Source organism: Hyperoodon ampullatus (genome assembly GCF_949752795.1).
Source record: "Hyperoodon ampullatus genome assembly, chromosome: 2".
Classification (NCBI taxonomy): Eukaryota; Metazoa; Chordata; class Mammalia; order Artiodactyla; family Ziphiidae; genus Hyperoodon; species Hyperoodon ampullatus.
The window spans coordinates 132,958,491-133,030,579 of record NC_136915.1 but is presented as its reverse complement, the minus strand read 5'-3'; positions in this window follow the sequence as shown (position 1 = coordinate 133,030,579).

Sequence of the window (72,089 nt, the reverse complement as noted above, 5' to 3'; positions counted from 1 at the left end):
TAGAATTCAGAGATGTATCTTCACTTTCATATATAAGGTTTGAAATGTGGCCATAATAAATGTGACTAAATGTTCAGACTTATGATCATGTCAAACAACCCACTTGCTCTTGCATTAGTCCTGAACTAAAGGTGAAGAAAGTGCAATACGGATACATTCTTAATTAAATAAATGGGTACATTTGTGATCCATTGTGTGGATATTTCTTAAGCACCTTTTATGCTCCAGCCACTATTTTAGGTAAAAGGAATGCCAGATACAGCATAAGTAGCATGGCTACTGAAACTAAGTTCAAATGTTATATGTTTAAATTTCTGGAGGTATTCATAAAGTGACAAGGAATTAATGGACAGTGTTTTAGCATCATTCAATAAGATTCTGGTCGTGAATTACTATACAAAGAGCAGGAAACCTACATAAAACAGCCGAAGTAGGTCAGCCTGAGATCCATTAAAATAATCTAGTTTCATTAAAGGCGTGTCTCTTTAAGTGTTATAGGAGTTATACTGGGTAGCACACAGTATTTCTCTCTGTGAAATCACTATGGAAACGGCCACAATAGATTATAAACTCCATGACCCTCTATTATGACACTTTTATTTTGTGTGTAGAGTTTCTTCCTTCTTGCAAATCATTCAATGCAGCATTATCAGGAAGTAGTCACATGTTCCTATAAATCTACTAAAAAATAATTAAAGTGAGTTCAATTTTAGAAAAAGAAAGCCTCTGAACTCTGTGACTGATTAAATTCTGGCCAATTTTCTTTCCATTTAGAGTTTTAAGGTCATGGGTTATTTTTCTTTGAAACACTGTCCTTTCTCAGAACAACCAATACAATTTTTTCCTTGGCCAAAAGGGTCACAATTGCACAATGATTGAGAGTAAAGGAGAGCACAGAACAAGGCAGCACAAGCCCATTAATAAACAGTGGACTCAGGTCATGACTATGTCACAGAGGATCGTTAATTAGCAACACGTATAGATATAAGCAAAGTTTTTGTATCTTATTTTTCATTAAAAAAAATTAACAAACTACTCGAATGGAGGTTAAGTAGAGAATGATTGACTGAACTTCTCTAATCTGAAATTCAGACAAATTCAAATGCAATATTTTTATTCTATGAATGCTTTATATTCTAAATCACATGTATAATATAATATTTCTTAAAATGTCAGTTGGTTTTGAAGCTATTATTGCTCTATATAACATTTTGAGCTTTATCCTACTGTATGTGTTTTAAATGGTATTTTTCACAGAGATGCCATATTTCTGTAGCTTAATATTTTTATGGTTTCTATTACATCATCTTAAACTCTAACATGAGTTACTATTTTAAGATTGCATACTGTTAACTTTTCAAACTTAAATCTTTAAATTAGTAATTTAATGTCAGTAACCTGTGATGGTTTAAAAATCTTTATGAGCCATGATGGATATTGAAATGTTCATACCTGGTAGATTTTAAAAGTGATTCTCTCAATCATGGTCAATCATTACTATACTTTAAACAGCCTCATTTTCTCCAGTAAATAAAATATTTGTCTTTTTCCCCCTATGTTTATTTTCAATGGTCAATTAATGTGTGAATTGAACATAAATCTATCAATCAGTTGACATGTCCATTGCTAGTAAAACCTGAGGTCTGTATTTTAGGAAATGTATACATATTAATAGCAAATTTTACAGTATTTCAAGATAAAGTAGTAAGTTTGGGAATATTGGTTTAATTTTCAGTTAACTCTCATAACTATATTAGTATTCCAACTGCAATAAAATCTACATTACCTTAGCCTACATAGATTATTCTTAGTAAAAGTAGGCCACATACTACATCTCTGATAATCTCCCTTAAGCAGACAGCAATTGTTTTTATGAAATTTAAAACTTTCTTCTAAGGAAAACCACCAATTGGGACAACAGTGAATTTTTCAACATATCACTTTTAAAGAGAATTCTATATTAAGAAAAAAACATGAATTACCATGTTTGTCAAAATATGCGTTAAGTATAAACTCAGAATAAAATTTGAAACAATATTCAAAAGAGTACTTTATCTAACATTTTATCACTAGGAAGCAGCAAGTTTGTTGGTGGTGATTTTAAATTCAATTTAGCACATCATTCAAATATAGCTAATGTATTAAATGGGTTATAATTGTCTCAATTAGAGTGAATTAACCTATTATCCTATGTATTTTTGAACTGAGCATTGAGAACTACTGTGCTATAGTAAATCATTTGAGGTTATCTTGGTAAATAGGAGATAAAAGGGTTTAATTACAGATCATTGTTTTTATTCTGATGTTTATTAAGCAGATATTTTTAAATTGTTGATACCAAGCTAAATATAACTGAATAATATATGTATTTACATCCTCCTTTGAAAATCTGTGAGTTTTAACAAGAAAAAGGAACTTATATGTAATATATGTAAACATTTATGTAGAGTTGCAGACGTTATAGGGACAGTTTTCAAATTAATACTCTCCCTAGCTAACAGGTAGCTAACAGTTGATATTCTGGCATCATCTCTCTTAACTTTTCAGCAAAATCTCTGGTTGCTGCCTCTGCTGAACCTTGCTCCTCTGTCTATTCATGGTTTCTTCTTACTGTCTCATTGTGTGGTAAATGGCAAATGATCAATAAATGTTTGCTGACTGAATTAAGAAATTATATCCAGATCCTGTTGCAAGTAATAGAACTCCTATCAAGTTCCTCCTAAACACTGCAACCAACAAAAAGCAATAAATAGTTATCATCTAACATCATCAGCCCTTTAAGAAAAGCTTTATTCACAAGTACTCACATAATTTACATATATTCAATGAAGGTAAATTAGAATTTTAGTGAAAGGGATTTTAGTGACCCCCAGCGTGTGCTTTCTATGTGCGCCTTCATGCTTGGCCCTTGCCCTGGAGCAGATGACCCTGGACTCTGCCCAGAGCTGATTAAATCCGGCTCAAGGCAGGCCAGTTGGATTCCCTGAAATGAGGTTTTGGAAATGGGGTATAGAAACTCAGTTGTTAAACTGTGAGCAACTAGAAGAGTATGTAAACCAAGGAGCTAAGACTGCCATCTAGGGAGGGAAATATGACTAGTCCTCTGAAAGCTGAGTGAGGAGTGAGTGGAATTGGGCAGTCTTCAGAGAGAATGAAGTGAAACAGTGTGGAGAAGCAGAGCATCCAGGCTGTGTGCCCCCAGGCAGAAGAAGAGAGACAGACATAAGGATTTTCCCACGAGGCCCCAATGCACTTTTGCTCTAAAATTGTGAGAGATTCTCATACATTTTTAGGATAATCTCCTCTTTTTAGTGTTAATGAATTCTTTTCCCTTTTAAACAAAGCAAGCCAAATTAGAAACATACACGTTAAAAAATGCAATGTGAACAGATTTTTCAATAAATTGTGCTGGTTAAATTGTTTAATTCGAGATAAGATCTGAATACTGTGGCAATAGAACTGTACTGAATTCTACTGCATACGGCTCTTTAAATGCGGGGCTGAAAACCATGCACTTTTAAAATCTCGGCACATTTGGAATTATTTAGAGCATAGCCACCTTCAGTTTGGCAAGAAAATAAGGTAAAGGCTTCCTGGGGGAACTTACTCTAGGAATGTGCTGCATTTAGTGTCAAAGATACTGATATCCGTGAACAAAATGTCATAAACACTAGCCTTGTCCTAATTCTTCACCTGTCCTCAGCAAACAGCCTAAATTCCTGCAAATTGGGCATGCCTCTACCCTTCTCCAGTTCCTGCCGCTTAATTCTGAAGACAGAAATAAAATTAAAATGTATATTAAAAAATTCTATTTAAATCCATAAGCACTTTAAATAATACTGTAGAAAGTTAGAATCATGGCTTTATGTACAATACGAAATTCTACTTGATTTAAGTAAACGACATTGTTTTGTTTTATTTAGAGTTTTCACTGCCTTAGGGGTTCGTAAGGCCGCCCTTCAGGGAGTGCCATCCCCATCTTTGGTCCAAGTCAGCAGCAGATCACTAATTTGATAACCATAACTCAGCTAACTATGCAGGTGCTCCCAGATCATGCATGAGCATATTGTTGAATTCGGGAATATATTGCTTTCGTCGTGACCATTAGCCTGAGGAAATTGCTTTAAGTCTACGTTTCCTGATTTGATTACCTCAAATTTTACACTGCTGCGCACAAGTGTCTGGAGAACAATTGCATGCATTTGTCATCTCTGTTTTAAAAGTAGTAGGTGTCTTGGAAACATTCGAACCCTCTCACTGAAAAATGCCATGCAAGTGATGGCTCAGGGCAATGATGTGCTGATATAGAATTCTTTTGCCAAAATTCATGCTGAGAAACATCACCTGGCTTTGCGAAACTCAGATTTGCTCCCCTCTTTTCATTTTCACAGCCCCTGCTTTAGTGTGAGACTTCAATTGAAAGGTGCAATTGTACATTACTATTCTAAGCAGTTTGGAAATTCCAAATAGGGAAAAAAGCAAGTTCACAGGCCCAAGGTCAAACTTTTGGTTAGGATAGAACATGGATTTTTAAGTAAGCAGTTGCTAGCTAGGTCCCTGAAGGGAATGTTACAAATGTGGTCTTTAAAAAGACTAATGGGTGTCACTGAGGAATTTTAAGCAGGAAAGTACAGGAACATACATAGATTTTTAGGAAGATTCCTTTGAATATCCTGGAAATCAGATTATAATATTATGTTAATATTAGAATATTAAGTATTATAAAATCAGATATTGTAATACTAATTCAAAGAAATTTACTTTCAATTATGCTTTCCTTTGTAATTTTAATCATATCTTCTGTTTAGGATATTTTTCTGAGTCCATGATTTCCTTGCTTTTGATTTTTCTTTCTTCCAATTACTTCAAAGAAATATATCTGTTCATTAGAACAAAGGACAAATCAACAACTACAGCATTTACCAGGCAGGGACCTAGAAGGAGGGGTGGGCCTAGGTTTTGAGATGAGGCAATTCAAAGTCAAATCACCAAATTCCCAGACTCTGGAGTCCCCAAGCATCAGCGCAAAATCGTATGGAAGGATTTTTAGCCATGCCAACTTTTTTGGAGGTGCCTGGAATATATATATTCATTTCACCAAAGACCAAACAGATCTTGACTTTGCAATATCCAGGGAAAAATGAGTCAGTATCGCAAGTCACAGGCCTTTTCCCTTTCAATTTAATAACATCAAATAACATCAGCATTCAACAAATCTCTATTATTAATACATGATATGAATAAAATAAGGCCTTCTCTCCTGAAATGTGTGTTTGTGCAGGAAAAAAACACAAAGAAACATATATATATATAGACAGGTTAGAAGGCAATACATTTTCCTTTATAGAAATTCTTTGTATAGAGAAAAAGACAGGTAAAGGGATAGATTGTGATAGGGTGGTTTTCGATGCTGTTGCTAGTGAAAGCTCTGATACGGGGTGATCTGTGCAGTAGCAAGCAGAAATGAGGGAATGAGTTAAAGCCCATTTGGGGGAACAGTGACCTGGGAGCAGAAAAGTTAAAATGGAGGGGGAATCAATCAAGAAAGTCTTTGTACAAATTATTTCCACTGAAGTTTTAAGAAATACTACTTTCCCAGTTCTAGAAAAGACCCCAAGTTTGGCCCATCATCTGAGCCTTAATGGCAGTGGAAATGGCATGGGAAAGATTTCTTTTCCTTTAATAAGGGAAATGCACCAATTATTGTTACTATTTTCTGAATAGTGTTAAGTCATAAAAGAGAGGTTGAAAAGGGAAATTTGAGTGTAGTCTAATGTTTGTATTTTAAAGACATTTTTACTGGGGTGATTTTTTAAAATGTATCATTTGTCCTTGAATAAAGACAAGGAAAATGTGCTTCATTTACACGAGTAATTGCCAGTCTTTTTCTTTCTTTTGTTTTATCTGATATTCTGTATGTATTAGCTTACAAGAGTTGCCACAACAAAGTACTACAGACTGAGTGCCTTAAACAATAGGAATCTATTTTGTCTCAATTCTGGAAGCTAGAAGTTCAAGATCAAGGTATACGCAGAGCTGGTTTCTGCTGAGAATTTCTCTCTTTGGCTTGTAGATGGTCATCTTTTCCCAGCGTTTCACAGGGTCCTCCCTCTGTGAATATCTGTGTCACAATCTCTTCTATGGACACCAGTCATGTTGGATTAGGGCCCAGCCTAGTGATCTGATTTAATCTCAATTACCTGTTTAAAGGCCAAACTCCAATACAGTCATATCCTAAGGTACTAGGGGTTATGACTTCAACATATAAATTTTGTGGGGTACACAATTCAGCCCAAAACACCATAGTATTTTTTCTCATATATTTTCATCTCCAAATTTAGATTTTTCTAGCTCTAGAAAATGGTTTCAAATTATAGAAGAATATCAATGTCAATGTTTCTAATATTTGTGTGTGCAATTCTTCCCTGCCCATCAAAATCTCACCTATTAACAGGAGTTGGAAGTACCTTAACGGGAATGTAAAATATCTTTATAATGGTTTTGTGCAATCCATATCATTTAGCCCGTGATGGTTGCCTTTTGTGAGTGTATATGTGCATACATATAAGTATATTTATGCATATACACATATATGTATCCACACATGTATATATGTTTGTAAACTATAGCAGATAATAAAAGGGCTAGAGAAAAATAATCGAATTTCATGAAAAGACGTTAAGCACTGTGTCCCCAGTATTGGTGTGCTCTCTGAAGGCACTTTCTCCCCCAGTAGTGCAGATGGTATATATGAAACAGACTTCTGCATCACTGAGATAATTAATTGTCTTCCACAATTCTAAGAAGACAACAGACATGATTTCCTTTTAACTGTCATCTGTTTATACATTGATTTCCTCCACCTAGAAAAACTATTCTCTACTTGAAGCGCTAAAGGAAATCATAAGGGAAATCATTATGGCAGGCAACAGAAATGAGAATATGATTGTTCAAGACAGGGGTCAATGTTAGCCACCTATCTTCCCGACTATTTCTTTTAGTCACAGATCCTTGTGCAAAACTGTCTCCTACTCTCTTTCTTTGCACACCACTTCACCAACTCCTATAATTGAACTTTGCTTACACTGTATTTTGTAAAGGTCAAATTACATACTTTAAAATTGTGCTATCAGCAATATATATATATATAAAGTTTTTAAATGGTTTTAACCTCCAAACTCAGTTTTGTCAAAACATTTACAGAATTGTTTTAGAAATCACTATGTATATACCTTTAAACTAAAGCAGGAAAAAAATAATTAATTTAGGAAAATTGAAGAAAGCCAGGAAAAAGACAGCTGCTAACAGGGATAAGACATGGAGACAAATCTGTAGGATGAAGGACAAACATGGGCCATTTTATCTGCAGGCTTGTCCCAGGCACTATCTGACAAGATAGGGAAAAAGTTATGGCAATCGGCAAGAGAAAGTCCCCAGTTCTCCTTTCTCTTTCTACTTCATATTTCTTAGACATTAAACCATGACGATACCTGAACCATAGAGTGACTGAATTTCAGAAACGAAGAATGTCTTTGAAGTCTCTTTTTACCAAGGGATAAATACAGGATCAGCAAATTCATGCTGTACATTTTCAAAGGAAAGAAATCCAAATATTTTATGCTATTAAAAATCTATCACTCATTAACCTTTAACTTTTGATGTGAAACCATATGTAATTTGATTCAGTTGCAACAGAGTGTAAGTTTGGAATTTTTGTATTCCTTTATTATTAAAAAAAAATGTTCCATGTTGGAGAGAGATGGGAGAGACTGAGGCAAGGGTATGTGTACCAAATGCAGAGTCCTGTGCCTACACCCTCCCCCATTTGACTTCTCTGTGCTGTGACCAGAGGTTATAGGACTAACAACCTATTAATTTACAACACTAGTCTTCAAATTTTCTTTCATACCAAATGGTTTTCCCATGCTCATTATTTTTGTTTTCTTTTTTTTTCCTTTTTTTTTTTTTTTTAGACCATACTTCATTCAGATTTCTTTTGCTTTTTTTTTTTTTTTTAATTTATTTATGGCTGTGTTGGGTCTTCTTTTCTGTGCGAGGGCTTTCTCTAGTTGCGGCAAGTGGGGGCCACTCCTCATCGCGGTGCGCGGGCCTCTCATTATCGCGGCCTCTCTTGTTGCGGAGCACAGGCTCCAGACGCGCAGGCTCAGTAATTGTGGCTCACGGGGCTAGCTGCTCCGCGGCATGTGGGATCTTCCCAGACCAGGGCTCGAACCCATGTCCCCTGCATTGGCAGGCAGATTCTCAACCACTGCACCACCAGGGAAGCCCCCCATGCTCATTATTATTTCAAGAGCTAATGATCCTGTAAAAAAAAATATCTATGGCTTTAGAAGGACTCTCTAAATGAAATATTCACAACAATTATAGAATATTGTAATGTCAGAACAAGCTCAGCAACTGAGGACCTATGGATACATGCCCCGCTGGCTTTTTGATGTTCTGTCATATCCAGTCTGTACATCATATCTGCAGGTTCCACAACCATGGATTCAGCCGACCGCAGATGGAAAATATTCCATACAAAAATCCAGAATGTTTCAAAAAGCAGAACTTGAATTTGCTATGTGCTGGCAACTATATACCTGGCATTTACATTGTATTTACAACTATTTACACAGCATTTATATTGTATAAGGTATTACAAGTAATCTATGGATGATTTAAAGTATGGGGGTGTGCATAGGTTATATGCAAATACTACACCATTTTCTATAAGGGACTTGAACATCAACTATACAGAGTTGTTCTTTTTAAGCTTCATAGCAGTTATTCCCAAGGCTAGTCTTTCCCCTTGGTGAGGTAAGAATCAGGCTGTGTGATTAATTCTTTTGTTTGGGTAGTTGCAGGCCTTAAATCAGAAAAGTGGATGTGATGACCTCAGGAAATGCCTTCAGGTCTTACTGTCCTAGGACATCAAATATGTTGCAGGCAGCTGATTCTGTAGCAAAAAACTAGCATTGTAAACATACATATTTTCTATATACATTGTTTTCATGAGGAAATGCTGGATTATTAGCTAATCTAATTTCCTTGGCATAATTTTTTTAAATTTTGCTAGCATGCATGTTTTAGATTTAATTCTGCAGGGTGCAATTACTAATAATAGTGTTTTCAAAATTAAAATAGTCATATACTCTTTTTTATACAACTGCTTACTGCCCTCCAATTTCCCCAGAGAACATTAAACAGCCACACTTACCTGGTGCTGATCATACTGTTTACACACAGCAGATGCTGACATAGTTGTAAACTGGCACGTAAGAATTAAAATGCATCACCACATGTTAGCAATGTGCTGAGGCTCTGCTGCTAAAATAAAATCTAATATTTTAACACACCATATGCTACATTTGAGTAAAATAAGTGTATACTTAAAGAGAGCAGATCACTTATTTTCTTATTTTTTCCTTACGACAGGAATTAAAAAATTATTTTTAAAAATTTTCATTGAATAGTTGATTTACAATGTTGTGTTACCTTCTGCTGTACAGCAGAGTGTATTAGTTATACATATATATATATATATATGTATATATATCTCCACGCTTTTTTAGGTTCTTTTCCCATATAGGTCATTACAGAGTATTGAATAGAGTTCCCTCTGCTATACAGGAAACTGTGTATAGTTGTCTATGTTATACAGAGCAGTGTGTATATGTCAGTCTCAATCTCCCAACTTATCCCCCCCTTTCCCCCTGGTAACCATAAGTGTGTTTTCTACATCTGTGACTCTATTTCTTAAACAATTATTTTTAATAATTTCCTGAGTTCTCTGTTTATCACGATTATTCATCTCTATAGTAGCATTCTCCTGCCAAGATTAAAAAAAATAGGGAATAATTTTGTCTTTTAACATGAAAACAGTAGGAAAGTAGACAATGTGGCAGATGTCTCTTTCTCACTTTTACTGAACAAGCTCAAATGTTAAAGGGATTTCTCACCTGTACTCTCCAAAATGTGTGACAACCTGTCAATAACATTTTAATTTCTATAATGTGCCCTCTCAAAATATATGAAAAAAAAAGTTATCCAAACAAGAAATGCATAGTAAAAAGAATTTTAAAATTAATGGCCGAAAATTAATGACAAAAACCAATTAAAAAATAAAAATCCTCTCTGTAGAATGAAGGCTGACTTGAACCCTGATAGCTGCAGCAGGTGGGTGCTTGCAACCAGGTGCAATAGTGATTAGAGATCAGTAGGAGGAAACCTGTTTAAGCTTCTTACTTGCCATCCCACTTTTGTTACCCTTCCCTTTAAGAAAAGACAGTAACAATAGCCCAGACTGCTGGGTGAGTTTTTGTGAAAACCCGTGCAGACAGACAGGCACTCTCAGGAGTTCACTGTTCCACGTAGAATTCCTCCAAATACCATGTCTTCAGCATCATCACTTAGACTGTCTCTTCCAACTCCATCCTGTCCCTAAGGTATTAGGACGGAACTCTGCCCAAAGGAGTTCTCTTCCCTCTTGGATCTTGATTCCTCTAGTACTGTTTGCACTCACAGTTTTTTTATGTCTTATAATAGATTTTTCTTTTTCTAATTTTTCTGCTTTTTCCAGTTATTCTTGGCAGAAATGTTATCCTGGATAGAGATATTTCATCATACTAGAAGCAGAATCCTGCAAGAAAATATTAAGATGCAGGACATATAATAAAAAAAATCTAGGATATATCAAGAGAAGTAAAAGTGTCAAAATATAAATGAGTCCCAGAAGAGGAAAAAACAACCCAAAGAAGAAAATAATTGAAGAAATAGTCAGATTTTTGTTTTGTTTTGTTTTAATTTCTAAAATAGATGAAGATTTCCTGGCTCTTTATTTCCTACTTAGTGAACCTACCAGGACACTCTTGCTCACAAATTATATAGACCCACAAGGATAGTATATTAGTTTCCTATTGCTGCTGTAACAAATTACCTCAGACTTGGTGGTTTACATAATACAAATATATTCTCTTTTGATTCTGGAAGGCAGAGGTCCAAAATAAATTTCATTGGGCTAAAGTCAAAGTGTCTGCAAAATTGGTTCTTTCCAAAGGCTCTAGGCAAGAATTAATTCCTGGCCTTTTCCATCTTCTGGTGGCTTCATTCCTTTTGGCTGCATCACTCCAATCATGACTCCTGTGGGCACACCGCCTTCTCCTTATAAGGATTCTTGGGATTATATTGACTCACCAGATAATCCATGGCAATCATCTCCACATCTCAATTTCGTTAATATAATCCCATGTGTAAAGTACTTTTTGCCATAGATGGTAATACATTCACTGGTTTCAGGATTTGTATACGAAGATCTCTTTTTTGGGGTAGTGGTAGTCATTCAGCTTACCGCAGATAGCAAACACAATAACCTCTATCTTTAATAAAACACTGCAAGGCAGGCTTGTAAAGCCAATCATCAGTCACTTCAAAGCAAGTACAGAATCACCTTCAGTGGAGTGGTGGGAGATAAAGGCATCATCTGATACAAAAATTGTCAGCAAATACACACTTGGAGAAGGATAGATTCCATCCTTATTGAAAACATGAGTGAACGTCTGAATATGATCAGGAAAATGTGGAGAAATTTGCTGAGGTTCTACTTTGGTTATAACTGCAACAATTTAGTAGAAACCCAAAAGGACTAAAGTGCACCATGATGGTTCAAGTCCTTGAGGATGAAAAACGGATTTAGCAAATACATGTTCCCCCAAAACAGAGGCTTACTCTGAAGAACAGCTAGTGGATTCAAATTTATTTGAGCAGTTAAGAAAAAGAAAAGGATCTGATGGGAAAGATAGGTGGAGAAAACTGATGCAGAAAAGAATTAAGAACAAAATGGAACATCCTTCTAAGATGGAAAGATACAGCCATGGACCAGAGAAAAATAAACACTGCCCTTTCAACTTGGACAAAAATAAACCTACTCCAATTATCCAGAAAAAAACTTCCTTTTAAGAATGGATACAAGTGAGCATTCACTAAAATAACAAACAATATAAGAAATAAAAAGATGAAAATTAAGTCTAAAGGACAACCAAATTTCCAAAAATATTTGAAAATTTTAACCTAATACTTTAGTTGAAACCTTAAAATAGACAATTTATTTAGCATAAAAGAACAGTAGGGGGAGAGGGATAAATTAGGAGTTTGAGCTTAACAGGTCCACACTACTATATATAGAATAGATAAACAACAAGACCTACTGTATAGCACAGGGAACAATATTCAATATCTTATAATAACCTATAAGGGAAAAGAATCTGAAAAAGATATATATAATATATATATTATATATATATATATGTACAACTGAATCATTATACTGTACACCTGAGTCACTGTAAATCAACTATACTTCAATATAAAAAATAAATTAAAAAAAGAACAGTAGGGGCAAAAATTTCAATAATATGGCTAGAAATAGTAGGATCTGAAATAAGAGCTAACAAACTTTAGAAATTTTTATAAAAATTAGAATGGAATCTCATTTTCACAAGAATAACAGGAATGACAAAACACCAGTAAGGAAAAAAAGAAAACAGAAAAGGCAAATAGTATATAGGAAAATGTTGGATGTACTAGATTATAGACTGAAGAAAGTTTTTATACTTTATTAATAACATTTTTATAAAGTTAATACTTTAGATTTTTATGGGTCACAGAGGTCTCTGTTACACCTCCTTCTTTGTCTTCACAAACTTTGAAAAAGGTAAAAAATGAAATACTCTCAACTTTCAGGCCACACTCAGGTCTGAATTTGGGCCTCAGGGAACAGTTTGCTGACCCCTGTACTAAATAGGCAAATAATGCCTCAAACATATAGTGTACATATAGCTGGGCTCCTTATCGACAAAAAAAAGGAAAGAAGCAGACACTTTACTGAAAGCTATAATATCAGCTATCCAGCCCTAACTTTACCATCCCTCAAAAAAATTATATTTGAAAAAAGCCTATTGAAAGATTGCCTGGGACTTATATTGACTTACTGACTTATACTGACTTTAAAGATAAGAAGGAAAAACACTTTGTGCATCGGTCAGAAACTCCAAGTCATGTATAAGGAAAAAGAATCAGAATGCTTTGAGTCTTCTCAACAGCAACATTTATACCATGCTCAACCCTGTAAGAGAATCGGGAAAGAAAATGTGAGCCAACTTTAACCCAGCTCTATTGAATTCAAGTTTGAGGCCCCAGGAAACTAATTATGGACATGAAGGAACTCAGGGAATATTTTTCACTTGAGATCACCACCACCATCATCATCATCATCATCATCATAAACCGCATTGTCACTATCTTCACCATCATCAGGGCTGCATTTCCTTGAATAACTGTGAGGGGTGTTTTTTTTTTTTTTTTTAACAAGATCAAATGAGATAATTCCTGAGACACAAAATTTTTAAAGTTGGAAATGCTTTAAATGTGTAAAACAGTGGCATTATTTCATTTTTTATGGCTGAGTAATACTTTGATGCTGGTTGTGAAGTGCTAATATTTGCATTGTTGAAACCTTTATATTGTCATTTAGGCTTGAATATGGATTAGTGGGAACAAGAAAATTGCAAGGTAGGCCAGTCCTCATAATCATATACAAGTTTGTTTGTACCATCACAAATAACGTGATAATTTAGTAGCACTGGAATGAAATACATTTTCATTATGTGTGTTCCTGCACAATTCTAGCCTTGTCTCTGAGAAGCAGCTCTGCAACGTGAGCATTTTCATTTTAGCTCATTCATTCCTGTTCTCCCTTTCTTGTAACACTAGGGAGGATGAGTAAATGAGGGGTGCTCACGAGAGAGCTGAAATAAATCATACAGTTCAGAATTTGTAGTTGCCTGTGCCTCATCCAGCTTTCGTTGCTGACCCCTTGGACCTTTGCTACTTGATGACATTCCTCCTGGTTTCACCATTAGTACACTCATTAGTGCTGTTCTCCAGTCATGTTCCATGGAAGTATTTACAGTCATTACATTCCTGGTTAATGTGCTCTGGAGGTACGTGCCAGCTAACCAAATTACTCATAACTGTAGTGATAGAGCAGCATAACATGAGTGGGTTTTGAGAATCTAGATCTGAGTTGTCCAATAAATTAGCCATTAGCTGCAAGTGGCCACTTAAAATTTGATTAAAACTAAATGACATTAAAATTCAGTTCCTCCGACACACTAGTCACATTTCAAGTATTCAAAAGCCACTAGTGATGAGTGGCTACTCTTTTGGGTTTTGGACAGCACAGCTTTGGAACATTTCCATCACTGTAGAAATGTCTGCTGGACAATGCTACCCTAGATTCACAGTACAAAGTCTCTTTAGAAAAAAAATTATCTTTGGAAATAGGGTCGTACGATCATATATATTCAGAAAACGCTGTGCATTTCATGATCTTATTGGAGACTTGTAAGGTACATTTTAAAATATGTTATAATCATTTTAAACATAGTGTTTCCCAGATTAAATGAATCAGATAATCATTTTTTCTTCCTGTCTGGATTTAGGAAAAAAACTGGTATTCATTCCATGGAGTGCACTTTGAGGAAATATGATAGAGGATTTAAGAAATTATTTATTTCGCCAAATAGTAGTAAAGGAAACTAACTTGAAACTCATGTATGATGCATTTATTGCATTGAAGAGTTTTAGCTTATAAACATAAATTTAATAACTTTTTAAAACCACATTTACCAACAGATGCTCTATAGCACATAAGCAGACTAATGGAAGCTCTGTGCTTAGTTAAAAGCTAATTCAAAAATGCAAGGCCCCCTTTTGTTTGTTTTTCATGGGGGGATTATGCAAAACTTCACATATTTTAATTTGCATGTAACAGCAAAAGCTTGTTGCTTATTAGAGTTACTAAAGTTCGTTGGCATGAATTAATATTAACTCATAGTTACAAGTTCCGATTTAGTACTCTAAAAAGTGGTCCATACATAACAAAGGAATTATTTTAAAAGTCACTTAACTGCTAATGTGTACATACATAGCAAATAATGTTGAATTACCATAATTTGAGTGAATAGAAATTTGTTCTTAATACAATATCATTATTGCATAGAGTTGTTTTGTTCCCCTTAACTATTAGTATTTAATTAACATCGGTAGGGTTGCTCTTAGTGACTACAGTGGCTGTTTATTTGGTTGTGAAAAATTGCAGATTATCTTGACATTCTGATTAGAATTTTATCTGCCTCACTTCTTCAATATGATCAAATTCTTGGGTCATCGTAACTTGGCTGCCATTAGAAAAGACTTTTCAAACACCCATCTAAATTTATGTTGCTAGTAAATGATGGAATCAGTATGCAGGCACAGTTATTCTGAAATAAAATCTATTCTTTGCTTTACATCTGTCTGAATAATAGATTTAAACATTAAAATAATGTTGTGATATGTGAGTTTTCTGTAGAAGAACCAAAAGATACAGCATTTGAAAAACAAGGGCAAATGCAGGACCAAAGGGAGGAAAGAGGAGTTTTTATCCTGATATAGAGATAAAAGCATCCAACCCTCCTTGATGAGGTTAACATTTCAGGAAACACAGTAAGACTGTATATGCATTCTGAATAAGTAAAAGGCAGTCCTTTTGTGGATAAACAACGCCTTTCAGAAATCAGAAGATAGTAAATCATAACTAAAGTTTGCCCTTTCTGGCTGATAATGAGTCATTGTGAATAGCTAACAGCCTGAAAATATAAGAAGAAATAAGAAATATACGGATATTTTAAACTTTTTCACAGGATGAAAGTTATCTGTGATAAGAACTTTGCCTTCACCATAGATCTTCAAGTATGGAAGTGAAGATGGTGTAAAATTAAGCTAAATTGCATGTATGCAGTGGAAGGTGACCAAGTATAAGACTATGTAAAAAAGACACATGACACACACATATGAAAGAAAAATCCTGAGTGATAAAATACATTACACAAGGCATTTCTCAACTTACAGCATGAGAGCAATATATTATTGCCTGGGAAACTCTCAAGCAGTTCATGAAAAGAGGTATTGTTATCTCCTTTCATTTATCTTATTTATTACTTATTTTTGTTGCATTTAAAAATATTACATTTCTCTAAATCAAAGGGAGGTATATGCATTGCAAAAATTAGGAAAAATAGAAATGAGTAAAGAAAAAAGTAGTATTTGTCCATGAGTTGTTTTTAACCTTGCCAAAATCCAGAGAATTTTTTTTTGGAGGAGGGGAGTTTTTTTTTTTTTTTAATCTTGGCTTATCAAGTTGATAAAGTTGGAGAGAATATTTCAAGTTTTCATTAATTCTCTAATTTCACTAATGACATTCGTTCGTTCATTTTTGCATGTGTCTATATATGTATCTATGTTTGAAAGTATGTATGTATGTATTTGTATGTTTATTTGCTTGTTATTTCTTATTGAACATTTTTGGCTCTATCTAGGTATTTAAAGCAATAAGTTACATTATTTTAGTTGAACATTGAAGTAAATCCTGTCAGACAATTGTCTTTATTTACTTGATAAAAGTAAATAATTAAACAGGTAGCAGGGGATAGGAGAGATAAATTAGGTGTTTGGGATTAACATATACACACTACTATATATAAAAAGACAAACAACAAGGACCTACTGTATAGCACAGGGGACTATATTCAGTATCTTGTAATAACCTATAAAGGAAAATAATCTGAAAAAGAGTATATATATACCTAAAACACTTTGCTGTACACCTGAAACTAACACATTGTAAATTAACTGTATTTCAATTTAAAAATAATAAAAATAATTAAACAAGTAATAGCAGCTGCCCACCTTACTCTATTATTTTTCTTGAATCCTGCTCTACTCTATCTCAAGATTAAGTCCTACCTCACACTATTAAAGATATTTAATTTATTATATATTGACAACTACTTTCATGTTGTTTTGATACTTTGCATCTTTTTATCAACCACATACTTTTTGTCTCATCGATTAATCTGTGAATTTTCAAATTAGTAGCCACATATTTCACCAACTTTGAATGCCTGAAACACAAGTAAATGCTTGGTAGTATTTTTTTTACAATGAATGTTTATTAGCATCTATAAAATCTAAGGTACAATAAGGAATGCAAAGAGTGTATAATGCACTGCTGAGTTAAAGAGAATTGATGGATGTGTTTCAGAAAGTGACTCAAATTTCTTGGACGCAATGTTGCCATAGTCAACAGCACTTAAAAGTCTCATTTGGACAACTCAGGCAGTAGGACCACAGGCTGTGTTTATAGTGAATGTTTTAGTGAGACCCCCAGAGCATCATTTTGGAGAAATTTTTTGAAGCTTAAATTATACTTTTTGGCTGTTTTATTTATTTATTTTTTTTTTTATTTTTTTTTATTTTATTTTTTTTTTTTTTTGCGGTACGCGGGCCTCTCACTGTTGTGGCCTCTCCCGTTGTGGAGCACAGGCTCCGGACGCTCAGGCCCAGCGGCCATGGCTCACGGGCCCAGCCGCTCTGCGGCATGTGGGATCTTCCCGGACCAGGGCACAAACCCGTGTCCCCTGCATCGGCAGGCGGACTCTCAACCACTGCGCCACCAGGGAAGCCCTGGCTGTTTTAAATGTTTGTTATTTACTGATTTTTTACTTTTACTTGGATAAATTTTGGCTTTTTATTCCATGACCAAAGCAGTTCTTTGAGCAATTGTAGCAAATTAATGCTTTTTGTTTTCTTTACTCTCAGTTATTTTATAGATCTGAATAAGGTGGTTGCAGGAGGTAGCTTTAGAGATGACTCCCCGTGATCCCTTCTTCCTGGTTTACGTCATCGTACTGTCTCTCAAGAGGCCCACCTGGCAAAGAGCAGAGTCTGTCCCGCTTCCATCCAATAGCCAGCAAGGAAAAGGGGCCTCAAGCCAGGAAACCAGAGGAACCGAATCCTATCAACAACCACATGAGTAAGTTTGGAAGCAGATCCATCCCTAATTGAGCTAAGATGACTCCAGTCCCAGGTGATACCTTGACTGCAACTTTGTCAACACCCTTAGCCAGAAAGCCCAAATAAGCTGCCCTTGGATTCTTAACCCACAAAAACTGTAAGATAATAAATGTTTATTGTTTTAAGTGGCTAGATTTTAGGATAATTGTCACACTACCATAGATAACTATGCAATGGTAGACATGGAGAAGGGAAAGGAATATCCTCATACACAAGGATATAATGAAAATAATGATAATAATAATAATATCTACACTAAACAGTAATGGATGTGCTTGCTTATTCCAGTAGACACAAAGAGAACATATTTAAATTTTTTTTTTACCGCAATGCCATTATTACTACTTCTAGAAAATTTGGGAAAAGCATGTTGAAATCTAAAAGAAATCTTATAGATTATCTAACCCAAGGTTCAAAAGGGAATGGTGCCTTGGTAAAGCCATGGGACACAGATTGTCCCTAATAACCTTTGGCCCTCAGTTCCTCTGGCTTCTAACAAGTTTTAACCCTATTTTTAAAACGTGTATAATCTCTTTTGCCCAAATTCATTTGCTTTTAGCAGTCATTGGTTGGAAAATGTGGTGTGAAAAGATATGGTGGTGACTACCAAAGCTAAAATTCAAATTCCTGTTGATAGCTTTTTTTTTTTTTAAATCTAGAGTTCCTGTACATGTCCCACATGCATCTTTAAAGATCATCAAGCATCCTAAAATTATGGACACCACTAAATGTGCAACACACTCCCTGGACTGTGGCCCTAGATCATTGAAAACTGAAATAATTAGACATGTGAAAAATAATGTCCTAGAAACACAATTCTCTTTCTCACTTATTACCATATCTTACTGCCGTTAGATTCTGAAAGAGTTTGCTTATCAACATTTAACCTTCTTTTCAATGATTAATTGAAGGACAGGTATACTGGGCACCATCATTTTATTCCCAGCCACAAGTTCTAACACAACAACTCTTTATAAGTCCCATAAATCTAGCTACAGTCAGGGTTTATCATTTCAAATTGCATGACCATTTCTTAATTCACGTATTTCCTGTAATTTACAACTTAAGTCAAATATAAAAATGTAAGCAATTCAAATATGCAGATCAAGAACTATCATTTATTTAATGAAGTGGTACCAAATTTAGCCTGCTGACCATGTTTGACTTCCAATGTACTATAGTAAACAATAGTGCTGTTGTTTCCAAATCAGGTTTTTAAAAATAATCTCTAAAAGTTAAAACTCAGTGATTTTTATTTCTTTTACTATTCTTGTTTGCCATTTATATAGCAAACTTCAGAGTGTTTTGCTCTTCATTATTTCAAGAATAAACCTGTTCAATCTTTATAAATACTCCCTCCTGGAAGTGAAAAACATAAGCTCAAGATAAAAATAATGCCTTGAAAACATTTCATTTAAATGTGACACCTGATGGCAAGGCCAAAAATAGTTTAATGCCATATTTCTTGATATATCCATTGTATTGAATACAATTACTGTACAGTAAATAGACATTAAAAAATTTGGTAAAATAAAACTTTGTAGCTGAAGATATACATTTTATGTTACTCTACCAAACACTATGATCTATCATTAAAATAACTGTATTTTGAACTATGAATCAAGTCATCATGAGTATATTAAATTCAAAACTACACCAGGGTCAAGAGCAAATTTTGTAATAAAAAAAAACATTTATAAACAACTTTCTACTGTGTGACATTTAGTATCAGTTTCTGGAAGGTGATTGAAATATGGAAGATGTTCCTAATTCAAGCCAAGATTTTTCAAAAGAGGAAATGTAAGGCAATTTCAAGTAAAGAATGTAGAAGTGTTGAATAGGAGGAGTAGTGAGAAAGATTAAAATCTTATTCCATGGCCTCCCTAGGACATAAGGTAGGAGAATTAACACAGAAAATAAGTAACCGAGAATGAATAGGGACATAAGGGAAAGGTAATGGACTCATGGGGGTAAGTAAATGTGGGAACTAGAGCTAGAATGACTGTTGTCAGAAACACAATGTGTAATTAATTTAGAGGTAGAGCTGTTATGGATTATGATAAAATGCAGGGTATAGTTATGAAATGGGGTTAATGGAGTGGAGGTGCAAATCACTGGGTGAGAGGAATCAGGGGGCCAGGGTGTGATCCCTTCTGGAAAAAGTCCACAGATTTACTGAAGCTACTCACGTCACAGCTGTAATACAGGTGATGAGCATGAACTGGTACCAGAAGAACGTGGAGATGTACATACCTGGGAGGTATCAGCTCCAAGGGGGCTGTTTTTCTAAAAATGAAAATGTCATGTGTGGGAAGGAAATAATTTTGAGGAAGAAAAATGGTGATGCAGGACCATCAGCAACTATTCTCATAGAAAATAGCACAATAAGCAATCTTTACTTCAAAAACTGCCAAGAACATGTTTACTTAGTAAGGAGTGGTATGTCCAAGGTAATTTAAGAGGCAAGAAGCAAAAAATATTCTAGAATGAGGTGAAATGTAAAGGACAATGAGTTTACATAAAACAGAGATGAGGATACGGGGAAAGGATCGGCAGGAGAATAGAGGCTACTTTGTTGAGTCAGGAGTGTAACCACAGCCGTAATGGGGGGAGGCACACAAGAAGACTGACACCCAGTGGAATTCGTGCTTGGCTGAAGGTAACAGATGAGTGGATAGAACAGTGTGGTGGAAATGACTGGATGCAATCTCTAAGTGGAACCCAGGTGTGAAAATACTTCCAAGCTGAAACAATTAAAGACAGTGACTGGTTTCAGAATTTAGATAATATTCTCCATTTGCAATACAGTTATTATTGTGTAGTCGTGTAGTCATGCATTTTGTAGTTATAGTTTAAAATCAAAATAGAATGTTGGTGTTCAGGGTGTTAGAAAGTATCAGTAGGCCATTGTTCCTCCTTAAAATATGAGAAAAAGCCAAATGAGTCATATAATCGTAGTATTTTTATTTTTATTTATTTATTTAGCGGTACGCGGGCCTCTCACCGTTGTGGCCTCTCCCGTTGAGGAGCACAGGCTCCGGACGCGCAGGCTCCAAATGCGCAGGCTCCGAACGCGCAGGCTCCGAACGCGCAGGCTCAGCGGCCATGGCTCACGGGCCCAGCCGCTCCGCGGCGTGTGGAATCTTCCCGGACCGGGGCACGAACCCGCGTCCCCTGCATCAGCAGGCGGACTCTCAACCACTGCGCCACCAGGGAAGCCCCAATCGTAGCATTTTAAAAAATCCATCAGAGAGACGAGGATGCAAAGACATGTAAATAAACTTCCAGAAAGTAAATAGCCATTTTTAAGGGGAAAAGTACCCTCAGTTTCTTTTAATACTGGCAAAGGGGCAGGTTCAAAAGAAATCTGCTCTTCTGAGAGATGTGGGCAAACGAGACACATTGTTAACGAAGCTTTCACTGTCCCTGGCCTGGCTTGATGGCTGCCGCTGTGAGGAGGCCAAATGACTGCTCCGGACAGCGCTCACATCTTTCTGAATGCGGGATATCAGCCTGGCTGGCTGAAGGCAAGGGCGGGGAAGCCAACGAGAGACATGCGCATAAGCTTCCAGGGCCTTCCCAGCGTGCAGGATAGCAGTCTCGGACGGGCAGACGGAAGAGTAGGGAAGCTGAAACATCCCTCCCAGCGATAAAGGTAAGACCTTCACTGGATATACCACAGCCACCCTCTGTGGCTTACCTTCCAGAGAGTGGGGTGGGAAACCAAGCTTTTATCTTTAGTCTAAAAGTTATTTTATTTTCGGACATACTGATTTATTCCCCTATGCTTATATCCTTGATTTCTACATGTACTGAATTTATTACAGGGAAGTAAAAGAATATTGCTTGTGTGAACATGATTTTTTTTTTTTTTTTTTTTTTTTGGTAGAAGGTTGATAGTTGTGGCTTCCATGGTATAATAATGACTTTGTTGTAAACATTTCATGTATACCACTTGCTATGAAAGAATGCATCTCTGGTTTTATTGTATGCAATTTAACACGCAGTCTAAGGTTGTTAATTGTGCAATTCAGGTCTTCTATATTTTTGTTTTGGTCTGGCTCATTGATCTATCAGCTTTTGAAAATGACTTTTGAAAATTTCTAAGTGCAATTGTTGCTGAATTGGTTTGCTTTTTGGTTCTGTCCACTGAAATAAAAGCTGCACAAGCACAGAGAATTTTACCTTTTATTGACCAATGTCTTTGAAGCACCTAGAAGAGAGACTGAAACAAAGTAAGCCTTCAAGAAATGTTGGTGGATTTAATTAATGTGGTTTTTCATTATGTATTTTGATTTATGCATTTCAAAGTATGTATTTTTCTGGCTATTTGTTCAAAGTGATGGTATATCAAGGGGGTGGAACATGAGAATAGTCTGTCTTGAGTACAGGCAGTAGTGGAGTGCATTGTTTGTAGAGATTTGACAATAATACACTGGTTAAAATTCAGTCTTCTTTCAAATATCATGAGAAGCAGACACTTATAAACGATGTCAGTGATGAAGTACTCCTGGTCACCAGAGCAGGTGGCTCCCATTGCCCGGACTCTTGAAGCCTGATCTTCCTATACCTGCTTATTTTCAAAGTTTCTTTATTTATTCTGTTTTCTGTCAAGGGCAAAGGATGGAATTTTTATGAATTAAGTACGTTGTTTATTTATAAAATCTTCATAATAATACAGCTGGATGAATTGTCAAAAGTTTAATAAACCTATGTAACTAAAACAGAAAATAAGATACAGACTATTAACACCAACCCAGAAACTGTAACGTCCCATCACAGCCAATAATCTCCACCCAAGAGAAAGCACTGACTTGATTTCCATCACCATGAACTAATTTTATCATGATTGCTATTGATATGAGTGGAATTTTACTGCGTATACTTTTGTGTTGGCTCCTTTGAAATAATATTATGTTTGTGAAACTCACCCTTGATGCAAATAGCTGTAATTCATTAGTTTTTATTGGTGTGTATGATGATAATACATTTATCTATCATACTGTAGAAAGATGTATTTGTTGTTTCCAGTCTGCATTTTTATTAATAGTACTGCTATGAACATTCTCATACATGTCTTTTGATATAAATATGTGTACAATTCTTTTGGGCATATAATTGCTCCGTTCAGTTTTAGTAGATGCTTCCAAATACCTTCCCAAACTGATTATCTCAATTTACACTCCTACCAGCTATCTCTGACAAAGTTGTTTGTCTTACATCCTTGTTGTTATCATTCTCAATCTTTTAATGTTTGCTGTATTACTGGCCATTTATTAGAATTGTATTGTAGTTTTAATTCCTATTTACCTGGTGGTTAATGACGAGTAAGACCCTTGGGTCTGAGATATATATTAGTTACACCTGGAGATGGTCATGTCCCTTCGGCTATTCTTGAGTGTGAGTACTGGGTGAATTTTGTTAGGGCTTAAGTTGGGTTGGGGTTTATTTTTACAGTTGCCTTCAAGACCAATAGCTTCAAATTCCTCTGAACTTACCTAACGCTAAGGGTAAGGGCTGGTGTACTGGAGAGTTTTACTCAAGTTTCCTCAACCACAATAACTCATGGGTTTTCTTGTGCTCTTGAGCCTTGGTAGGGTCTCTCTTTAGGATTGATTGGTCCTCTTCCCAGGGTTAGATGACAATTCATGTTACTCTGTGCTTACTAGCCTGCTGATGGGGCTGGGGGATGCCTAAGGCCATCTTCAGTCTTAGACCTGTGATGCTGGGGTCATAGGAATAGGGCTTTCTCAGACACTCTGCTCTCCTCAGTGTTAGGAAACCTGTCTGCAATAGGTCTTCAGGTGTTCCTTGGGAGCAAAATGATGTGTTGCCATTTCATCAGTGTTCTAAAACTTTTGTTCATTCACCATGGCCATAGAAAGTGGGTTCATGAGTTAAAAATCATATCTACTTCTGTCTGTTCAGCAGAAGCTTTGTGCGACTTTATTCTCCTGAAACTGGGCTGAGGAAAGACTTTATATTAGCGTTTGTAATAACACCACAAAACATTATTCATTTAGTAGTTTGCTTAGCTTAGAAATATCTATGATATCTCTCTCAAACCAAATATCTCTCAAAACCTCTTCAGTTTTGAGAGAAAAAATAAATTATGAAAATGAAATTGTGAAAACATTTGCTTTCAATCATTGCCTCCTTAAGCAAAAATAGTAAAAGTAAGCATCCTCTCACTGTGACATGATAGCCTAGCTTCATTTTCTCCTACTTTTCCGTACAAGCTCAATAAAAATTTCTTATACACTTGGCTTGACAAAACATTTTGTACCATCATTGCTGTAACTGTTAAATACAGCAGAAATAAACCACCTCATTAGATTTCACTATGGATAACAGTCTCTTTAAAACCTGTCTTCCTCAGATTATAATGATATAGTCCTTTATGTTCAATATCCTGAAAAAAGTGATGGAGGAAAAAATTCCTTAGGATTTCATAAGATGTATGTTTACCTGTCAACATCTATTAGCCTTTTATTCTGCCTTGTATACATTTTTGCTGTTTGTTTGCTTTATAGGTTTTTTTTTTTTTTTTGCCTTTCTTTATGTGTCTGTGATTCTTTCCAAAGGCCTATAGCTGTGGTTCATCAATTTTTATTGCTCTGTATATTCTGTTGTGATTATACCACAGTTTATTCATTTATTCTAATGTTGATGAACATTTGGGTTGTTTTCAGTTTCTGGCAGTTGTAAATGTTGATGCTATGAATATTCCTATGCATGTTTTCTGGATTAGATGTGCACTCCTTTTTCTAGGGACTACAGCTAGAAGTAAAATTGCTAAGTTGTAGAATATACATGTGGTAAACTTTAGAGAAATTGTCAATGTGTTCTTCAGAATTTTTGTCTGATTTGTGGTCAGCAGTGTATGAAAGTTCTCATAGATCCCCATCTTCACCAACACTGATATTGTCAGACTTTCATGTTAGCCAACCAATCCATGATGCAGCAGCATCACACTGTGGCTTTGATTTGCTTTTGCCTTGTTATTAAAGAACTGAGTGCATATTCATGCATTTATTAGCCATTTGGAGTTCATCTTTTGAAAAGTTTCTGTTTATTCACTTGCCTTTTTTTTATCTTATGTTATATGTAAGGTTCTTTATATGTTTTGTATAGCCATCATTCTTCAACTTATTTTTTTCATAGCTTATAAGAGTTTCTAATTTTAATGTATATACAATATGCCAGTGTCTACCTTGGGTTATTTCTTCCATGCTTTGTCTTAGAAATCACCCTCTTCCTCAAGGTCATGAAGAGAATCTCTTATATTATCTTTTAAAGGTTTTTCACGGTTGACTTTCACATTTAGGACTTCAATCTGCCTGGCATTGATTCCCTTATAATCGTGTGATGTAGAGGTCCCACTTCATCTCTTTTTCTTAAATGGATTGCCAGATTTCCTAGCACCAATTATTAAAAATTCTGTCCTTCCCCCACTGTCTGCTAGGCTGCAATGTCCATATCAGGCTTCAGTGTATGTGTGGGTCTAATTCTCAGGTTTGCCCCTCTGTTTCATCTGCCACGTTGTCAATACCTGCAATAACTCTATACTTTTTTTGTTGTTCTTCAGTAGAGTTTTGACTATGGTTGGACAATTGCATTTCCATATAAATTTTGGAATCAGGAAATAAAAACTATTCATCACTTCTGTTTTAAACTAAAATGTATATCCAGCCATCCTATTAATATCTTGCCTGTTCTAATAATGATTAATTAATTATTATTAATTTAGTTGTTTTGGATGCCTTTGTGTATGCAAACAAACATATAACCTGTGATTTATTAACATTTTTTGTTTATTTTCTAATTCTGGCTTTTTTTTTCTCAATGAGATTTTGGGTTTATCTACTACAACACCTGGTTTCCTTAGCTAAAGGAAGACAAGCTAATAGATGCTTACTGGATCTATTAGGATTTTGGAGCTCATAAAGAATATTTGGCTGAACATTTGGCTCTAACCCATGAACTAAGTAATACAGAATAAGAGATAGTTTAGCTGCTGTCCTGGCATTGTTCATGTTGTTGTAGATGCTGCTGCTGATCCAGCAGATCCAGAGGATGACTGATGTTTCTTTGTTGGATCAGGATTCTAGGAGGAGTCTGCAGAAATCTCCAATCAGAGAAGCACATCACAGAACTCTAGTTTATGGAACACAGCTAATTCTCAGGCTTGTCTCTCTGTTGCTTTTGCCGTGTTGTGAACACCTGCAATAACACCATGCATTTTCTGTTCTTCTTCAGTACATCCTTCTTGCGTGAAATACTCTCAGACTCCTATACTTGTGTATAAGGACCCCTTTCACATGTAGAAACGCATGAATGAGGAAAGCCTGACTCTGTGTCCGAAAGCCACTAATATTTTGTACACATCTGTGGATGCTTGGGGAGATCATAATGGGCAGTCGACTCAGGAAATCACATATAAGCCTGAGTTAGTTTGTTTTGGCTCATTGACTGGATGCTGCTAGAAATTTGTTTTGGCTCATTGACTGGATGCTGCTAGAAATGAAATGCTATTCCATTTCACCTACACACTTAGCATGGACCTGAAGGCTGGTGGAAAAGATTAGTCCCTCAAGTGGACAAACATTGTACAGTATATCTTGAAGTATATTTTTTCTAAAGAAGGAAGTGCCAGAGGTACAGATCTGCAGTGATTTATGGGCAATGACTAACCACATGGAAAGAAGTTAAGGACAATTAAAAATAACAGTTGGTGGGTTCCTCATAAAAGGGTCTGGGGATTATATGTAAAGAAATTTTAGATTCAGGATCAAGTGAAATGAGGATATATTTGTTTCTTGTGTAAATGCTCACAAAAGAGTATTTACTGCAGAAGAAACTCTCAATAATCCGAGGGACAAGTTTACTCATCTTGGTCAGCTTCTTTAACTGATTACCATAAAATCAAATCAATAACCTCACAAGGCAGCTGGGATGAAGATCATTCCTGGATCAAAGAGCATGGACTTCAACCCACTGAGTCTCAAGTGATCACTGCCATTGACCGGACACAGTCTCACAGGTTCACACACCACTGTTATTACCTGTTACTACACCATTTCTCTGGAGGATTGGGAAATCCTCCAGAGAAATGGTGGAAGTTTCATTGTTTGATGCCCTTCTTTTATAAATAAACAACTCTTTCTTTTCACTTGAATAAAAATTATGCTGGATATGGATGTCTTCTCTGAACCCAGTGCTTCTGTAAGCACTATCATTTGTGGATTTACTGAACGTCTAATTCACTATTATGATATCATGCATAACATTGTTTTTGAAAAAACAATTCATTTTATAATAACAACAAAGCAAAATGAATATGATGAAGTGGCTCACGTCTAGGGAGTTTGTCTTATCGCAGTTTTCTCAGAAAAACTTTTCATATAAAGTTGAAGTGACCTTTTGAAGATTTAGTAAAGGCACCACTACAAGCTGTAAGTATATTGTCCCCCAAAATGTGGTCTAGCCAAACATCTACTTGTAGGTACTGGAATAAGCAATTATGCTGGGTACTAATATCTCTTCCCTTGGCAATATTTGGTACTATTTCTGCCATGGCCACAACATATTGTTCTGGTGATCAAGATTTGTAAGTGGTCTTTCCTTATGATCCACTAACAAATTTTTGTTTTCCGTCACCAGAAGTTTGTGCTCTTCTGGTTTAAAGGTATAATTCACCCAGAAAACAAAAACACTGTTTTCATACAGTGACTGTGCCACTTTGGATTCCAGTGCCATTGAATCAACAGGAAAAGAAGATGTTTATCATACTGTGTGATATGTTTATCCTGATTATCAAAAAGAAGGAGGTAGAGAGGGGTGTATTTTGAAAACATGGGCTCCTCAGGTTCATTGGTCAGCTCCTTCATAACCTGTGATAATAGTAAAAGCACAAACACTAATGGCTTAAAGTACTGAGTAAGAAATTTGTCAAATACAGAGATGCTGACTAAAGGAAAAGGCAACATGAAATGTATGGTGAGATTATAAATATCAACCATAGCCTTGTGAACTGAAATGCAGGCTTTAGTAACTAAGTATATTCTCTCTTTCCTTCAAATACATCTATATTTAGATCTGTAGTTACATTTCCCTATGACTTTTCCCTGTGTAGATCTGTAGTTACATTTCCCTAATGACTATGAATATTTTCTTCTTTCCCTTATAGTGGATGTAAGCTTTGCTCTTCTTTTTCCTTATTATTTTATATAGTACATTTTTGATAACTGGCTTCTGAATTGGTTTTCTATTTACAGAAAAGCAAAGCAGAATCTTGACTAAATAAGCAGAGAGTGGATGTCACTTTGAAATGGGTACCCTGACTGCTGTTTATCCTCTTTGGCTCTGTCTTCTGGTACAGACAGACATTTATTATGCATAGAAAGCTATGAATGGAATTTGAATAGCCAGAGTGATGGAGTTTGATGGATATGTTGATCGACACTCATAACCTTTCTTTTGCCTTGTACCTCTAAAGTTGGAAAGCTAAATATTGCATTTTTCAGACACCCTTAAAGCTAGAGTTCTGAATGTAAATTAGGTATCACATTTATAAGTTGGAAGTGAGGCAGATCCATACTTGTGGAGTATTATGGACAGAAATGAATGTTATGAGAAGCTGGGTGCTATGTCTTAAAGTCTAATTACCAGTCTTATGTTCCAAGAGAACAGTGACTGTGGCAGCACTCTTAAAAGAGGTGGACACTGTTTCCTAAACTCTGGGAGACACTGTCCTGGCTTCTTGATCCTGGCTGTAGTGGTGTGAAATTAAAGCCAAAGCTTAGTGATAGCCACATGTATTTAACTTCTCCATTTCATCTAAGAATTGTGTAAGCATCTAATTGGTCTTTCTGTCCTGCATAGAACCTTAACTGTGTTGATTTTATTACTCTTGTTCTCTTGTCATATAAAACATACACAGACACAAACATTAAGAACTTATTTATAAATTATATGTGGAATTTTTTTATTTGTCCTACATCTAATTTTTGAGCACACTGATATTACTATAACCTTTTCTACAGTAGTCAGGTAAGACTAATTTATGCTGTAAGTAAAAAACAACCATGACATCTACCTCTGGCCAAAATGCAGTAACAGGGTAAGATTTACTGTCCTGTCTCAACAACTAAAACCAGCAGGCAACATATATGAAACAATGGCTCTCAAGACATTGGACATCAAACAATGCAGGATGGTAAATGGGAGAAATGCAAAACTAACAAAGTAAATCCTATCATTTCCCCAGTTTACTGCCTGGAGACATTTCCAGGCCATGGCTCAAGTCTCAGGCAGCAGGAACCCAGGCAGAGCCAGAAAGCCTCCCTTACTGGAAGAGATAAAGATGGGAATCCAGACAGGCTATGGTGACCAGAATTTGCAGGAGAGAATATCAGATAGAAGATTGCTTCACAGAAAGAGAGCCCTAGACATCTTCAGGGAGTCCTCCCAAGAATTCACCTGAGTACCGATCAGTGCATGCATGGGAGGAAACTACCCAAGGATGTGGAAAGAGCTACCGAGCCGATAGTAGAAATCAACACCTAGGGCTCACAAGGTGCTGGAAATACTGCCTGCTGTCACTAGCCGTATTGGAAAATCTCATAATTCATGGGGCATCAGGTAGAGTATCTGGACGGTGTAACCTCAGTAGTGGAGAGGAATGAACACTAGACTAAATGCTCTTCTGTGCTTGCCTAACACACTATTAAAGCGAGATGGGAAAGGAGCAAACCATTTTCAAGATTTTATGACATCCCAGACTAAGCTCAAGAATATTTGTAGGCATAAAAAATTCGCCGTCACCCAAGAAGGTAAAATTCACAGTGCCTGGTGTCTAATCATATTCACTAGGCATGCAAAGGTGCAGGAAAACACAATTTACAATGAAGAGAAAAAATAATCCTTAATCATTAGGGAATATCAAATTAAAACCACAATTAGCTATCATTAGACTATTATAATGTCAAATAGTAAAATGACTCACCATACCAAAAGTTGGCAAGGATGTGGTGTAATAGAAATCTTAATGCACTCTGGGTCAGAGTGCAAAATGTAGCAAACATTGAAAATCACTTTGTCAGTTTCTTAGATTTAAACAAACACCTACTGTATAAATCACCCATGAATTTCAAAATAATTAGGTTGAATTCATAATTTTTCTGAGTGAAAAAGCCGGATAAAAGGGAGAATGTATTGTATTATTTCATTTATTTAAACATTTTAGAAAATGCAAACTTTCTACAGTAGATCAGTTCTTTCTCAGGGTGGAAGGGCATCATGGAGGAGTTGTGTATAGAATGCCCCTTGATTAGCGTGGTGCAAAGTCTGAAATTAATTCAATATTATGTGCTTCCATGACATCAAGAGCTTGGAGGGCCTCACATGGCCTAAATACAAGTTCCCTCCCCAAGTCTACTCCCGAGAATGAGATCCTCTAGCGGAATAACCCTCCAGGTACCGTGGCTGACTATTTCCGCATAGCAAGCTTCAGTTCCCTACCAGCCCACAAAGTCATTCAAACCAGGGATGCACATCCTCCTGTGGGAACCAGGAATCAGTTCACCCTCTTGTTACTGCAAAAACCTACCCCCACAGCCCCTGCTCACTCACTCTGTTTCGAAGTGCAAACTCCATGTGACCCTGCATGCATGGTGTCCTCCTGTCCTGGCTGTGATTGTGTGTGACTAATAAATTGCTAATGATCTAGACTGCCCAGTGTCCTGTGTCTTATTAGGTCATTCGATGACCCTAGATTGGAAATGCCTTCTTCATCAAAAGGTTGAAGAAGAGATGATCAAAACACGAGTCCCTGGTCGTATTCCCTTGTCCATTTTTATCTGTGATCACCAGCTGCCTGATCTCCACACAGCTGGTGGGAGGTGTGATAGCTTTTCATGATCTTGTGGCCACTTCTGAAGTGGACATCAGTGAATATGTCCTTGTTGGTGCCATGAGCATCATTCTCAGTGAATTTCCTACCATAAGCGATACAAGCTCCCAAAGTAGATTTACTACTCAGATAGTCACAATATCTTTTGGTCTAGAATTGTGGGTATTTTGGTAATATAGCTCATTATATAATTTTACAGTACTACTTCTGAAATATTATTTCTTAATTTGCTTCCTGTCATCACCACAGACTAATAGCCATATGGCTATAGGAATAATAGCCATATATTGCTTTTAGCACACAAATCCTCATGCTTGCTATATCTATATTCTTATTCCTCATGGCTCTATCTGTCAATTTGCATGTATGTATATGTCAGGCTTCAGTAAGAGGGCAACATCTATTCTCCTCCTTGAGGTATCTGGCCTAATTGAAATATATATTGCTTACCCACTTTAAAGTGTTCTGATAGTCTAAGAAATCTTAAACAGAGGTTTTATCAATGAGGATAATAGATAGAACCTTAATATATTTACCACAAGCCTGATTTTTATTTATTTATTTATTTTTAAACATCTTTTTTGTTTTGTTTTTTTTTTTTGTGGTACGTGGGCCTTTCACTGCCGCGGCCTCTCCCGCGCAGAGCACAGGCTCCGGACGCGCAGGCTCAGTGGCCATGGCTCACGAGCCCAGCCGCTCCGCGTCACATGGGATTTTCCCAGACCGGGGCACGAACCCATGTCCTCTGCATCGGCAGACGGACTCTCAACCACTGCGCCACCAGGGAAGCCCTAAACATCTTTATTAGAGTATAATTGCTTTACAATGGTGTGCTAGTTTCTGCTTTATAACAAAGTGAATCAGTTATACATATACATCTGTTCCCATATCTCTTCCCTCTTGTGCCTCCCTCCCTCCCACCCTCCCTATCCCACCCCTCTAGGTGGTCAGAAAGCACTGAGCTGATCTCCCTGTGCTACGCGGCTGCTTCCCACTGGCTAGCTATTTTGCGTTTGGTAGTGTATATATGTCCATGCCACTCTCTCACTTTGTCACAGCTTACCCTTCCGCCGCCCCATATCCTCAAGTCCATTCTCTACTAGGTCTGCATCTTTATTCCCGTCTTGCCCCTAGGTTCTTCATGACCTTTTTTTCCCCTTAGATTCCATATATGTGTGTTAGCATACAGTATTTGTTTTTCTCTTTCTGACTTCACTCTGTATGACAGACTCTAGGTCCATCCACCTCATTACAAATAACTCAATTTCGTTTCTTTTTATGGCTGAGTAATATTCCATTGTATATATGTGCCACATCTTCTTTATCCATTCATCTGTTGATGGACACTTAGGTTGCTTCCACGTCCTGGCTATTGTGAATAGAGCTGCAATGAACATTTTGGTACATGACGCTTTTTGAATTATGGTTTTCTCAAGGTATATGCCCAGTAGTGGGATTGCTGGGTCACATGGTAGTTCTATTTTTTAGATTTTTAAGTTCTATTTTTAGTTTATTAAGGAACCTCCATACTGTTCTCCATAGTGGCTGTGTCAATTTACATTACCACCAACAGTGCAAGAGGGTCCCCTTTTCTCCATACCCTCTCCAGCATTTATTGTTTGTAGATTTTTTGATGATGGCCATTCTTTTTTTTTTTCCACAAGCTATTAAGTAAATCTTTTTTGTTTTGTTTTGTTTTTGTTTTTTGCGGTACGCGGGCTTCTCACTGCTGTGGCCTCTCCCGTTGCGGAGCACAGGCTCCGGACGCGCAGGCTCAGCGGCCATGGCTCACGGGCCCAGCCGCTCCGCGGCATGTGGGATCTTCCCAGACCGGGGCACGAACCCGCATCCCCTGCATCAGCAGGCGGACTCGCAACCACTGCGCCACCAGGGAAGCCCGTAAATCTTTTTTTTTTACAACTTTATTGGAGTGTAATTGCTTCACAATGGTGTGTTAGTTTCTGCTTTATAACAAACTGAATCAGTCATACATATACATCTGTTCCCATATCCCTTCCCTCTTGCATCTCCCTTGCTCCCACCCTCCCTATCCCACTCCTCCAGGTGGTCACAAAGCACCGATCTGAACTCCCTGTGCTATGTGGCTGCGTCCCACTAGCTATCTATTTTACGTTTGGTAGTGTATATATGTCCATGCCTCTCTCTCGCTTTGTCACAGCTTACCCTTCCCCCTCCCCATATCCTCAAGTCCATTCTCTAGTAGATCTGTGTCTTTATTCCTGTTTTACCCCTAGGTTCTTGATGACATTTTGGTTTTTTTTCTTAACTTCCATATATATATATGTGTTAGCATAAGGCATTTGTCTTTCTCTTTCTGACTTAATCTATATGACAGACTCTAGGTCTATCCACCTCATTACAAATAGCTCAATTTCGTTTCTTTTTATGGCTGAGTAATATTCCATTGTATATATGTGCCACATCTTCTTTATCCATTCATCCGATGATGGACACTTAGGTTGTTTCCATCTCCGGGCTATTGTGAATAGAGCTACAATGAACATTTTGGTACATAACTCTTTTTGAATTATGGTTTTCTCAAGGTATATGCCCAGTAGTGGGATTGCTGGGTCATATGGTAGTTCTATTTGTAGTTTTTTAAGGTACCTCCATACTGTTCTCCATAGTGGCAGTACCAATTCACATTCCCACCAGCAGTGCAAGAGTGTTCCCTTTTCTCCACACTTTCTCCAGCATTTATTGCTTCTAGATTTTTTGATGATGGCCATTCTGACTGGTGTGAGATGATATCTCATTGTAGTTTTGATTAGCATTTCTCTAATGATTAATGATGTTGAGCATTCTTTCATGTGTTTGTTGGCAGTCTGTATATCTTCTTTGGAGAAATGTCTATTTACGTCTTCTGCCCATTTTTGGATTAGATTGTTTGTTTTTTTGTTATTGAGCTGCATGAGCTGTTTATAACTTTTGGAGATTAATCCTTTGTCAGTTGCTTCATTTGCAAATATTTTCTCCCATTCTGAGGGTTGTCTTTTGGTCTTGTTCATGGTTTCCTTTGCTGTGCAAAAGCTTTGAAGTTTCATTAGGTCCCATTTGTTTATTTTTGTTTTTATTTCCATTTCTCTAGGAGGTGGGTCCGAAAGGATCTTGCTGTGATTTATGTCATAGAGTGTTCTGCCTATGTTTTCCTCTAAGAGGTTGATAGTTTCTAGCCTTACATTTAGGTCTTTAATCCATTTTGAGCTTATTTTTCTGTATGGTGTTAGGGAGTGTTCTAATTTCATACTTTTACATGTAGCTGTCCAGTTTTCCCAGCACCACTTATTGAAGAGGCTGTCCTTTCTCCACTGTACGTTCCTGCCTCCTTTATCAAAGATAAGGTGACCATATGTGTGTGGGTTTATCTCTGGGCTTTCTATCCTGTTCCATTGATCTGTTTTACTGTAGCTTTATAGTATAAAAAAAGTATAAAGCTTTATAGTCTGAAATCAGGGAGCCTGATTCCTCCAGCTCCGTTTTTCCTTCTCAAGATTGCTTTGGCTATTCGGGGTATTTTGTGTTTCCATACAAATTGTGAAATCTTTTGTGCTAGTTCTGTGAAAAATGCCAGTGGTAGTTTGATAGGGATTGCTTTGAATCTGTAGATTGCCTTGGGTAATAGTGTCATTTTCACAATGTTGATTCTTCCAATCCAAGAACATGGTATATCTCTCCATCTATTTGTATCATCTTTAATTTCTTTCATCAGTGTCTTATAATTTTCTGCATACACGTCTTTTGTCTCTTTAGGTAGCTTTATTCCTAGATATTTTATTCTTTTGGTTGCAATGGTAAATGGAAGTGTCTTCTTGATTTCACTTTCAGATTTTTCATCATTAGTGTATAGGAATGCCATAGATTTCTGTGCATTAATTTTGTATCCTGCTACTTTACCAAATTCATTGATTAGCTCTAGTAGTTTTCTGGTAGCATCTTTAGGATTCTCTATGTATAGTATCATGTCATATGCAAACAGTGACAGCTTTACTTCTTTTCTAATTTGGATTCCTTTTATTTCCTTTTCTCCTCTGATTGCTGTGGCTGAAACTTCCAAAACTAAGTTGAGTAAGAGTGGTGAGAGTGGGCAACCTTGTCTTGTTCTTGATCTTAGTGGAACTGGTTTCAGTTTTTCTCCATTGAGGACGTTGTTGGCTGTGGGGTTTGTCAGATATGGCCTTTATTATGTTGAGGAAAGTTCCCTCTACGCATAGATGATGGCCATAATGACCAATGTGAGATGATATCTCATTTTAGTTTTGATTTCCATTTCTCTAATGATTAATGATGTTGAGCATTCTTTCATGTGTTTGTTGGCAGTCTGTATACCTTCTTTGGAGAAATGTCAATTTAGGACTTCTGCCCATTTTTGGATTGGGTTGTTTTGTTGTTGTTGTTGTTATTGAGCTGCTTATAAATTTTGGACATTAATCCTTTCTCAGTTGCTTCATTTGCAAATATTTTCTCCCATTCTGAGGGTTATCTTTTCGTTGTGTTTATGGTTTCCTTTGCTGTGCAAAAGCTTTTAAGTTTCATTAGGTCCCATTTGTTTATTTTTCTTTTTATTTACATTTCTCTAGGAGGTGGGTCAAAAAGGATCTTGCTGTGATATATGTCATAGAGTGTTCTGCCTATGTTTTCCTCTAAAAATTTTATAGTGTCTGGGCTTACATTTAGGTCTTTAATCCATTTTGAATATATTTTTTGTACGCTGTTAGAGAGTGTTCTAATTTCATACTTTTACATATAGCTGTCCAGTATTCCCAGCACCACTTATTGAAGAGGCTCTCTTTTCTCCACTGTATATTCTTGCCTTCTTTATCAAAGATAAGGTGACCATATTTGTGTGGGTTTATCTCTGGGCTTTCTATCCTGTTCCATTGATCTATATTTCTTTTTTTGTGACAGTACCATACTACTTTATTACTGTAACTTGTAGTATAGTCTGAAGTCAGGGAGCCTGATTCCTCCAGCTCCGTTTTTCTTTATCAAGATTGCTTTGGCTATTCAGGGTCTTTTGTGTTTCTATACAAATTGTGAAATCTTTTGTTCTAGTTCTGTGAAAAATGCCAGTGGTAGTTTGATAGGGATTGCTTTGAATCTGTAGATTGCCTTGGGTAGTAGTGTCATTTTCACAATGTTGTTTCTTCCAATCCAAGAACATGGTATATCTCTCCATCTATTTGTATCATCTTTAATTTCTTTCATCAGTGTCTTATAATTTTCTGCATACAGGTCTTTTGTCTCTTCAGGTAGCTTTATTCGTAGATATTTTATCTTTTGTTACAATGGTAAATGGGAGTGTTTTCTTAATTTCAGTTTCTGATTTTTCATCATTAGTGTGTAGGAATGCTAGAGATTTCTGTGCATTAATTTTGTATCCTGCTCCTTTACAAAATTTGTTCATTAGCTCTAATAGTTTTCTGGTAGCATCTTTAGGATTCTCTATGTGTAGTATCATGTCATCTGCAAACAGTGACAGCTTTAATTGTTCTTTTCCGATTTGGGTTCACTTTATTTCTTTTTCTTCTCTGATTGCTGTGGCTAAAACTACCAAAACTATGTTGAATAATAGTGGCGAGAATGGGCAACCTTGTTTGTTCCTGATCTTAGTGGAAATGTTTTCACTTTTTCACCATTGACGATGATGTTGGTTGTGGGTTTGTCATATATGGCCTTTGTTATGTTGAAGAAAATTTCCTCTATGCCTACTTTCTGCAGAGTTTTTTATCATACATGGGTGTTGAATTTTTTCAGAAGCTTTCTCTGCATCGATTGAGATAATCATATGGTTTTTCTCCTTCAATTTGTTAATATGGTGTATCACGTTGATTGATTTGCATATATTGAAGAATCCTTGCATTCCTGGGATAAACCCCACTTGATCATGGTGTATGATCCTTTTAATGTGCTGTTGGATTCTGTTTGCTAGTATTTTGTTGAGGATTTTTGCATCTATGTTCATCCGTGATATTGGACTGTAGTCTTCTTTCTTTGTGATATCTTTGACTGGTTTTGGTATCAGGGTGATGGTGGCTTATAGAATGAGTGTGGGAGTGTTCCTCCCTCTGCTATATTTTGGAAGAGTTTGAGAAGGATAGGTGTTAGCTCTTCTCTAAAAGTTTGATAGAATTTGCCTGTGAAGCTGTCTGGTCCTGGGCTTGTGTTTGTTGAAGATTTTTAATCACAGTTTCAATTTCAGTGCTTGTGATTGCTCTGTTTCTATTTTCTGTTTCTTCCTGGTTCAGTCTCAGAAGGGTGTGCTTTTCTAAGAATTTGTCCAGTTCTTCCAGGTTGTCCATTTTATTGGCATAGAGTTGCTTGTGGTAATCTCTCATGATCCTTTGTATTTCTGCAGTGTCAGTTGTTACTTCTCCTTTTTCATTTCTAATTCTATTGATTTGAGTCTTCTCCCTTTTTTTCTTGATGAGTCTGCCTTATGGTTTATCAATTTTGTTTATTTTCTCAAAGAACCAGCTTTTAGTTTTATTGATCTTTGCTATCCTTTCCTTCATTTCTTTTTTATTTATTTCTGATCTGATGTTTATGAGTTCTTTCCTTCTGCTAACTTTGGGGTTTTTTTGTTCTTCTTTCTCTAATTGTTTTAGGTGTAAGGTTAGGTTGTTTATTTGAGATGTTTCTTCTTTCTTAAGGTAGGATTGTATTGCTATAAACTTCCCTCTTAGAACTGCTTTTGCTGCATCCTATAGGTTTTGGGTCATTGTGTTTTCATTGTGATTTGTTACTAGATATTTTTTGATTTCCTGTTAGAGTTCTTCACTGATGTCTTGGTTATTAAGTAGTGTATTGTTTAGCCTCCATACGCTTGTATTTTTTACAGATTTTTTCTTGTAATTTATATCCAGTCTCATACCGTTCTGGTCGGAAAAGATACTTGATACGATTTCAATTTTCTTAAATTTAGGAAGGCTTGATTTGTGACCCAAGATATGATCTATCCTGGAGAATGTTCCATGAGCACTTGAGAAGAATGTGTATTCTGTTGTTTTTGGATGGAATGTCCTATAAATATCAATTAAGTCCATCTTGTTTAATGTATCATTTAAAGCTTGTGTTTCCTTATGTATATTCATTTTGAATCTATTCATTGGTGAAAGTGGGGTGTTAAAGTCCCCTATTATGAGTGTGTTACTGTCGATTTCCCCTTTTATGACTATTAGTATTTGCCTTATGTATTGTGGTGCTCCTATGTTGGGTGCATAACTATTTACAATTGTTATATCTTCTTCTTGGATCGATCCCTTGATCATATGTGGTGTCCTTCTTTGTCTCTTGTAATAGTCTTTATTTTAAAGTCGATTTTGTCTGATATGAAAATTGCTACTCCAGCTTTCTTTTGATTTCCATTTGCATGGAATACCTTTTTCCATCCCCTCACTTTCAGTCTGTATGTGTCCCTAGGTCTGAAGTGGGTCTCTTGTAGACAGCAAATATATGGGTCTTGTTTTTGTATCCATTCAGCCATTCTATATCTTTTGGTTGGAGCATTTAATCCTTTTACATTTAAGGTAATTATCGATATGTATGTCCCTATTACCATTTTCTTAATTGTTTTGGATTTGTTATTGTAGGTCTTTTCCTTCTCTTGTGTTTCCTACCTAGAGAAGTTCCTTTAGCATTTGTTGTAAAGCTGGTTTGGTGGTGCTGAATTCTCTCAGCTTTTGCTTGTCTGTAAAGGTTTTAATTTCTCCATCAAATCTGAATGAGATCCTTGCTGGGTAGAGTAATCTTGGTTGTAGGTTTTTCTCCTTCATCACTTTAGGTATGTTCTGCCACTCCCTTCTGGCTTGCAGTGTTTCTGATGAAAAATCAGCTGTTAACCTTATGCGGATTCCCTTGTGTGTTATTTGTTGTTTTTCCCTTGCTGCTTTTAATATGTTTTCTTTGTATTTAATTTTTGATAGTTTGATTAATATGTGTCTTGGCGTGTTTCTCATTGGATTTGTACTCTGTAGGGCTCTCTGTGCTTCCTGGACTTGATTTAACTATATCCTCTCCCATATTAGGGAAGTTTTCAACTATAATCTCTTCAAATATTTTCTCAGTCCCTTTCTTTTTCTCTTCTTCTTCTGGGACCCCTATAATTTGAATGTTGGTGCATTTAATGTTGTCCCAGAGGTCTCTGAGACTGTTCTCAGTTCTTTTCATTCTTTTTTCTTTATTCTGCTCTGCAGTAGTTATTTCCACTATTTTATCTTCCAGGTCACTTATCCGTTCTTCTGCCTCAGTTATTCTGCTACTGATCCCTTCTAGAGAATTTTTAATTTCATTTATTGTATTGTTCATCATTGTTTGTTTGCTCTTTTGTTCTTCTAGGTCCTTGTTAAACGTTTCTTATACTTTCTCTATTCTATTTCCAAGATTTTCGATCATCTTTACTATCATTATTCTGAATTCTGTTTCAGGTAGACTGCCTATTTCCTCTTCATTTGTTAGGCGTGGTGGGTTTTTGCCTTTCTCCTTTATCTGCTGTGTGTTTTTCTGTCTTCTCATTTTGCTTAACTTACTGTGTTTGGGGTCTCCTTTTCGCAGGCTGCAGGTTCATAGTTCCCGTTGTTTTTGGTGTCTGTCCCCAGTGGCTAAGGTTGGTTTAGTGGGTTGTGTAGGCTTCCTGGTGGAGGGAACTAGTGCCTGTGTTCTGGTGGATGACACTGGATCTTGTTTTTCTGGTGGGTAGTTCCACGTCTGGTGGTGTGTTTTGCAGTGTCTGTGGCCTTATTATGAGTTTAGGCAGCCTCTGTGCTAATGGATGGGGTTGTGTTCCTGTCTTGCTAGTTGTTTGGCATAGGGTGTCCAGCACTGTAGCTTGCTGGTCGTTGAATGAAGCTGGGTCTTCAACTTTGGATTTGGACCCGCCTCTGTATGTAGGTTGCCTGAGGGCATCTGTTCTTTGCTCAGGCAGGATGGTGTTAAAGGCGCAGCTGATTCGGAGGCTCTATCTCTCTCAGGCCGGGGGGAGGGAGGGGTATGGATGCGGGGAGTGCCTGCGGCGGCAGAGGCTGGCATGACGTTGACCAGCCCGAGGCGCACTGTGTGTTCTCCCGGGGAAGTTTTCCCTGGATCACGGGACCCTGGCAGTGGTGGGCTGCACAGGCTCCCGGGAGGGGAGTTGTGGACAGTGACCTATGCTGGCACACAGGCTTTTTGGTGGTGGCAGCAGCAGCCTTAGCGTCCCATGCCCGTCTCTGGGGTCCACGCTGATAGTCATGGCTTGCGCCCATCTCTGGAGCTCCTTTAAGCAGCACTCTGAATTCTCTCTGCTCGGTCACCCCAAAATAATGTTCTCTTGCCTCTTCAGCAGCTCCAGACTTTTTCTCGGACTCCCTCCCGGCCTGCTGTGGCATACTAGCTCCCTTCAAGCTGTGTTCACGCAGCCAACCCCAGTCCTCTCCCTGGGCTCTGACCTCCAAAGCCTGAGCCTCAGCTCCCAGCCCCCGCCCACCCCAGCGGCTGAGCAGAGAAGCCTCTCGGGCTGGTGAGTGCTGGTTGGCACCAATCTTCTGTGCGGGAACCTCTCCGCTTTGCCCTCCGCACCCCTGTTGCTGCGCTCTCCTCTGTGACAAGCCTGATTTTTAATTAGCCTTTGTCAATGTTATATTTTACTGTTTAGGGTTAAGAAGGAATGACTTCCTCTGATAACACAATTCTCAGGGTTTATAGGCTGTATTCCCTGTCATTTGTGGTTTTAAAATAGCTACAATTTTTCCTGAACTCATTTTCTTCTTGTAATATTTTGACAAACTCATCAAAAGGCAATCAACACATACTACCAAAATCTTCTTTTCTGACCTTTTCTCCCAAACTTGCAAGCTAATTACATGTCTAATATGTCTTCCACGTTACTGCTGGTAGAAATTTGTCAAACATTTCAGGACTTTGTTCTGGGTTTTTCATGATACACTTGTGTGATACAAATGTTATGTAAAATATGAATATTATATAAAATAGTTTCATGCTTAATACCCTTCTAGTGAGTTATTCCCAATCTGTCCCTATATGTATTTTTTTCATGTTAGGACTACGCCCACTAGAATATAACTTGCATTATCAGCTTTCCCAATGATGTTTACCATTTTGTTATTTTCTTAGAAGTAATGGCTTTACAAGACATGGAAATACCCTAAGTATCCATCAACAGATGAATGGATAAGGAAGATGTGGTATATATGTACAATAGAATAGTATTTAGCCATAAAAACAGAAGGAAATTGTGCTCTTTGTGACAACACAGATGAATCTTTGTGGGCATTTTGCTAAGTAAGATAAGTTAGACAGAGAAAGACAAATACTATATGATCTCACTTAAATGGTGAATCTAAAAAAAAAGTCAGAGTCATAGAAACAAAGAGTAGGTTGTTGGTTATCAGGGGCTGGGAAGTAGCAGGAAATGGGGAGATGTTGGTGAAAGGGTACAAACTTATATTTATAAGTTGAATAAGTTCTGGAGATTTCATTTACAACATAGTGACTATAGTTAAAAATACTATATTGTATTCTGGAAAGTTTCTGAGAGAATAGATCTTAAGTATTCTGACCACACACACACAAAAAGAACAATGTAAGGTGATGGGAATGTTAATTAACCTTATTGTGATAATTGTTTCACAATATATATGTCTATAAAATCATTACATTGTACAGCTTAAACTTACACAATGTTATGTGTCAGTTATATCTCATAAAACTGGAATAAAAAAGAACTAATGGCTATAGATGTATGATGAACTATGGAGTGAGAAAGTGAGCCAATACTATATGGGTTGAGCTCAGTGGTAGAATGAGGAGTTTGTTTTCTACTTGAATATACTCTGATTCAAAGGTTAGAGATAGTATCTTACTTATTTCAAGTATAGAGATATTCTGTTTATTTTCTTTAAGCATGCATGGGTCCCTAGTAATTTATCTTCTCCCATCTTATTCCTGCGATTTTTTCATTGATTTTAACAATAATGTTCCTGACATATAAATTACATACTTATGCTTTCTCTTCTTTGGCACCCCATTTGCTATTCAGTAGAACTCAAGGAAATATTATAAAAATACAAGGACTATGAGGCAGGGACTATTTTGAGTGAGAAGTTTCCACTCAGAACAAGCATAATGGTTAACATCATCCAGATTCAATCATTTTATGTATTTCACTACAGTACTTTGAAATATTTGTCTCTTTCATTTGGACAGGGCTAATGATGGACTCACTGGCTAATATGTCAAATTCAATTTTGAATAAAGGCTAAAAATCTTTACAGGCTTAGACTCAGAATAATGTAAAGTTCCATTTACATGTGTCATTTTTAATGATAGCAGAACGTTCATTGGAGTACCAGAAAACAAACTTATTTTCACATTTGAAAAGATTGTTTACACCCAGACTTAAATGAAGTACAGTATAAATTATAAATTAGAATCTCCAAATTATACTCAATGTATCTTCGAAGCAGTTTCACATCAAATGTTACCAAGATCAAAGTGATATAACATTAAAGACTATTGTTAGCCTTTCTTCAAAAATCAAAGAAGGGGTGGTTTCAGATGTTGAAAAAGAAACTCATTTAACCCTCTTAGGAGATCAAATGTCAGATTTTAGGTTAGAAAAAGAAGTAAATTAATACTGATTAATACTGGTCTGGAATTCATAGGAGATTACCAACTTACAAGGCACCAAAATCAAGTACTACAAAAAAGGATGAATTTCAAGTGGATGTTACAAATTGAGGGATATTAAGAAAATCTCCATGTAATTTGAAAGATTACAACTTGTAATGATAGAATAGGGCATGAGTAATTATACTAATGTTTGCATTTATATATTCAATTTTATGTTTTTATCCCTGATTGTGAATTTCTACATTATTTTCAAACTTAATATTAAAATAAAGTTCTAAATAAAATTTAAATATGTTTATAAGAAAAAGTATATATAAAATACTGATAAATTAATAAACCACTTAATAATGTTGAAATTTCCCAAAGGATTATGCAATAACTATAAGGAATTATAAGAAAAAGGTAGTCTATAGAAGAAGTGGGGTCTAAGTATGGTGTAATTACATATATTTTAATAACCTCAAATATTATATATCTATATATGCTTCTTTCAAGGCTTTTATAAGTTCTAGAAGCTAAGAATCATGGAAAATTTAATTTTAGCTTATTTTGTTTTTTAAATTAATTTTTATTGGAATATAGTTGATTTGCAATGTTGTGTTAGTTTCTGCTGTATAGCAAAGTGATTCAGTTATGCATATACATATATCCACTCTTTTTTAGATTCTATTCCCATATAGGTCATTAAAGAGTATTGAGTAGAGTTTCCTGTGCTATACAATAGGTTCTTATTAGTTATCTAATTTATATATAGCAGTGTGTAGATGTCAATCCCAATCTCCCTGTTTATTCCTCCCCCCCACCCCATGCTTTACCCCTTGGTAACCAGTTTCTTTTCTACATCTGTAACTCTATTTCTGTTTTGTAACTAGGTTCATTTGTACGATTTTTTTAGACTTCACATGTCAGCAATATCATACGATATTTGTCTTTGAGTTCACTCAGAATGACAATCTGTAGGTGCATCCATGTTCCTGCAAATGGCATTATTTCATTCTGTTTTAAGGCTGAGTAATATTCCATTATATATATGTACCACATCTTCTTTATCCATTCATTCATCGATGGACATTTAGGTTGCTTCCATGTCCTGGCTATTGTAAATTGTGCTGCAGTGAATACTGGGGTGCATGTATCTTTTCAAATTATGGTTTTCTCTGGATATACGCCCAGGAGTGGAATTGCTGGATCACACGGTATTTCTATATTTAGGTTTTTTAAGGAACGTCCATACTGTTCTCCATAATGGTTGTACCAATTTACATTCCCACCAACAATGTAGGAGGGTTCCCTTTTCTCCACACCCTCTCCACCATTTATTTATTTATTTATTTTATTTATTTTTTTTTAGCGTTTCTTTTTTTTTTTTTATTAGTTTCTGCTTTATAACAAAGTGAATCAGTCATACATATACATCTGTTCCCACATCCCTTCCCTCATGCATCTCCCTCCCTCCCAACCTCCCCGTCCCACCCCTCCAGGTGGTCACAAAGCACCGAGCTGATCTCCCTGTGCTATGTGGCTGCTTCCCACTATCTATCTACCTTACGTTTGGTAGTGTATATATGTCCATGCCTCTCTTTCGCTTTGTCACAGCTTACCCTTCCCCCTCCCCATATCCTCAAGTCCATTCTCAAGTAGGTCTGTATCTTTATTCCCATTTTACCCCTAGGTTCTTCATGATATATATTTTTAAATTCCATATATATATGTGTTAGCATACGGTATTTGTCTTTCTCTTTCTGACTTACTTCACTCTGTATGACAGACTCTAGGTCTATCCACCTCAATACAAATAGCTCAGTTTCGTCTCTTTTTATGGCTAATATTCCATTGTATATATGTGCCACATCTTCTTTATCCATTCATCCGATGATGGACACTTAGGTTGTTTCCATCTCCGGGCTATTGTGAACAGAGCTGCAATGAACATTTTGGTACATGTCTCTTTTTAAATTATGGTTTTCTCAGGGTATATGCCTAGTAGTGGGATTGCTAGGTCATATGTTAGTTCTATTTGTAGTTTTTTAAGGAACCTCCATACTGTTCTCCATAGTGGCTGTACCAATTCACATTCCCACCAGCAGTGCAAGAGTGTTCCCTTTTCTCCACACCCTCTCCAGCATTTATTGTTTCTAGATTTCTTGATGATGGCCATTCTGACTGGTGTGAGATGATATCTCATTGTAGTTTTGATTTGCATTTCTCTAATGATTAATGATGTTGAGCATTCTTTCATGTGTTTGTTGGCAGTCTGTATATCTTCTTTGGAGAAATGCCTATTTAAGTCTTCTGCCCATTTTTGGATTGGGTTGTTTGTTTTTTTTTGCTATTGAGCTGCATGAGCTGTTTATAACTTTTGGAGATTAATCCTTGGTCAGTTGCTTCATTTGCAAATATTTTCTCCCATTCTGAGGGTTGTCTTTTGGTCTTGTTCATGGTTTCCTTTGCTGTGCAAAAGCTTTGAAGTTTCATTAGGTCCCATTTGTTTATCTTTGTTTTTATTTCCATTTCTCTAGGACGTGGGTCCAAAAGGATCTCGCTGTGATTTATGTCATACAGTGTTCTTCCTATGTTTTCCTCTAAGAGTTTGATAGTTTCTGGCCTTACATTTAGGTCTTTAATCCATTTTGAGCTTATTTTTGTGTATGGTGTTAGGGAATGATCTAATCTCATACTTTTACATGTCCCTGTCCAGTTTTCCCAGCACCACTTATTGAAGAGGCTGTCCTTTCTCCACTGTATATTCCTGCCTCCTTTATCAAAGATAAGTTGACCATATGTGCTTGGGTTTATCTCTGGGCTTTCTATCCTGTTCCATTGATCTAACTTTCTGTTTTTGTGCCAGTACCACACTGTCTTGAATACTGTAACTTTGTAGTATAGTCTGAAGTCAGGGAGCCTGATTCCTCCAGCTCCGTTTTTTTTTTTTTTTTATTAGTTTCTGCTTTATAACAAAGTGAATCAGTCATACATATACATCTGTTCCCACATCCCCTCCCTCATGCATCTCCCTCCCTCCCACCCTCCCCATCCCACCCCTCCAGGCGGTCACAAAGCACCGAGCTGATCTCCCTGTGCTCTGCGGCTGCTTCCCACTATCTATCTACCTTACATTTGGTAGTGTATATATGTCCATGCCTCTCTTTCCCTTTGTCACAGCTTACCCTTCCCCTTCCCCATATCCTCAAGTCCATTCTCAAGTAGGTCTGTGTCTTTTTTCCCGTTTTACCCCTAGGTTCTTCATGACATTTTTTTTTTTTTTAAATTCCATATATATGTGTTAGCATACGGTATTTTTCTTTCTCTTTCTGACTTACTTCACTCTGTATGACAGACTCTAGGTCTATCCACCTCATTACAAATAGCTCAGTTTCGTTTCTTTTTATGGCTGAGTAATATTCCATTGTATATATGTGCCACATCTTCTTTATCCATTCATCCGATGATGGACACTTAGGTTGTTTCCATCTCCGGGCTATTGTGAACAGAGCTGCAATGAACATTTTGGTACATGTCTCTTTTTAAATTATGGTTTTCTCAGGGTATATGCCTAGTAGTGGGATTGCTAGGTCATATGTTAGTTCTATTTGTAGTTTTTTAAGGAACCTCCATACTGTTCTCCATAGTGGCTGTACCAATTCACATTCCCACCAGCAGTGCAAGAGTGTTCCCTTTTCTCCACACCCTCTCCAGCATTTATTGTTTCTAGATTTCTTGATGATGGCCATTCTGACTGGTGTGAGATGATATCTCATTGTAGTTTTGATTTGCATTTCTCTAATGATTAATGATGTTGAGCATTCTTTCATGTGTTTGTTGGCAGTCTGTATATCTTCTTTGGAGAAATGCCTATTTAAGTCTTCTGCCCATTTTTGGATTGGGTTGTTTGTTTTTTTTTGCTATTGAGCTGCATGAGCTGTTTATAACTTTTGGAGATTAATCCTTGGTCAGTTGCTTCATTTGCAAATATTTTCTCCCATTCTGAGGGTTGTCTTTTGGTCTTGTTCATGGTTTCCTTTGCTGTGCAAAAGCTTTGAAGTTTCATTAGGTCCCATTTGTTTATCTTTGTTTTTATTTCCATTTCTCTAGGACGTGGGTCCAAAAGGATCTCGCTGTGATTTATGTCATACAGTGTTCTTCCTATGTTTTCCTCTAAGAGTTTGATAGTTTCTGGCCTTACATTTAGGTCTTTAATCCATTTTGAGCTTATTTTTGTGTATGGTGTTAGGGAATGATCTAATCTCATACTTTTACATGTCCCTGTCCAGTTTTCCCAGCACCACTTATTGAAGAGGCTGTCCTTTCTCCACTGTATATTCCTGCCTCCTTTATCAAAGATAAGTTGACCATATGTGCTTGGGTTTATCTCTGGGCTTTCTATCCTGTTCCATTGATCTAACTTTCTGTTTTTGTGCCAGTACCACACTGTCTTGAATACTGTAACTTTGTAGTATAGTCTGAAGTCAGGGAGCCTGATTCCTCCAGCTCCGTTTTTTTTTTTTTTTTATTAGTTTCTGCTTTATAACAAAGTGAATCAGTCATACATATACATCTGTTCCCACATCCCCTCCCTCATGCATCTCCCTCCCTCCCACCCTCCCCATCCCACCCCTCCAGGCGGTCACAAAGCACCGAGCTGATCTCCCTGTGCTCTGCGGCTGCTTCCCACTATCTATCTACCTTACATTTGGTAGTGTATATATGTCCATGCCTCTCTTTCCCTTTGTCACAGCTTACCCTTCCCCTTCCCCATATCCTCAAGTCCATTCTCAAGTAGGTCTGTGTCTTTTTTCCCGTTTTACCCCTAGGTTCTTCATGACATTTTTTTTTTTTTTAAATTCCATATATATGTGTTAGCATACGGTATTTTTCTTTCTCTTTCTGACTTACTTCACTCTGTATGACAGACTCTAGGTCTATCCACCTCATTACAAATAGCTCAGTTTCGTTTCTTTTTATGGCTGAGTAATATTCCATTGTATATATGTGCCACATCTTCTTTATCCATTCATCCGATGATGGACACTTAGGTTGTTTCCAGCTCCGGGCTATTGTGAATAGAGCTGCAATGAACATTTTGGTACATGTCTCTTTTTGAATTATGGTTTTCTCAGGGTATATGCCTAGTAGTGGGATTGCTGGGTCATATGGTAGTTCTATTTTTAGTTTTTTAAGGAACCTCCATACTGTTCTCCATAGTGGCTGTACCAATTCACATTCCCACCAGCAGTGCAAGAGTGTTCCCTTTTCTCCACACCCTCTCCAGCATTTATTGTTTCTAGATTTCTTGATGATGGCCATTCTGACTGGTGTGAGATGATATCTCATTGTAGTTTTGATTTGCATTTCTCTAATGATTAATGATGTTGAGCATTCTTTCATGTGTTTGTTGGCAGTCTGTATATCTTCTTTGGAGAAATGCCTATTTAAGTCTTCTGCCCATTTTTGGATTGGGTTGTTTGTTTTTTTTTGCTATTGAGCTGCATGAGCTGTTTATAACTTTTGGAGATTAATCCTTGGTCAGTTGCTTCATTTGCAAATATTTTCTCCCATTCTGAGGGTTGTCTTTTGGTCTTGTTCATGGTTTCCTTTGCTGTGCAAAAGCTTTGAAGTTTCATTAGGTCCCATTTGTTTATCTTTGTTTTTATTTCCATTTCTCTAGGACGTGGGTCCAAAAGGATCTCGCTGTGATTTATGTCATACAGTGTTCTTCCTATGTTTTCCTCTAAGAGTTTGATAGTTTCTGGCCTTACATTTAGGTCTTTAATCCATTTTGAGCTTATTTTTGTGTATGGTGTTAGGGAATGATCTAATCTCATACTTTTACATGTCCCTGTCCAGTTTTCCCAGCACCACTTATTGAAGAGGCTGTCCTTTCTCCACTGTATATTCCTGCCTCCTTTATCAAAGATAAGTTGACCATATGTGCTTGGGTTTATCTCTGGGCTTTCTATCCTGTTCCATTGATCTATCTTTCTGTTTTTGTGCCAGTACCACACTGTCTTGATTACTGTAGCTTTGTAGTATAGTCTGAAGTCAGGGAGCCTGATTCCTCCAGCTCCGTTTTTCGTTCTCAAGATTGCTTTGGCTATTCGGGGTCTTTTGTTTTTCCAAACAAATTTTGAAATTTTTTGTTCTACTTCTGTAAAAAATGCCAGTGGTAGTTTGATAGGGATTGCATTGAATCAGTAGATTGCTTTGGGTAGTATAGTCATTTTCACAATATTGATTCTTCCAATCCAGGAGCATGGTATATCTCTCCATCTATTTGTATCATCTTTAATTTCTTTCATCAGTGTCTTATAATTTTCTGCATACAGGTCTTTTGCCTCCTTAGGTAGGTTTATTCTTAGATATTTTATTCTTTTTGTTGCAGTGGTAAATGGGAGTGTTTTCTTGATTTCAATTTCAGATTTTTCATCATTAGTGTACAGGAATGCCAGCGATTCCTGTGCATTAATTTTGTATCCTGGTACATTACCGAATTCATTGATTAGCTCTAGTAGATTTCTGGTAGCATCTTTAGGATTCTCTATGTATAGTATCATGTCATCTGCAAACGGTGACAGCTTTACTTCTTCTTTTCCAATTTGGATTCCTTTTATTTCCTTTTCTTCTCTGATTGCTGTGGCTAAAACTTCCAAAACTAAGTTGAATAAGACTGGTGAGAGTGGGCAGCCTTGTCTTGTTCCTGATCTTAGTGGAAATGGTTTCAGTTTTTCACCATTGTGGATGATGTTGGCTGTGGGTTTGTCATATATGGCCTTTATTATGTTGAGGAAAGTTCCCTCTATGCCTACTTTCTGCAGGGTTTTTCTCATAAATGGGTGTTGAATTTTGTTGAAAGCTTTCTCTGCATCTATTGAGATGATCATATGGTTTTTCTTCTTCAATTTGTTAATATGGTGTATCACATTGATTGATTTGCATATATTGAAGAATCCTTGCATTCCTGGAATAAACCCCACTTGATCATGGTGTATGATCCTTTTAATGTGCTGTTGGATTCTGTTTGCTAGTATTTTGTTGAGGATTTTTGCATCTATGTTCATCAGTGATATTGGCTTGTAGTTTTCTTTCTTTGTGACATCCTTGCCTGGCTTTGGTATCAAGGTGATGGTGGCCTCGTAGAATGAGTTTGGGAGTGCTCCTCCCTCTGCTATATTTTGGAAGAGTTTGAGAAGGATAGGTGTTAGCTCTTCTCTAAATGTTTGATAGAATTCGCCTGTGAAGCCATCTGGTCCTGGGCTTTTGTTTGTTGGAAGATTTTTAATCACAGTTTCAATTTCAGTGCTTGTGATTGGTCTATTCATATTTTCTATTTCTTCCTGATTCAGTCTTGGCAGGTTGTGCATTTCTAAGAATTTGTGCATTTCTTCCAGGTTGTCCATTTTATTGGCATAGAGTTGCTTGTAGTAATCTCTCATGATCTTTTGTATTTCTGCAGTGTCAGTTGTTACTTCTCCTTTTTCATTTCTAATTCTATTGATTTGAGTCTTCTCCCTTCTTTTCTTGATGAGTCTGGCTAAGGGTTTATCAATTTTGTTTATCTCCTCAAAGAACCAGCTTTTAGTTTTATTGATCTTTGCTATCGTTTCCTTCATTTCTTTTTCATTTATTTCTGATCTGATATTTATGATTTCTTTCCTTCTGCTAACTTTGGGTTTTTTTTGTTCTTCTTTCTCTAATTGCTTTAGGTGCAGAGTCAGGTTGTTTCCTCGAGATATTTCCTGTTTCTTAAGGTGGGATTGTATTGCTATAAACTTCCCCCTTAGAACTGCTTTTGCTGCGTCCCATAGGTTTTGGGTCGTCGTGTCTCCATTGTCATTTGTTTCTAGGTATTTTTTAATTTCCTCTTTGATTTCTTCAGTGATCACTTCGTTATTGAGTAGTGTATTGTTTAGCCTCCATGTGTTTGTATTTTTTACAGATCTTTTCCTGTAATTGACGTCTAGTCTCATAGCATTGTGTTCGGAAAAGATACTTGATACAATTTCAATTTTCTTAAATTTACCAAGGCTTGATTTGTGCCCCAAGATATGATCTATCCTGGAGAATGTTCCATGAGCACTTGAGAAGAATGTGTATTCTGTTGTTTTTGGATGGAATGTCCTATAAATATCAATTAAGTCCATCTTGTTTAATGTATCATTTAAAGCTTGTGTTTTCTTATTTATTTTCATTTTGGATGATCTGTCCATTGGTGAAAGGGGGGTGTTAAAGTCCCCTACTATGATTGTGTTACTGTCGATTTCCCCTTTTATGGCTGTTAGTATTTGCCTTATGTATTGAGGTGCTCCTATGTTGGGTGCATAAATATTTACTATTGTTATATCTTCTTGGTTCGATCCCTTTATCATTATGTAGTGTCCTTCTTTGTCTCTTCTAATAGTCTTTATTTTAAAGTCTAATTTGTCTGGTATAAGAATTGCTACTCCAGCTTTCTTTTGATTTCCATTTGCATGGAATATCTTTTTCCATCCCCTTACTTTCAATCTGTATGTGTCTCTAGGTCTGAAGTGGGTCTCTTGTAGACAGCATATATATGGGTCTTGTTTTTGTATCCATTCAGCCAATCTGTGTCCTTTGGTGGGAGCATTTAGTCCATTTACATTTAAGGTAATTATTGATATGTATGTTCCTATTCCCATTTCCTTAATTGTTTTGGGTTCATTATTGTAGGTCTTTTCCTTCTGTTGTGTTTCTTGCTTAGAGAAGTTCCTTTAGCATTTGTTGTAAAGCTGGTTTGGTGGTGCTGAACTCTCTCAGCTTTTGCTTATCTGTAAAGGTTTTAATTTCTCCATCAAATCTGAATGAGATCCTTGCTGGGTAGAGTAGTCTTGGTTGCAGTTTTCTCTCCTTCACCACTTTAATTATGTCCTGCCACTCCCTTCTAGCTTGTAGAGTTTCTGCTAGGAGATCAGCTGTTAACCTGACGGGGATTCCCTTGTGTGTTATTTGTTGTTTTTCCCTTGCTGCTTTTAATAGGATTTCTTTGTGTTTAATTTTTGACAGTTTGATTAATATGTGTCTTAGTGTATCTCTCCTTGGATTTATTCTGTATGGGACTCTCTGTGCCTCCTGGACTTGATTAACTATTTCCTTTCCCATATTAGGGAAGTTTTCAACTATAATCTCTTCAAATATTTTCTCAGTCCCTTTCTTTTTCTCTTCTTCTTCTGGAACCCCTATAATTCGAATGTTGGTGCGTTTAATGATGTCCCAGAGGTCTCTGAGACTGTCCTCTGTTCTTTTCATTCTTTTTTCTTTATTTTGCTCTGCAGCAGTTATTTCCACTATTTTATCTTCCACCTCACTTATCCGTTCTTCTGCCTCAGTTATTCTACTATTGATCCCACCTAGAGTATTTTTCATTTCATTTATTGTGTTTTTAATCGAAGCTTGATTCATCTTTAGTTCTTCTAGGTCCTTGTTAACTGTTTATTGCATTTTGTCTATTCTATTTTCAAGATTTTGGTTATTGGAAATAGAATCTTGGATCATCTTTACTATCATTATTCTGAATTCTTTTTCAGGTAGACTGCCTATTTCCTCTTCATTTGTTATGCCTGGTGGGTTTTTATCTTGCTCCTTCTCCTGCTGTGTGTTTTTCTGTCTTCTCATTTTGCTTATCTTACTGTGTTTGGGGTCTCGTTTTTGCAGGCTGCAGATTCGTAGTTCCCATTGACTTTGGTGTCTGTCCCCAGTGGCTAAGTTTGGTTCAGTGGGTTGCGTAGGCTTCCTGTGGAGGGGACTCGTGCCTGTGTTCTGGTGGATGAGGCTGGATCTTGTCTTTCTGGTGGACAGGTCCATGTCTGGTGGTGTATTTTGGGGTGTCTGTGGACTTTTTATGATTTTAGAAAGCCTCTCTGCTAATGGGTGGCGTTGTGTTCCTGTCTTGCTAGTTGTTTGGCATAGGGTGTCCAGCACTGTAGCTTGCTGGTCGTTGAGTGAAGCTGGGTGCTGGTGTTGAGATGGAGATCTCTGGAAGATTTTTGCCATTTGATATTATGTGGAGCTGGGAGGTCTCTTGTGGACCCCTGTCCTGAAGTTGGCTGTCCCACCTCAGAAGCACAGCAGTGACTCCTGGCTCCTCAATTTGGGATGATTCGTTGTCTGTTCATGTATTCCACAGATGCAGGGTACATCAAGTTGATTGTGGAGCTTTAATCCACTGCTTCTGTGGCTGCTGGGAGAGATTTCCCTTTCTCTTTGTTCTCACAGCTCCCGGGTCTTAGCTTTGGATTTGGCCCCACCTCTCCGTGTAGGTCGCCGCAGGGCATCTGTTCTTTGCTCAGACAGGACAGGGTTAAAGGAGCAGCCGCTTCGGGGACTCTGTCTCACTCAGGCCGGGGGGCAGGGAGGCGCACGGAGTGCGGGTGCAGCCTGCAGTGGCAGAGGCCGGCGTGACGTTGCACCAGCCCGAGGCGCGCCGTGCGTTCTCCCAGGGAAGCCGTCCCTGGGTCCAGAGACCCCGGCAGTGACGGGCTGCACAGGCTCCTCAGAAGGGGGGCGTGGACAGCGACCTGTGCTGGCATACAGGCCCCGCAGCGGCGGCAGCAGCCCCAGCGTCCCACGCCCGTCTCTGGGGTCCATGCTTTAAGCCGCGGCTCGTGCCCGTCTCTGGAGCCCCTCCAAGCAGCGCTCCCAATCCCCTCCCTTCGCGCACCAGGAAATAAAGAGGGAAGAAAAAGTCTCTTGCCTCTTGGACAGGTCCAAACTTTCTCCCGGACTCCCTCCCAGCCAGGTGCGGCGCACCAGCCCCCTCAGGCTGTGTTCACGCTGCCAACCCCAGTCCTCTCCCTGCGCTCCGACTGAAGCCCGAGCCCCAGCTCCCAGCGCCGCCCGCCCCGGTGGGCGAGCAGACAAGCCTCTCGGGCTGGTGAGTGCCGGTTGGCACCGATCCTCTGTGCGGGAATCTCTCCGCTTTGCCTTACCCAGGTATGTGGGGAGTTTCTTGCCTTTTGGGAGGTCTGAGGTCTTCTGCCAGCGTACAGTAGATGTTCTGTAGGAGTTGTTGCAAGTGTAGCTGTATTTCTGGTGTATCTGTGGGGAGAAAGGTGATCTCCGCGTCTTACTCTTCCGCCATCTTCCCCAGAAGTGTTAATTGCTTCTTAATCTTAAATCTCAGTTTATTTCTTCAAATCTTCATAATATAGATTACCTGTTGTCAGAATGTCTTAATTAATCAATATTTTAATTATGAATATTTACTGTTGGGTAAAAATAAAAATTTATATAGACACAAAAATACTTTTATGAATATTTATGAAAATAATTATATTTTATGTTGGTTTGAAAATAAAGGTTGTTATTGCATCACACAGTCTACAAGCTATTGAAGTAGAGATATTTGTTGAGATGGATTCTAACGACTATTATATGTTAAATGAGAATTACTTTTAAAAGACAGAAAAGCAATTTATATTTGTAATACATGAAACAGACAAATCCTTAACATCTCTATAGTCAAAATAAATAAACTCTCTTTATAAGCCAATAAGAAAATAACTCAGAAAGCTAAAGGTAAAAGACACAAAGTTGAAGAAAAGACAATTCACAAGCGAAAATTCAGTGAATAATACACACCTGAAATGTGAATGTAACATAGGACATTTTGATTCTAAAAATCAAATACTATTTTTAAACTTATATTGTGAAATATCGAAAATGTATTTTTTCCAGTATGAGAAACATTCACAAAATGTTTATATGAGTGAATCAATGCAATTTGTAATAAGTTCACTTAAGAAAATTAAAAGAAAAAAAGTAGGCTGAACAAGGAAGGGCCCTCAGATGACACAGCCAGATAGCTGAGGTCTAAAGATACAAAGAAACATGTGTAGGGGGAAGAAGAATTCTCTTCCACCCTACAGAGGTTCTTTTCACTGTTCAAATTGTCAAGTCAACACGAGACTAATGAACAGGGGAAAAAACAAACATGCACAACCCCGCATACATGAAAGGTTCAAAGACAGAAAGGTGTGCACGCCATCCTGAGCTGAGGAATAGGATAGGGGTCTGGGGCATCCAAGGACAGGAGGGCAATTTACAGAATGATAAGGGCAGATGTTGGGTAATTAGATGTTTGCCACTCAGATAAAATTTATCTCTGGTAATAACTCTTTTTTGGGGGAAAGACCCTCAATATAAATTATTCTAGGTAGATAAGAGGGGACAAAAGTTTATCTTGAACCTGCAGGGTCTCGATTGCCTTTAGCTCAAAATAATTCTCAAGCAAAAGTGGCACATTGTGGGGAGACTCGTTCTAAACCTCTTCAACTGTCATGTGAAAAATAAGGTGACAGTGCAATCAGCTTGTGTTGAGGAAGAGCTTGGCTTCTTCCAAGAATTATTAGAAGAATATCAGAGAATATTGACCATTACAGAAAGTGGTATATGATCAGGCAAAACAGATGCAGTCTATTTTAGTACAATATTTTATCCAATTTAAATTTAATTTATATATATGCTATCACAAATATATGTACACAAATTTGTAAATATATATAAAAAAGAAATATTTCCCCTAGTCCCTATTCTCCTTCAGTACCCCCAAAGTGAGCAGATGCCCATGGGGAAAAACAGCCCATGTTTTTTTTAGCATGACCACCACCGGTTATAACTGAGTTCCACATTCAGCAGTGTTCACTTTACCTAGGTCAAGACAGATCTTCAGACCAAGCCCCTGTGGGAACAAAAGAGTGATTCTTAGTTAACCTCAGAAAAGTATTTTTCAGTATGGAATTCTTGATTTCAAGCCATAATATAAAACTAGAGTAATTTGTGTTTTTAAACATATAATGTTTTTCCCATTTGTTACAGCAGAAGTGATCATTTTTCCAAATCATTTCAACTACATTCTATGTGGAAGCAAAAGTACAAATTAATTTAACTTGTAACTATGTAATTCATAAATATATGGATTTTACAAATAGCAAACATTACATTACTCTGGAATTTATAAAATATATATGTTTATTTTTTTATCTTTTTATTTTAAATTAATTAATTGATTATTTTTAATTGAAGTATAGTTGATTTACAATGTTGTGTTACTTTCTGCTGTACAGCAAAGTGATTCAATTTTACATATATATATATATATTCTATTTCATATTTCTTTCCATTATGGTTTATCACAGGATATTGAATATAGTTCCCTGTGCTATATATTAGGACCTTGTTGTTTATCCATTCTATATATGAGTTTGCATCTGCTAATCCCAAACTCTCAATCCATCCCTCCATCACCCCCTCCCCCTTGGCAACCACAAGTCTATTCTCTATATCTGTGAATCTGTTTCTCTTTCATAGATACGTTCATTTGTGTCATATTTTAGATTCCACATCTAAGTGATATATGGTATTTGTCTTTCTCTTTTGGATTTACTTCACTTAGTATGTATGTCAATCAGTGTTTTGCAAATGGCATTATTTCATTCTTTTTCATGGCTGAGTAATAGTCCAGTGTTACACACTCACACATCTTTATCCATTCATCTGTCAATGGACATTTATCATTTAGGTTGTTTCCATGTCTTGGCTGTTATAAAAGTGCTACTATGGCTACTATAAAAGTGCTACTATGAACATAGGGCTGCATGTATCTCTTTGAATTATAGTTTTGTCCTGATATTTACCCAGGAGTGGGATTGCTGGATCATATGGCAACTCTATTTTTAGTTTTTTGAGGAATCTCCATACTGTTTTCCATAGTGGCTGCACCAATTTACATTCCTACCAACAGTGTAGGAGGGTTCCCTTTTCTCCACACCCTCTCCAGCATTTATTATTTGCAGACTTTTTAGTGATGGCCATTCTGACCAGTATGAGGTGGTACCTCATTGTAGTTTTGACTTGCATTTCTTTAATAATTAGCAAAGTTGAGCATTTTTTCCATGTGCCTATTGGCTATCTGAAAATACAGATTTTTAACATAATGTTTAGGAGAATGAAATGTGAACAGTGAACTATATAATCTGGAACATATATTAGAGTAATTTAATAGTAATTTATCTACATGTTTACTTATATACTTTATATTACCACCAATATTTGTTTTACATTAATGTGTGTATGTGTGTGTGCATGGGTGCTATTCCTTTTAAAAGATGCAGAGAATGAATTTGACCATATTTAACTCACATTCAATAAAGAAACTCTTAACACTCCAAAAATGGAAGAAAATTTTCTTAATATGATAAATAATATATAAAAGTCATCTGTAGCATCTAAAATCAATGGTAAAATTAGGGAAATTTTTTTCCTGAGATCAAGACTGAGAAATTAGGTAAGTTTCTGTGCATCTTGTTATCATCATATGTTTATTTGTGAAAATATATTGAGATATATAATCAAAAATGTCTGTTACCTTCTTTCTGTATATGGTTTAATTCAGTTCAAAGTTAAAATGAGAGAAATTTGTAAAATACTGAAGTACAATTTATATTTTTCCAAATCATTACAGAGAAGAAACTGTAGAACACCTTATCAATATTTAAATAAAGTTCCAGCAGGATAATAAGGCAAGCACAATAAATAAAAATAAATAAATTTTGGAGAGAAAAAAGAAAGTTTTATTTATAGATTAGTATTTGTTTCAAAGGCAGTAAAAATATCTATTGAAAATCTGTTCAAATTAATAAGTTAATTGTGCAAAGTCAAGGATTTGAGATCAATATTAAATATTACTCATGTATCTATATATATACCAACATTACAATGAAAAATTAAATATATGAAAGGAAACTAATAACAATAAACATAGTAAAATATGCATACAACTTCTATATTGGAAACTAAAAAAGCATTGCAAAGGAAAATTAAGGAAAACATAGATAAGTGAAGGGATATACCATGTACATGGATTCAAAGACTCCATAGGATCAAGAACAGTTAAAATCACCTTGAAGAAGAAAAACAATGCTCAAGGATTTGCATTGCAAGATAACAATATCTTTTAAAAATTATGATAATCAAGAAAATGCATATTGGTAAAAGCATGTTCAAATAAGTTAATGAAATACGATAGAGGCTACCTACCATGACCTACTTACAACAAAGATTACGCTACAATTCAAGAAGCATGGTCTTTGCCATAAATAATCCTGGGTAACATTAGAAAAAATATATCTTGGTCCCTAAGCCATATACAAAAATCAAACTCAATGGATTGCACATCTAAACGCAAATGTCAACACAATAATATGTTTATATCTAAAATATATATACAACTTGAGGATATGGGGAGGGGGAAGGGTAAGCTGTGACAAAGTGAAAGAGTGGCATGGACATATATACACTACCAAACGTAAGGTAGATAGCTAGTGGGAAGCAGCCGCATAGCACAGGGAGATCAGCTCGGTGCTTTGTGACCGCCTGGAGGGGTGGGATAGGGAGGGTGGGAGGGAGATGCAAAAGGGAGGGGATATGGGAACATATGTATATGTATAACTGATTAAATTTGTCATAAAGCAAAAAATAAAAAAAAAAAATATATGTATATATATATATACAGATATTTTTGTGATACTGGAGAATGTAAAGATTTATCAAACATGACACAAAAAGTGCTAACCATAAGTGAAAAATCCAAAACATTTAATTAAATTAAAAATAAGTAATTTTGTTCGCTAAAACACATCATTACAAAACTGAAAGTGTAACCCATATAATGGGAGGAGATATTTGCAATGTTTATAGAATAAAAGGATTTACATCCAAAATATATTTCAAAATTTTACAAATCAATAATATTTTTAAAAGAGCCAGAGGAGTTAAAGAGACATTTCACAAAAGAGGAGATCCAAATGACTGGAAGCAACACAGTACATTTGTATAAAATACAATGGTGACAATCTAATATACATTCTGAAAAGTAGAAATAGTGTAAAGGTTATTTTCACTGTTCTGGGGCATTGTGAATAGGATTATTCAGAGTGCTACTTGTAGGATAGTAATGTTCTATTTCTTGATCTGGGTGTTCATTGCATGCATGTCATTACTTGTGAAAATATACTGAGTTGTAATATTGTTACAGTTTGCTTTCCACTATGTATATTATACTTCATTTAAAACAGAGTAAGAAGGGGGATGAGGGGAATTACTGGAACGGAAGTGTAATCTATTTTCCAAGTAATTTTAGAGAAGAAACTTTAGAATTATAGAATATTTGGGGATGCAATTTGAAGGCAAAGGGGAAAAGAAAAAGAAGCAAAGAAATTAAATGATAAAAAGATAATATGAAAAAAAATAATGTGAATAGAATGGCATGATTAAAAGATGAACAATAGACATACTTAAATCAGAAAGAAGGAAATCTCTTGTAGAACAGCAGACACATCTCAATATTGTAGTTAAAGGAATGGTTTGGTAACAGCTTAAATGCCCATCAGTACAAGGTTGATTAATACATCATGATATGTATAATAATTGTTCTAGTCATCTTAAGTGTATTTTTTCTCAGATTAATCATATTGCTAAAAAACATGAAGTCATCTTACTACCCTGAAAATAAGAGACAGTGGAGGTTGAGAATTCCAAAGTGTCAGGAATTTAAGGGAGGAATTTTAAACAGGAAAAATGCTCAGGAAGGTAAATGCCAAAATTCATATACAAATCCCTTCCTTTATTGTATAACTCATAAGCTGCACATTTGTACGCTAAGAATCCAAGATACTCAGAACCAAAAACTTCTGGGTGATTTGATTTGCTAAGTAGTGGGGTGAAAAAGACTTGAATTCAGGCTCCCACCAATGTTTAGGAGTCTTATGTCTTGGTAAGCAAGCCAGGCAATTAGCTGTCATTCAAGGCCCATAATATTTTGCAAGGGCTCATTAAACACACCTGACCTAACAAAGCCTAAAACCAACTCTCAAAGCATCAAGCACTATGTCATCTGCCTGCCACAAGAAAACACCTAGAGAAAGATATCATCTTACAGAGACTCTAAATTTTTCATTCGAAATATCTTTCATTCAATCAAACATCATGAGGCTTGAAAAAAAAAAAAAGCACCCAGGAACAATGCATTGACAACATAGACAAAAACTGAAAAATGGAAACAGCTCAACAAACAAATCATATATTAAAGTTACCAAATAGGAACTTTAAAATAACTCTGACAAACATGTCCAAGAATGTCTACTATCATCATATCTACTTAACTGTAAAAGAACATCTAGTCAGTACAATAAGAAAAGAAAGCAAAAGGTATATATATGAGAAATAAGTAAATCTGTCATTATCTGCAAATGATATAATTGAACACATAAAAAATTTAATCTCTAAACAAAACAGTGGAATTAATTAGTGTATTTATCAGAGCCATTGGATGCACAATGAATATAAAACAATCTATTTTTGTATTCTAGTGACCACACTTTGGTAATTAATTGAAAAAGATAACACTTAAAATAGCATTTTTACTACCAGATACAAAGGAATAAGTTTAACATGAGGTGAGCAAGACCTAGACCCTGAGCACTGCCAAATATTACTGAGATAAATTAAGGAAGGACTAAGTAATGGAGAGCTAAACTATATTCATTGATTGTGAGACTTAATGTTAACATTTTTTTTCTTTTTCTTTTTTTTTATTAGTTTCTGCTTTATAACAAAGTGAATCAGTCATACATATACATCTGTTCCCACATCCCTTCCCTCTTGCGTCTCCCTCCCTCCCACCCTCCCTATCCCACCCCTCCAGGCGGTCACAAAGCACCAAGCTGATCTCCCTGTGCTATGTGGCTGCTTCCCACTAACTACCTAATTTACATTTGGTAGTGTATATAAGTCCATGCCACTCTCTCACTTCGTCCCAGCTTATCCTTCCCACTCCCCGTGTCCTCAAGTCCATTCTCTACCTCTGCATCTTTATTCCTGTCCTGCCCCTAAGTTCTTCATAACCTTTATTTATTTATTTGTTTATTTTTTAGATTCCATATATATGTGTTAGCATGCGGTATTGCTTTTTCTCTTTCTGACTTACTTCACTCTGCATGACAGACTCTAGGTCCATCCACCTCACTACAAATAACTCAATTTCGTTTCTTTTTATGGCTGAGTAACATTCCATTATATATATGTGGCACATCTTCTTTATTCATTCATCTGTCGATGGACACTTAGGTTGCTTCCATGTCCTGGCTATTGTAAATAGAGCTGCAGTGAACATTGGGGTACGTGACTCTTTCTGAATTATAGTTTTCTCACGGCATATGCCCAGTAGTGGGATTGCTGGTCGTATGGTAGTTCTATTTTTAGTTTTTTAAGGAAACTCCATACTGTTCTCCCTAGTAGGTGTATCAGTTTACATTCCCACTAACAGTGCAAGAGGGTTCCCTTTTCTCCATGCCTTCTCCAGCATTCATTGTTTGTAGATTTTTCGACGATGGCCATTCTGACTGGTGTGAGGTGATTCCTAATTGTACTTTTGATTTGCATTTCTCTAATGATTAGTGATGTTGAGCATTCTTTCATGTGTTTCTTGGCAATCTGTATGTCTTCTTTGGAGAAATGTCTATTGAGGTCTTCTGCCCATTTTTGGACTGGGTTGTTTGATTTTTTGATATTGAGCTGCATGAGCTGCTTGTAAATTTTGGAGATTAGTCCTTTGTCAGTTGCTTCATTTTCAAATATTTTCTCCCACTCTGAGCGTTGTCTTCTTTTCATCTTGTTTCTGGTTTCCTTTGCTGTGCAAAAGCTTTTAAGTTTCATTAGGTCCCATTTGTTTACTTTTGTTTTTATTTCCATTTCTCTAGGAGGTGGGTCAGAAAGGATCTTTCTGTGATTTATGTGATAGAGTGTTCTGCCTGTGTTTTCCTCTAAGAGTTTTATAGTGTCTGGCCTTAGTTTTAGGTCTGTAATCCACTTTGAGTTTATTTTTGTGTATGGTCTTAGGGAGTGTTCTCATTTCATTCTTTTACATGAAGCTGTCCAGTTTTCCCAGCACCACTAATTGAAGAGGCTGTCTTTTCTCCATTGTATATCCTTGCCTCCTTTATCAAAATTAAGGTGACCATATGTGTGTGGGTTTCTCTCTGGGCTTCCTATCCTGTTCCATTGATCTATATGTCTGTTTCTGTGCCAGTACCATACTGTCTTGATTACTGTAGCTTTGTAGTATAGACTGCAGTCAGGGAGTCTGATTCCTCCAGCTCCGTTTTTCTTTCTCAAGATTGCTTTGTCTATTTGGGGTCTTTTGTGTTTCCATACAAATCGTGACATTTTTTCTTCTACTTCTGTGAAAAATGCCATTGTTAGTTTGATAGGGATTCCATTGAATCTGTTGATTGCTTGGGTAGTGTAGTCATTTTCACAGTGTTGATTCTTCCAATCCAAGAACATGGTATATCTCTCCATCTGTTTGTATCATCTTAAATTTCTTTCATCAGTGTCTTATAGTTTTCTGCATACAGGTCTTTTGTCTCCTTAGGTAGGTTTATACCTAGGTATTTTATTCTTTTTGTTTCAGTGGTAAATGAAGTGTTTCCTTAGTTTCTCTTTCAGATTTTTCATCATTACTGTATAGGAATGCAAGAGATTGCTGTGCATTAATTTTGTATCCTCCTACTTTACCAAATTCATTGCTTACCTCTAGTAATTTTCTGGTAGCATCTTTAGGATTCTGTATATAGTATCATGTCATCTGCAAACAGTGACAGCTTTACTTCTTTTCTGATTTGGATTCCTTTTATTTCTTTTTCTTCTCTGACTGCTGTGGCTAAAACTTCCAAAACTATGTTGAATAATAGTGGTGAGAGTGGGCAACCTTGTCTTGTTCCTGATCTTAGTGGAAATGATTTCAGTCTTTCACCATTGAGAATGATGTTGGCTGTGGGTTTGTCATATATTGCCTTTATTATGTTGACATAATACCCTCTATGCCTACTTTCTATAGAGTTTTTCTCATAAATGGGTGTTGAATTTTGTCGAAAGCTTCTCCTGCATCTAATGAGATGATCATATGGTTTTTCTCCTTCAGTTTGTTAATATGGTTTATCACATTGATTGATTTGTGTATATTGAAGAATCCTTGCATTCCTGGGATAAACCCCACTTGATCATGGTGTATGATCCCATTAATGTGCTGTTGGATTCTGTTTGCTAGTATTTTGTTGAGGATTTTTGCATCTATGTTCATCAGTGATATTGGCTTGTAGTTTTCTTTTTTGTGTGACGTCTTTGTCTGGTTTTGGTATCAGGGTGGTGGTGGCCTCACAGGATGATTTTGGGAGTGTTCCTCCCTCTGCTATATTATGGAGGAGTTTGAGAAGGATAGGTTTTAGCTCTTCTCTAAATATTTGATAGAATTTGCCTGTGAAGCCATCTGGTCCTGGGCTTTTGTTTGTTGGAAAATTTTTAATCACAGTCTCAATTTCAGCACTTGTGATTGGTCTCTTTATATTTTCTACTTCTTCCTGGTTCAGCCTCCGAAGGTTGTGCTTTTCTAAGAATTTGTCCATTTCTTCCAGGTTGTCCATTTTATTGGCATAGAGTTTCTTGTAATAATGTCTAATGATCCTTTGTATTTCTGCAGTGTCAGTTGTTACTTCTCCTTTTTCATTTCTAATTCTATTCATTTGTCTTCTCCCTTTTTTTTTTGATGAGTCTGGCTAATGGTGTATCAATTTTGTTTATCTTCACAAAGAACCAGCTTTTAGTTTTGCTATTGTTTCCTTCATTTCTTCTTCATTTATTTCTGACCTGATCTTTATGATTTCTTTTCTTCTGTTAACTTTGGGTTTTTTTTGTTTTTCTTTCTCTAATCACTTTAGTTGTAAGGTTAGGTTGGTTGTTTGAGATGTTTCTTGTTTCTTGAGGTAGGATTGTATTGCTATAAACTTCCCTCTTAGAACTGCTTTTGCTGCATACCACAGGTTTTGGGTCACCAGATTTTCATTGTCATTTGTTTCTAGGTACTTTTTGTTTTCCTCTTTGATTTCTTCAGTGATCTCTTGGTTATTAAGTAGTGTATTGTTTAGCCTCCATGTGTTTGTAGTTTTTACACATTTTTTCCCATAATTGATATCTAGTCTCATAGCGGTGTGGTTCAAAAAGACACTGGATAAAATTTCATTTTCTTAAAATTATCAAGGCTTGATTTGTGACCCAAGATATGATCTATCCTGGAGAATGTTCCATGAGCACTTGAGAAGAAAGTGTATTCTGTTGTTTTTGGATGGAATGTCCTATAAATATCAGTTAGGTCCATCTTGTTTAATGTACCATTTAAAGCTTGTGTTTTCTTATTTATTTTCATTTTGGATGATCTGTCTGTTGGTGAAAGTGGGGTGTTAAAGTCCACTACTATGATTGTGTCACCATCGATTTCCCCTTTTATGGCTCTTAGCATTTGCCTTCTGTATTGAGGTGCTCCTATGTTGGGTGCATAAATATTTGCAATTGTTATATCTTCTTCTTGGATTGATCCCTTGATCATTATATAGTGTCCTTCTTGTAGCAGTCTTTATTTTAAAGTCTATTTTGTCTGATATGAGAATTGCTACTCCAGCTTTCTTTTGATTTCCATTTACATGGAATATCTTTTTCCATCCCCTCACTTTCAGTCTGTATGTGTCCCTAGGTCTGAAGTGAGTCTCTTGTAGACAGCATATATACGGGTCTTGTTTTTGTATCCATTCAGCCAGTCTATGATTTTTGGATGGAGTATTTAATGCATTTACATTTAAGGTAATTATTGATATGTATGTTCCTATTACCATTTTCTTAATTGTTTTGCATTTGTTATTGTAGGTCTTCTCCTTCTCTTGTGTTTCCTGCCTAGAGAAGTTCCTTTAGCATTTGTTGTAAAGCTGGTCTGGTGGTGCTGAATTCTCTTAGCGTTTGCTTTTCTGTAAAGGTTTTAATATCTCCATCAAATCTGAATGAGATCCTTGCTGGGTAGAGTAATCTTGGCTGTAGGTTTTTCCCTTTCATCACTTTAAATATGTCCTGCCAGTCCCTTCTGGCTTGCAGAGTTTCTGCTGAAAGATCAGCTCTTAACCTTATGGAGATTCCCTTATATATTATTTGTTGTTTCTCCTTTGCTGCTTTTTATATTTTTTCTTTGTATTTAATTTTTTTTTTTTTTTTTTTTTTTTTTTGCGGTATGTGGGCCTCTCACCGTTGTGGCCTCTCCCGTTGCGGAGCACAGGCTCCGGACGCGCAGGCTCAGCGGCCATGGCTCACGGGCCCAGCCGCTCCGCGGCACGTGGGATCCTCCCGGACCGGGGCACGAACCCGCGTCCCCTGCATCGGCAGGCGGACTCTCAACAACTGCGCCACCAGGGAAGCCCTGTATTTAATTTTTGATAGTTTGATTAATATATGTCTTGGCATATTTCTCCTTGGATTCTTCCTGTATGGGAGTCTCTGTGCTTCCTGGATTTGATTGACTAATTACTTTCCCTTATTAGGGAAGTTTTCAACTATAATCTCTTCAAATGTTTTCTCAGTCCCTTTCTTTTTCTCTTCTTGTGGGACCCCTATGATTTGAACATTGGTGTGTTTAATGTTGTCTCAGAGGTCTCTGAGACTGTCCTAAATTCTTTTGATTCTTTTTTCTTTATTCTACTCTGCAGTAGTTATTTCCACTATTTTATCTTCCAGGTCACTTATCCGTTCTTCTGCCTCAGTTATTCTGCTATTGAGTCCTTCCAGGGAATTTTTAATTTCATTTATTGTGTTGTCCATAATTGTTTGTTTGCTCTTTAGTTTTTCTAGGTCCTTCTTAAACGTTTCTTGTATTTTCTGCATTCTATTTCCCAGATTTTGGATCATTTTTATTATAATTACTCTGAATTCTTTTTCAGGTAGACTGCCTATTTCCTCTTCATTTGTTTGGTCTGGTGGCTTTTTATCTTGCTCCTTCATCTGCTGTGTATTTCTCTGTCTTCTTATTTTGCTTAACTTACTGTGTTTGGGGTCTCCTTTCTGCAGGCTGCAGGTTTGTAGTTCGCAGTGTTTTTGGTTTCCACCCCCAGTGACTAAGGTTTGTTCAGTGGGTTTTGTAGGCTTCCTGGTGGAGGGGACTAGTGCCAGTGTTCTGGTGGATGCGGCTGGATCTTGTCTTTCTGGTGGGCAGGTCCATGTCCAGTTGTGTGTTTTGGGGTGTCTGTGACCTTATTATGACTTTAGGCCGCCTGTCTGCTAATGGGTGGGGCTGTGTTCCTGTCTTGCTAGTTGTTTGGCATAGGGTGTCCAGCACTGTATCTGTACAGTACCATAGTTTCTGAGATAATGATACAAATAATTTTCAATTAGCCAGTGAGCTTTTAGAATATTTTGCCACAGAGAATCTGATTCTTTGGATTCAATTAGATTCCCCTTTGCTTTGATTAGATGAATGAACAAAAAACACTCTACCTTTCTACAAAAAACAGTAGTCTGGAATGGTTACTTTGTTATCTTAAAGAGATTTTTATTCATAGACCTGCTGACAATTAAGTCTTTTCCTAACCCATAACTCCCAAAGAGAAATACCTGAAAGTGGTTTCTACTTTAAAACTGACAGAAGCAGCAAAGACTGAATTTATTTACATAATCATTATCAATTTTACACAGACATGTAAGTATATGTTACTCAATATGTCAGTATATTCCCTCATAAATTCTCCTAAGTGCCCATTCCTAACTCATGTTTGTTTATTTATATATTTATTCATTCATTATTCAGCACTTTTCTTAAGTGCATACTATTTGTGTGTGTATATATATATATATATATATTCATCATATACAATGATGAAATGAGCTAACTATTAAAAATACTGAGGTGAATAAAATACTGTCTTTGTACATAATTTGATGGATAGATATTCACAGTGCTTGTGTTGCAGTGCGAGTGTTGTAATGAATGCATAGAGAGGGTAAAATGGATGCAGAGAGAAAAATATCATAGTGCTTTTTGAAAGTTTTTCCTGTACTAAAAGTGACTCCTACATTTTAGGTTTTTGTTATTTAATGGCATAAAGCAACCCCCATTTATGATGCCCACCTTCTGCAGGATAGAAATCTGTGCATGGCATAGGTGGATTCTTTGCTTGGGGCCTCACTTGGTTGAAATCATGGTGTTGCCAAAACTGCACATGCATCTGTAGATAAATACTCTCTTCCAAGATCACTGAGGTTGTTAGGAAAATTGATTCCTCATGGTTGTAGGTCTGAGGTCCTGATTTTCTTACTGGTTTTGGCCAAGAGTAGCTGCCAGTTGCTAGTGGCCCCACCCAGGTCCTAGCCATGGGGCCCTATTGTAAGGTACCATCTTACTTCAAGGACAGCAGGAGAGTTTTCCTCCAGCTGGCTACAAGGGAATGTTATGTAATGTACATAATCATGGGAGAGATTTTCCCATCATCTTTGACATATAATATAACTAAATGAAGGGAAGGACAATTCCATCATATTCCCAGGTCCCATGAAAGCTCAAGGGGAGAGAATTATCCATGTGGTTAAGTGAATCAGTATTTTCTGTTATGATTTCAATATGTCTCTTAAGAAATTCTTCTTTCCATCCATATCTGCTTAATATTTTGTCAAATCTTCTAGTATGTCTCAAATTTTACTTTCATTTTTAAGATACCTGTATGGTGTGTGATGGAGGTTTTCTCCCAAGTAAATAATCAGTTTTTCCTCCATCATTTATTGAATTATCCACCCTTTTTCTGTTTACCTGTAATTTTAGCTCTCTCATATATTATAGATCTGTGAGCTCTCATTTCTGTTTCATGTTGTTTTTCTACTTTTTAAACAATAATATATCTTTATTGCCACAGCCTTTTTAAAAGTGTGGATATCAAATAACTTGTTCACAATCATATTTTTATTCTTCAGAGGGTTTTGTATACCCTTGGATCTTTACCAAATATATTTTAAAAATAAATTTTCACGTTCTACCAAAAAGATGCCATAATTATGATTGGAGTCACATTGAATCAATGTGCTCACTACGAAAGATTTGACATCTTAGTATAATTGCCTGCTCATCCATAACATTGTTTCTTTTCTCCGTTTATTAAGCCTTCTTGAATGTTCTTTAAAATGTAATGTATAATTTTTGTATAATGTCCTTGTACATATTTTGTGGTTATTTCTGCTAGATTTGCTTTCTTCAGTGTTCTCCTGAAGTTCGTATGGATGTAAGACTAATGCGTTCTATGGTGGAAGCAAGAAAACCACTTAATTAAAACACTTTGACAATAATCCTGTTACAATAGTGATGGACTTCAGAAATATCAGTAGAGATAAAACCACTTTCTTTTTCATAATTTACTTCCATATCCCAATATTATTATTATTTTTTAAATAAATTTATGTATTTATTTATGGCTGCATTGGGTCTTCGTTGCTGCACGCAGGCTTTCTCTAGTTGCATTGAGTGGGGGCTACCCTTCGTTGTGGTGCGTGGGCTTCTTATTGCGGTGGCTTCCTTTGTTGTGGAACATGGGTTCTACGTGCGTGGGCTTCAGTAGTTGTGGTACGTGGGCTTCAGTAGTTGTAGCTCGTGGGCTCTAGAGCGCAGGCTCAGTAGTTGTGGTGCACGAGCTTAGTTGCTCTGCGGCATGTGGAATCATCCGGACCAGGGCTCAAAGCCATGTCCCCTGCATTGGCAGGCGATTCTTAACCACTGCGCCACCAGAGAAGTCCCCAGTATTATTAATCTCAGAATTGTCTTCACAAACCTTGACCACTCCATTTTTCATATTTATTAACAATGTATAGGAAGGTGACATATGAAAATGTCAAAATATTTCTGTATGTGTGTATAATTGACATATAATGAATAGAAAATATATGTTAAAGTTATAAAAATTTAATTAAATCTTTCTAAGACATTTATAATACAATAAATAGAGCAGGGTGCATAACACTGGAAAACTTACTGTAGACCAGAAACTAGTAGACAAAAGGCATTGGTTTTATAAAGACATTAGTTTTTATAATGGTAAGCCTCGTTATTTCTCTTAGTTGGTGAAACCCCAAAAGAGACTACTTAACAACTTTCACTTTTGTAGTGCTGCAATCAGGCAATCTTAACTTGGGTCAAGGCATCAGAAGCTTCAGGGTGATCTGTAGACATTTACTCAAATATCTTAATCCCTAAAGTTTTGCTCTCATCAGAGTTTAAAAAGTTTTAAAACAGTGTATATTATATAAAACATATTAAATGACTAAAATCAAATATGTTTATATATACAAATAGATACACATATATATATATTTTAAATGATAGTGCATTAGGCTAGGAGTAGAATAAGATCCAGAAAAGTGGTAACAGTAATTAATAATCATAATAATAATAACAATTGTGGCTCTCCTGTTGAGTGCTTAGTACATGTAACATACTGTTCAAGTGTTTTACATAACTGGTATCTATCTACAGTATGAAAATGGCTTATTATAATACCTTATTTCCTAAAATTAATATGCATTGTTTCATACAAACACTTTATACAAAGAGGGTATATGAGAGTCAGAGGTGCCGAGTAATTTGGTCAAACTCTCTCACTCCAGTGTTGTTGCTCAGATTATGGGCTTTCTGGCCAGAAGATTGTTATTTTGATTCTAATGTTCACAAATGTAAAATGGAGCTACAATAACCCATATCTCATTGAATTGTTTTCGAACATAATGATAGTAAGATTCATAACGTGTAACAAAATGTAGGGGAACAACAAACATTATTTTATAATATGTTAACATAAATTTAAATAATCTATCATCCCTATAATACTGAATTACATATAGATAAAATATTATGTGCATACATATAATATAATGTATTGCACATACATATATATTGGTATATCATAATCACATCAATATAATTATGACTGTATAAGTATAAAATATGGGGATATATGGTATAAGCGTGTTGTAGTTTATAGTATATTATCTAATATTACTTATTAATTACCATCAATATTATTAACCAGAGTTGAAATGTAATCTTTGTAACTTCAATAGTATTTACTATTTTCATAATGACATTATAACTTTAAAGAAATCCAACACATATTAAAAGTTTTTCAATTTATTTTTTCTATCCTTAATGTGAGGGATGAATTATGTCACCTTTAAAGATACATTTTGCTGTAAAATTTGATTATACTTTTTTGTGCAGAATATATCACACATTTTAATTCATCCTTACATTCAGAATTCTTATTCTATTTCCTTTCATTTAATTTTTGAAATACAAATTGCTATTTAAATGAGTTTTTCACAAACTTTAATTTTTTGATATAAACTGTGATTGATACATTTCACATTGATGCCATTTTCCGGAAAAAAATGTGAAAAATTGACTTGGCTATTCAGAAATCACTATATTTTCAGTATTTCTCCTTTTCATTTTTATTTAACTTGAAAGAATATATCATACATCTAGCATTTTATGTTGAGACTTTTGGTCATACTGTATAATTTTGAGTCAATGAATTATGAATTTCTAATTCACTTGTGGATTATTAAGACTAACTTTTTAACCTCTAATATTTGCTAAGGAATTACAATTCATGATCTGAAATATACTTTATGTCTCAAAGGTTTAATCTTCTGTCCTGAACTTATTTTTATTCAAGGCAACTAGGCAAAGTCTAAACGTTCTTTTTATGAGCTGTCCATCATTTGCATTACATGAATAGATAAATAAACATAAATCTGGAAGAATGTACAAAATCAATTAACCAAACAAATCATGCATAGGACTCAAAGGACGTAAATTGTAAATGCTAAAAGTGTACTCAACCAAAAATTGTAACAGCTTCCCTACATAATAATTATTGTATTTTTTAATATAGTTTATTTTTATTACAATCATTTAATCTAAGAGTCAACCTGGGTGTTAACAGAGATAAAGAGGTACATTCTTGTTCTTAATTATTCTTCATTTTTTAAAAGTGGAAAGTATCAGACTCTCTTAGATGAGTGTTTTAACCAAAGTGTAGAACATTGTCAAACACTCTACACTTGAAAGTGTAGAATACAAATAGAATCGTTGCCAAAAAAACAGGTAGAGTTTTGTCTGTTTAAATCTGTATTAGTAAAATGAATTCTTAAGCATGACCTTCTGCACAGAGTGGTATTATTAAAATTAGAAATTTTGAATTGCTCTAAAGCGTGTATTAATATATTTATTTATATGATAGATGTGCTTTTGCCTTTGTACCATGATATTTTCTCAAACTTCTGTCTGGTAAACCTTGTAAATGAATAAATTAAGGAAAGTCATATGTCAACTTTGACCTCGAAACACTCAGCTGTTTTCACATTTAGCAAACTAACTATAGCTCAGTCTGTAGAGGAGGTAATTTGAATATGTAAGATGTTCTTGAACCTTCACTACAGTACGTTCTTGGCCTGATTATCTCCACCATGACTGTGAGTTCACTGTCATGCACTGTATGAATCTGGGCCTCAAATAAATACTTTTTATTTTAACTCTTCTCAAAGGTACTTGCTCATCAATTAGTAAGTGGCTTCTGCTACAGCTGACTTAGAGAGGTTAAGTGGCCATGAATCTAGTTAGTTGCCTACAAAAATCCCCAATACACTCTTGAGAATTTGCTCCTCCGCTGAGCTGGGAGGGGCTCAGTGGGTTTCTGAATAATACAGTAAGCTCTCAGTTCAATAAATTATTGATAATGACATCTTATTAATAATAAGAATATTTTATATTTGAGACCTCATTTTTTAAAAAGGGAAGTTTCCATAAGCATGGTTTCTGTATTTTTTCATTTGACCTTTGCAACATTTTATGGAAGGTTGGATAAGAATGACTATTTAAGCTTTAATTTTTCTTTAGTATAATGATTAAACCAACCCATTTCAATGGCTGAAACTAATTTTTTCACATTATTTTTCTATCCCTTTATTATTTTCTTGGGGTTAACAGGTTTATTTCACTCTCCATCAAGCAATAGTGTTTATTTTTTTCCTGTCATCACTTATGTTCAAGGTCTACTAAAACATCACCTGAGAGATTAATCCCACTGCAAGTTCTAACCTGAGTCCTCAGGTGGAGGTAAATCTACCAGAGCCAAGAAAAATAAATAGGCTGCTGAACCTATGATTCATTTATTTGAATATTTTCAACTTTGTTGCTTGTGTGTTACTGATATTTGTTATTCTATATTTATAACCAGCTTTGCACACGTGCTTTTTTTTTTTTTAAATCAAATCTCTGCCATAGACACTTGTTATCTTAATACATTTGTGTTTCATCTACCCTTATCTTAACATTATGCTCAGTTTCTCTTGTTATCCATCTCAAGTTAACTCATCATGGCCTGGTTTTCTTTGACATTAATTTAGCATGATTCAAGCTGTGCAATGAATTTTCAGTTGCTTACATCAACAACTGCCAGTCTGTGTGATTTAAGATACCTTTGATATCTTTTTGATCTGGTTAGTTAGTGATTCAATTATTCTAAACTCTAGGAGTAATTGCTGACCCAAATTTTACCAAAGGACAGTAAGACTGCATCCCATTGCGTTTTGTATGTTTCTATTGTCTAGGACTTTCTTTGATGTTCTGTCCAGCCTCAGTAGAATTGCTGTTCTGTGT